This window comes from Phaseolus vulgaris, chromosome 3 (assembly GCF_051622355.1).
Source record: "Phaseolus vulgaris cultivar YP4 chromosome 3, ASM5162235v1, whole genome shotgun sequence".
Taxonomy (NCBI): domain Eukaryota; kingdom Viridiplantae; phylum Streptophyta; class Magnoliopsida; order Fabales; family Fabaceae; genus Phaseolus; species Phaseolus vulgaris.
In genome coordinates, this window is record NC_143500.1 from 40,257,587 (window position 1) to 40,329,675 (window position 72,089).

General features: G+C 33.2%; 4 protein-coding genes across 12 annotated transcripts; 1 reads left to right on the forward strand and 3 right to left on the reverse strand.

Moving 5' to 3' along the window:
* Positions 1–5,313: 5,313 nt before the first annotated feature.
* Positions 5,314–21,122, reverse strand: LOC137807559 (RabGAP/TBC domain-containing protein). Of its 4 annotated transcripts, none has more exons than XR_016519841.1 (15): positions 20,727–20,977; positions 20,381–20,551; positions 20,246–20,297; positions 20,058–20,165; positions 17,889–17,973; positions 17,255–17,309; positions 16,529–16,918; positions 15,388–15,447; positions 12,344–12,442; positions 12,136–12,246; positions 11,474–11,545; positions 11,266–11,348; positions 10,522–10,671; positions 6,435–6,535; positions 5,314–5,761 (listed from the first exon to the last, which is right to left on the reverse strand). XR_016519841.1 is itself a non-coding variant. In XM_068608248.1 (15 exons), exons 1-15 carry the CDS (start codon positions 20,787–20,789, stop codon positions 5,437–5,439), a joined length of 1,959 nt encoding a protein of 652 aa, XP_068464349.1. In that variant the 5' UTR covers positions 20,790–21,122; the 3' UTR covers positions 5,314–5,436. The 4 variants fall into 4 exon arrangements, 2 of the variants coding, with proteins under 2 accessions (XP_068464349.1, XP_068464350.1); XR_016519842.1 differs by having other exon boundaries at positions 20,381–20,556; positions 20,727–20,935; XM_068608248.1 differs by having other exon boundaries at positions 11,266–11,382; positions 20,727–21,122.
* A 4,431-nt stretch (positions 21,123–25,553) lies between these two features.
* Positions 25,554–26,687, reverse strand: LOC137805621 (uncharacterized). Its single transcript, XM_068605561.1, has one exon. The coding sequence runs from the start codon at positions 26,685–26,687 to the stop codon at positions 25,554–25,556; it is 1,134 nt and encodes a 377-aa protein (XP_068461662.1).
* A 21,315-nt stretch (positions 26,688–48,002) lies between these two features.
* Positions 48,003–52,258, reverse strand: LOC137807560 (serine/threonine-protein kinase PBL34). Of its 5 annotated transcripts, none has more exons than XM_068608252.2 (7): positions 51,729–52,227; positions 50,524–50,843; positions 50,288–50,423; positions 49,467–49,600; positions 49,266–49,389; positions 48,252–48,748; positions 48,003–48,164 (listed from the first exon to the last, which is right to left on the reverse strand). In XM_068608252.2, exons 1-6 carry the CDS (start codon positions 51,868–51,870, stop codon positions 48,300–48,302), a joined length of 1,305 nt encoding a protein of 434 aa, XP_068464353.2. In that variant the 5' UTR covers positions 51,871–52,227; the 3' UTR covers positions 48,003–48,164; positions 48,252–48,299. The 5 variants fall into 5 exon arrangements, with proteins under 5 accessions (XP_068464353.2, XP_068464355.1, XP_068464354.1 ...); XM_068608254.2 differs by having other exon boundaries at positions 51,801–52,184; XM_068608253.2 differs by having other exon boundaries at positions 48,003–48,748; positions 51,801–52,258.
* A 17,365-nt stretch (positions 52,259–69,623) lies between these two features.
* LOC137807561 (uncharacterized) lies at positions 69,624–71,500 on the forward strand. 2 transcript variants are annotated; one of them, XM_068608255.2, is made up of 3 exons: positions 69,624–70,182; positions 70,692–70,915; positions 71,045–71,500. In XM_068608255.2, exons 1-3 carry the CDS (start codon positions 69,885–69,887, stop codon positions 71,303–71,305), a joined length of 783 nt encoding a protein of 260 aa, XP_068464356.2. In that variant the 5' UTR covers positions 69,624–69,884; the 3' UTR covers positions 71,306–71,500. The 2 variants fall into 2 exon arrangements, with proteins under 2 accessions (XP_068464356.2, XP_068464357.2); XM_068608256.2 differs by having other exon boundaries at positions 69,646–70,182; positions 70,695–70,915.
* The last annotated feature ends 589 nt before the right edge of the window (positions 71,501–72,089 follow it).

Genomic DNA, 72,089 nt, shown 5'->3' on the forward strand with positions numbered 1-72,089 from the left:
TAATAATTCTGATCTTAAAGACAAGACTATTGGTAAATTCGGAAGCTGGTCTACACAGGGGTGGGAGTGGAAATTTAGCTGGAGAAAAGAATGGTTTGAGTGGGAAAGAACGATGGTAGAAGAGTTTATGGAAGACTTATCACAGGTGGTACTATATCCAAACAAAGAGAACATACGATTATGGAATGATCCTTCATCATATACCTTCTCGGTCAAATCTGCTTACAATAAGTTAATTAACCAAACATCTAGGGGGTAACAGGAGTGTTTGAATATCTTTGAAAATTAAAGGTTATGCCATCAACTCAGTTTTATGTGTGGAGGGCCCTATCAAATAGGATAGCAACTAAGGTGAATTTGCATAAAAGGGGAGTCTTATTGGGGGATACAATATGTGTTTTATGTGGAAGAGAGGAGGAGTCAACCCCACACATTCTTGTTACATGTGATGTATCAACTAAGGTTTGGAATATGTGCTTTAATTGGACAGGGATGAGGTCGGTAAATCATAATGATTTGATAAATCATTTCGAACAATTTTATTGTATGTGTTTTAATCAAGAAGGCAACAGACTATGAAAAAGTCTATGGGTCTCAGTGGTTTTGTGCATTTGGAAGCATAGAAACAAGGTTATTTTTAACCAAACAAAGATAGATGCAGAGGAAATTTTTACTATGGCACAAGTACAAACATGGGTGTGGATGAAACATAAAGTAAGAAAAGTTCAGTTCTCCTTCTCTGATTGGATTTTATCTCCTTTAACATGCATTAATATGGCAACAAGATAAATATAGATAAGCTTTACTGTTTCCCAATTAAATACATGTTTTGCTGGTTTTGTTATAAATCTGCCAATGACTGATTCTATGATCAATATCAAGGGTACGTATTATATTTTGAACTAGCTGAAAGGTTTGAAAGGTAGCGTTATGTGGTGCAGGTTAAAGTGCTAGAAGAACACATATCAAAGGCTGGTATTCTTGGTTTGTATTTGCTGCTGACAGGGGGCAGTTTCACAAAGTTGATGCTGGCAAGGACCTACCTGGAGATGGAGAAAATATTCAAAGTGTATGTTTACCCAGATTGTGAGCCACCAATCGTTCACGATGGACTATGCAAGGCCATACACTCAATTGAAGGAAGGATCCTCTATGAGATGGAACATGGTGCAGGGTGGTTGCCGCTCATGTTCACTTCCTGCCATTCAGCGTGACTTGGATAGTAAAGAACCTCCACACTACTCTTTCATAACGTTTTTTTCTGTTGTATTCATCTTTTGGGGAGTGGATTCTTATAGCAGGGTGATTATGATTTCTGTTTGAATAACTCTCTTTTTTAGTGTACCCAGTTGAGCGTTAGTGGCTGTTTTGGTGGTCTATGAGTGTAGGCAACATTTTTTAGTTTTTTTTGTTTGTGGGTGTGGTTTTGTTCTTGGTTTTGAGATGTAAGGGTTGTTATTGTGGACTCCGTCTTGTTATGTTTTTTTGTTTTTAGGAGTCTTTTGTACAAGGGTTGGAACACCCCTAAAGTGTTCCCTTTATTTATTTAATTAATCTTTTGCTGAAAAAAAAAGAGTAGTGAAATATTAAACCAAGAATATACTTTTAAAAAAATCTTTAATCAAACATTTAAAAAAAAAATTCTATCGTTGTGAAATAAAAAAAGGCTAAAATATTTAAAAGTTTGAAAATTGATGAGACAAAAGTGTTTTACTCCATGACGCACGGCCCATCCTTTGTCGGAGTTGGGTCTGGTTAATGTCCCTATTTTCAGTTCATTACGTAATGCTGTGCAAAGAAAACACTTTAAGGCTGAAAAAGCAATAGAGAAAAAAAAGTGACACTTAATCATTTCAAAATTGGAAAATCATGTATAATCTGTTGGTTTTAAGGAGTAAATAGAGAGAAAGAGAATAAAAAAATTGAGAAAATAAAAAATAGGTAAAAAAGTTATATAATTTGATTGATTTTATAAAAAATAGAGAAATAATTAAATAAAGATAAATATATAAGAAATAATAGGGTAAATCTTACTTATTTTTTTAAAATTGAGTTTCTTCTTTCTATCCTTCAATCAAATTAATTAGCAACATTTTCAATTTAAATCTTTTTTTTTTCTGTTGAGATTTATGTTGTTAGAAAAACTCATACAATACTACTAAATTCATACTTCACCTAACAAATTTAAAACTATATAAAAAAAATTCTTAAATAGAAATTCTAACTTAGTCAAGTTACAACATGAATTTCAACTTCTTGTTATTTATTTCTGTGTTTTTCACATAATATTTTTAAATAAGTTATAAAATACACTAAGGTGTGACATTATATATATCCATATCAAAAACCAATTTGGACTTAACAAAAATATTCCAAGGTAAAAAATTATAAACTATACTAAAAATACTATAAAAAAATATAACTCATTCAAGATTCAACAAAAACTGTAGATCATTAATTCAAACACAATATTTCAACAACAAAAAATCTAAAAAATTACTAATTTGATCCAACTTTCCCTCACATGCAAGAACATAAATCCAATACAAACTAAATTTGACATTTTATAAATTAATTTGACATTTTATAAATTAATTTGACATTTAAAACAAGGTTAGTTCCTCCTATTTTTGGTACTTTTTCTTGTAGTTTATGGAATTGGAAGTATGAGCCAATAACATTAAAAGAACTTTTTGATCACTTCAGAGGTTCTAACTTCAATCACCAATCACTCCAAAATTTTGCTCGAACTTAAAAAACTTAAACCTCTAAAGACATGAGGCATGCATGAACCTCAAAGAGAAATAAATTAAAATTGAAAACTAACTTAGATATTGAAATTCACTGGAGAGAGAAGAAAAGAAGGAGAATAAAAAATAAAAGAGGACAAAGATAAAAAAAAGTAATCGGTTTTCTTTCACTAAAAAAGAGAATAAAATTTTTATTTGCATTTCATGAAACACTAAGGACTGTTTCTTCCTGCACCTCCATATCTTCTTCTGACACCTCCATACACAACATGAAAATACAATTTTATCCTTCTTGCGCCACCCCCATAGAATAGCTTCCGAATTATGTAATCCAGAAACGCATTTAAAAAAAGACTTCCGGATTACATAATCCAGAAGTTAAAAAAGACTTCCGGATTATGTAATCCAGAAAGTAATCATGCATATGAAAAAAGACTTCCGGATTAGATCATCCGGAAGCTAATTACAAATTTAAAAAATGACTTCTGGATTATATAATTCGAAATATTACAGAGGGGCATTTTTAGAAATACGAAAATCTATGGAGGTGAGAGAAGAAGGTATGGAGGTGCAGGAAGAAGCAGCCAACACTAAGCTCATACAATCCCGCTAAGTTTTCTAACTGTCTTGAGTCCAACATAAGAAATTACTTTCTGCACCTGATAAATTTGAATATGCACCCAATTTACATATAAAATGACAAAATTATTCTTAAATAAAAAGGAGTTCGGATCAAAAATACTTCTGGACTACCTTTTTGGGAACGGATTTTAAATTTTTGAAACACTTTGTCAAACTCTTCTCCACCTCCATATTTTCTCTTGCACCAGTATACTTTTTTTAATTTAAAAAATACTCATTGAAAAACAAATTAAAATGATCTAATCTACATTAATATTTTCTAATAAAAAATATATAAATAAAAAGAGATTAAAAACTCAAGATGTCTCTTATAACAAAAACGAAGTTAGTAAAATATTAATTTAAATTGATTATTTTTATTTTTAAAATTATATTTAATGTGTACTTTTAAATATGAAGAAAAAAAAGTTATTTGAACTAATTTATGTCCTATTTCTCTTCAAATTATGAAGATTTGAATCAAATAAACTATTAAATATTTTTAAAGAATAAGTTTAATTTTATTATTAGTTTGAAAAAAAAAATTATTTAGATTTTAGTCATTCTTTTAGAAGTCACAAAATCAAACAAAGTGCAAAAAAAAAAACAAAACAAAATTTTATATTCACTGAAAAACTTAGAATATAACAAATCATTTCACTAACTATTACACTGAAAGTGCTTATACACTCAGTGATGTGACAAAAGAATAATAAAAATGTTGCGACGAAAGAAAAATAAAAATATTATCTTTTAAATATTTTACTTCTAAATATATCTTTTAGTTTTTATAAATTTTGAATTCCCTACTATTTCCTATCTCATTTATTCTGTTCAACGAATTATTTTAAATGATATCTCAAATTTAAACAAAATAACATAAAATAAATAAATTATATAAATAAATATATATTAAAAAATTAAAATTATTATATAAATATTTCGTAAAATAAATCTTAATTCAATAAAATAAAATAGTATAATAAGAATGTAGGCACAAAAAAAGTAACAGTGTGTATATGTTTTCACTGGTATATATTATACTAAGCTATAACTTAGGTGAAATTCTGATTGATTTTCATGATTATAAGATTATTTTAATTAATTTAGACCTTTTAAAATTATTTAAATTAGTTAAAAATACTAAATTTGCCAATAGTTTTTATTATTATTTCAAAATAGTATTATCATGTTTAAATTAAAGTAGTGGAATGAAATTCTGAAATTAACAAGATAGAAAAAAGGTTACTTAAAAGAAGATTTTCCAAAAAATTAATTTCATTTAAATACCAACATACACAAATCAACCAAAAAAATATTTAACAAATAAAATATCAACTAACATCTTTTTTAAAAGACTCCTATTAAAATATCTCACTAGAAAGTAACATCTAACCAAATTATATACTAAAATTAATAAGTTAACCTCATATCAATATAACTTCAATACAACTTAAACTTACACGTCACAGTATGCAAGAACTCAACCATGAGCTTCTCACCATGTTGAAGGAGCGTATTGAAGATTTTACAAGTCGTAGGAGCCCATTCAAGGTTTTAGCAATTCATTGGGTTTATCTATCAATTTTAATCCTATCGGGAGATCATCCTCCTGTAACTTCTATGCAGAAACTCAAACTACTCTAACAATTTATACTACGCTATAGAATTCAATAATCCAGGTTTATTGCACTAACCCCCAACAATAAATACTGACCCAGCTTCGATGACGGATGGGTCTGCTTGCTTGCCCATTGGTTATTTATAGTTACTTCTTCGTCTCGAATATTAAATATATTCACACACACTAATCTGATATAAATGATGTTCACTTCTTCAATGTGAATGATTTTACTTGTATTTGAGATTTGGAGAACAAAAGAGAAATGTATTCCACTTTTGGACAGCGATAAATAAATTGGGCAATTGACAAATGATGCGCTTTGAATCAATGGCTAAAGAAATGTATTTAATATGCTAACATATATTTGAAACGAATCAGGAAATACACAATGAGGTTGATATATTCCGGTAACATACAAAAATTTTATGAAAGTGAACTAGTTTACAATATTTCATCTTGTTGGGCGTAAACAGAACCATCATCAATAGGCAACGATGGGGGGGTTCCGGGGGGTATACGAGCAGCACCATTCTCACCAGCACATATACATAGAGCCTCAGCATCTCTGAGGGTTGCATCAAGGTCGATGTGACCACTTAGCTCATTAATAAACTTCAACAGAGTGTCAAAGTCCATTCCCTCTCCCACAATTTTACCACGATATCGTTTCAAGATTGCCACACACAAATACAGGTGCAGATGCTCAGACGGATAATGTGTCCATAAAACTTCCCACAAGCGCATTGTTTTCTCGTACTCAAACTCCCTGAAATTTCAATCAATATCGTTTAGTTGTCTACGCATTGTACATAAAATGCTTTAGGTGAATCAACGCAACGCTATACCTGCCAGACTTGCAAATTAACAAACCTAACACGGATGAAACTTACATCAAGTGTATTTGTATGTACTTTCCACGAGTAAAAAACAGAGTAAAATCACCTAACGTAATCTTTGAACCAAATTTATATAATTTCCCCCCAAAAGTAACTGTTGAGGAAACTACTATCAAGATAAAAAGAGACTAGACTTTGTGAACCTAAGAAATTTTGTTCATCATTGATAAGCAATAAAACTATTGGTCACTCTAATCAGAAAGTGGGTGGGTGCTTCTTCTCTATGTCTGGAATGCTCTCAAGAATATAGTATCCTTCTGACACATCTTAGAAGTAAAACACGATAATTTCAAAAGTGAGATTAATTACTAGCTGCAACCGAAAGAGTAAATTTCAAATGTATATTCGATCTTTTGGATTCTATACAGAAAATTATTAGTTATAGTCAACTGCCTTCGGTTTTGCTGATATATCCAAACTATTTTCAGAAGGTACGTAGAAATAACTACACTTAAAACACAAACTCAGAAGCATTAACATCATATATAATATGTACCAAAAGTTATTGAATTGTGACAAACATAACAATTTAAGTAATCTAACCTTTTAAATTGAATCAAAATCCAGCGGAAGCAAAAGAAATAATTCAAGCAGTCACGCTGCTTAAAATAGTTATGCAATGGGCTATCAAGCAGCTCCACCAACTGCAACAACAAATAAATGTATTAGTTCGTAATGCTAAACCAACAGCAATAGACCTCAGTACCAAATTTCCTATATAGACGTGTAGAGATCAAGTTACTCAAAGATGCAGCATATAAAGGTGGGATGGTGACTGCTAGATAAACCATACTATCAAACTTTGGCTATAGAAATCTCAAGGCAAAATACGATTGCATAAAACTCCTATACTGCTATCTAGTTTCATGAATCATGACATGATGCAAAGAAGTATTTTGGGTTTACAATGGCCAACATAATCACCAATAAAAACCTTGAAGAAGCACCCAACAAAAGCTAGTTATTGTAGATGAAAAGCCCAGGCCTTGTAAACCCCACACCAAATCTCATATTTCCAGTGTTGCATACCCCTTGCAATTAGATTCCTAATTTCCAACCATGCTTTGGGGCCCATGGGCCCATGCAGGCTAACTATGCACTAACGGCACTCATTCGCAATTGAGAGACATGATAGTAAGAACTTTGGGGAAACCATACCAAAAAACTCAATACTTGTAGTTAAGGCTTTATAAACCCCAAACTAGAATCTCACATTTCAAATGTTGGATTCGTTCCAATGTGGGACTCAAGTCCAGACCTTATAATTAGATCCAAATATGATATGCCTAGATAACTCAGTCTAGTATTAGAACAATCTCTCTAAGGCATAGAATTTGACCTTCACTCGAAAATATTAACCAATGGAAAGACTTGAAAAGAAAGAAAACACAGATGGATAGTCATTTGGAGTCAAACACATAATTGCTTATATTAGAATACATTTGATAGATTATCCAGAAGCGTGAAAACGAGATGAGGTTGGAGAGTCAATTCAAGCATTGGGGGATGTCGCTTTGCTCATATACAATTAGTAGAGGTGGAGACATAATAATAGGTTGAGCAACAAAAGAAGCATCATTGACAATAGTATCCGAGAAAAATGGAGTACACTCAAAGAGGGTAACATCATCATAAACAATATTTTGGTGGGAGTTGAGAGAAATGCAATAATTTTGTTTTGGAGATGAGTAAATGTTAGGACACAAAATCAGGATAGGACTTGGAAGGTATATTATAGGAAAAATGTAAGGAATAAAGGGTAAGGTAGCGGTTAGGGCGGTTAGTGGTCTTTAAATAAAGACCAACCGGTTTAGTGAAGGGAGTTGTGTGTGTTTGAATTCAGTTTGGTAGACAGGGAAAGTCTTGTGTAAAAGGAATAACAGTCTTCCTTTGTGAATGTTCTAAGTATAAAGTTGTGAATGTTCTAAGTATAAAGTTGTGAATGTTCTAAGTGTAAAGTGCATAAACCATAATACAGAAATTATTTAGTAGATTTTGTGTTCTTGGTTTATCTTTGAGTGCATTTTCCTTGGTTCGTCACAGTAACCGAGAAAACACACTTGAGAGTCTTGGCAGAGTATTTATCCTTACTTGGAGTAAGATCATGAACAAAACAGGTACAATCTAAGATAGGAGAGGAATAAGGTAAAGGTCCTGTTATGGGTACACAATAGAGTACGACATTTGATTACTGAGGATAGTTAAGTGCATGCAATTGATCAAGATGTAGTAAGAAGCACATCACCTTAAAAACAAGAGGAACATTGTAATGAAAAAGAAAGGTATGAGCGAAATTGGGAAGACATGTGTGTGATGTTAGTACGTAAAATTTCATACTAAAAAGGTATAAAAGAAGTTATCAGAAATATTTTTCATTAAAAAACCCATAATCAATGTAAAAAGTCATGAATTAATGTGACATAATAGTAATATCCTGAGGTTAAATAGACTTGACTAGACACCCAAATATTGAAGTGAACTAAAAAAGGTGATGCAACAGATTTATTGACTTGAAGACTACATGAATGATAAACATATTTTCCTAACTGACATAATCACACTCTAACGACTTAAAGTGAAGAGAGACTGGGAACTAAATAATGCATCTTCTCTAAATTGGGATGTCAGGGCATTGGCAAAGGTAAAGGAGACAAAAGCAACCGATGGTGAAAGATGGTACAATCCCTTAGACTCATGTTTTGCCCTAGTTGTCCTTCCAACAGACCACTCTCAAACAAGAACAAGATTATCAAGGGAGCGAGAGAGTTTGTAAATGGAAATAAAATCGAAAAGGGAACCAGGAAAAAACAAGACAATTTGAAGTAAGATTACATAGTTAACCAATGCAATAAATTTGTGGTCATCTGGCTACCAATCATGTGATTAGAGGCACTAAAGTAATGGAATACACCAGAGTCAAGTATTCATAGTCCAAGAGAGAAGGACATGGTGATCACACTATAGTGTCGATGAACACTATTGGAGTATACTTTATTGGTTTTCCTCCAAACATCATATCATAATAACATTAGTCAAATGAATGGTATGAAGTTTGAATGTTTGACACAATAGAGAACCAAGGCATGTTGAACAACAAAGCATCAATTTGTCACCAATGAACCTAGTCTTTCACAAGAATGTTAGTAGCCTTCGTGGTTAGCATGGCCTTGCCTCGGAACCATAACTTGACAGCAGCAGCCCAAATGATGCAGTTGGCTGATGCAATGACATTTTCATACGATGAGGTATGGTGGTGAAATTCACAGCAGAGTTATCACTAGCAGCAAGAGAAGCATTGTCAGCAAAAGAAACAATGAAAAAAACGATGTCAAACAGCAGGGGTGGCCAAACAACAAGCAAAGGCAACCAATTGAGCCCAAACAGGAGTAGAGGAGTTTGTCAGAGTAAAGGGGCACTAGAGGGTGTGGTCATCAAAATCAGAAAAGTGGTTTTGCGGGATTAAGGACAGGAGTTTGAACTACACACATTTGGAAAGTGGCATCAGGTGGGCAGTGTAAGGAGCTACTGATGGTTCCACCCACATGAGGAAAGAAACAGTGGTTGGAGGGGTGTGCTGGTGCAATGTCAACTGACGATTGGCAGCAAGAACGTTCACATCACTGTTTACCACAAAGAACATTAACTACGCAAAAAACAAGGGAATACAGGAGATCAAACCCTAATTTGATACCATATAAAATTATAGGTATTGTGTGTATTATGGGCAAAAACACATTGGCCCATTTATAATCAGGTAAGGTATAATAAAGGTAACAAAAAAATAAAATCCTTATATATTTGGTATATATATCTTGTATCCCTATTTAGATTCAACCTAATCAAATCATATCTTCAACAACAATATTTGAGACAATAATTGAATAATAAAATGTGTAACTAAATCTAGAAATATCAATACATAAAAAATAAGTCATATAACAAATATATATATTTTCACACACATACTGTATTAAAATAATCAGGGGTTGCATACTACAACGTAGGTCTGTTCTTGGTTATCAATCTCTATGTATTTACAGAATAAAAGTTTGGGTAAGACTTTATGCATAAAATCTAAATGTTCATGTACATACACTGTTAAGATCCGGCAAAGCTTATCTCTGGTATTTAGGCTTGGGGCAAACTATCTAAACAATTACAACATATCAAAACATAAGCATTGTTGTTGTTTGATTCATGTAGCTGGTCTCATCTAGTGGGAAAAGGCCTTTTTTGGCCTTGTTATATTTCATTGTAATCATAAAAGTTAGGAATCATGTCATCATACCCTAGCTATATGGCACGTCAGAACCAGCACCACAACCTTTGAACAACCAAAAGAATATGAAAATCGTAACAACACCCCCAATCTGTAATATCTCAAGTCTACATCAAAATTATTTAAGCACACCACTGAACATGCTCCTCATAAGATGAATTCATAATAGACTTCAATTCATACACAACAACAGCCAACCCTTTCCCCCACTAAGTTGGACAAGAGTGTTAAAAGAATATAAGGCCACCAAAGATAAGCATAGTATAATGTTAACCAATACAAACACAACAGCCTAATAAATAAAAATTAATGATGCGGTACTTGAGTGGTTTGTAAAAGGGAGAAAAAAACCTTAGATAATGCAAAAAGTTGAGAGTGCATGCCGTTTTGATCCCGATTAAAATTGGGTCCAAGACGTTCCATTAGAGCAACAAAACACCAAAATGCCTCCGATTCATCATCCATCACAAACAATATTGGAGATAGAAGATCACTCATTCCCTGTTAAAACAGCATGTAAATAAGATTCCCTACCCATATGAGATAGTAATCATCAACTGTAACCAATTTTTGAATTGGATGAAAAGGGGGGAGACAGAATATGTTAACAAAGATGCATGATGGTTTGTGGTTTCAAAATATAATTGATTCAAGAAGATAGTAGCTATTGCGATGCACCTCCTTGCTGTAGTGAATACATAACATATTCTTTGTTTAATCAAACAAGGGGAGGAAAGGGTAAGACAGAATATGAAAACAATAAAGAGGCCTAATGATTCATGGTTTCAAAATATAATTGGTTCAAGAAGATAATAGCCATAGTGAATACATACAATATTATTTGTTTAATCTAACAAGAGGAGGAAGGGGGTAGACAGCATATGAAGATGCATAATGATTCATGGTTTCAAAATACACTTGGTTCAAGAAGACAATAGCCATCAAGATACCCCTCCCTGCTGTAGTGACAACATAAATATTAACAAAAAATGAGGACTCAACTTCCAAAAAGAATAAGATCAAAATTTTGCTGATCAAGATATATATCAAATTAACAGCAATTAAAATTAAATCCAAGAGCCACGGCATAGTTACCTGGCAATAACCAAGATCGAAGTTGTAAAATGAATAAGTCAATAGTATATCTCGCAGAATATTTACGTTCGGATTATCATCCCCTTCATAGAAAGGGAGCGACCTATCAGTTCTCACCTTCAAAATTACAAGATAATTTAAACTGCATAAGCATCATTTATCTGTTCATTTATAGTCGTCATATTTAGAATCTGTTTCACTAGCTTACCACATCTTTCTCAATAAGCCCTTTCCTTTCCCTGAATTTTGTGAATCTTTTAGCCTGTGCTGAGGATATACTCTACAGAGTAAAAAAACATTACAAATAACTTATTAGCTGAGAGCATATAGAATTAGAGCAGAAAAGCAATGTTACAACAAGAGATAGCAAATACATTATTAGAATTCATAATTAGAAGAAAAACAATGTCACAAGAGAGATCATCATATTTGAGTAACTGCACAGGGTTAGGGTATGTATTTAATCATTTATCAGCTCCATATTTTCATTATGGTTGCATGCAGAAAGTTCAACGTGGGTAGTAGTAACCGAGGAACATTTAGTCAAACATGGTTCCACCAGAAAAAAAGAATTAACCTGATGCAAGCTCAACTTGGTTACAACTGGTTTTGCTATGTTTGATCAAAACCTAATTCATTTACACCCATATTTTAAATTATATCACGAGTCATCAATATACTCAACAGCTCATGAATGTTTAATTTACATGTTTGGCAAACAAACTATATAGTAAAGGTACTGCAGATTATTTTTGAATTTGGGATCCAAATCAGTTTCATCCAACTTATGATGAATAATTTCAAAGTGATAAATATGAAGGCAGAAAGAGAAATACGTCAACTAAAAAGAATGTAGGAGTAAATGAAAACCTGCCACTGGTTCTTTATGTTCTCATATTCTGACTTTTTAATTGACTTCAGGAATTCTCTCTCAGCATATGTTGAATCATATGGATAATATCCCAAAAGCAAACCCCAAACCTATCATTTATATATAAGCTTTAGCAGATGAAGAACATGTATTAATTTATAATCAAAATGCTTAGCCTAAAAATCATTACATACGTGGTAAACCAACCTCATTTCGTAATTCATGGTCAAGTCCACCATAAAATACTCTCTTTCTCAAAGCTTCTGAATCTGTGACTCGCCCTTCAGAATCCAAGAAGATAATCCACTGCAGATGTTTAATCCCAATAATAATTAGCATGCACCTGAAAACTTTCAGGATAAATCTTTTACATAATAACATGAATATTATCCCTCAACACTTCCAATCAGGATGCCTATAAGAAATATGTATCACTTCAACAATTGCACTATGAAAATATTTCATTTATGATTGAATCAAGGGCACCACCAAAACTAACATATAAACTGTAACCCCATCTCCAGAATGCTCCTTTATTGGCACAGTATGGTTACAAATAATTTGAGGGTATGTTTGAGATGGAGGTTTTGAAGGGAAAGAGAAGAAACTAAAAATATTTCATTTCAAGTAATGAATTAATGAAAGGAACACTCTCAATTCAAAAATGAAAATTTTACCCTCCAACTCTTTCCCCTTCCAAATCATCCATCCAAATAAAAGTCTTATCCATGATGACATCAACTTCCAAAATTAATGAAAACAAAAATATAAACCAGATCAAAATATAAACATGAAACTTATTGGGAGACTGAAAAAATTGATGGTAACAAATTTGGCTTCCGCAGGTAAAAGAACACTAGTACAAGAATGCATACCATCCATGCACATGAATTAAAATGTGTGGAAGTTGTTTTCATTCCATCCAAACTCCCTATTTCCAAGGATTAGAATCTCTCTCATGATGCAGTTTAAATCCTTTAAGTTCCTTTATTTTCCCTTCTAACACAGTAAAAATTATGTTTTTAAGATAAGCTAACCCCCTTGATGTTTCAGCCATTTTCAATTTTCATTTATAAAACTCATTTTGTAACACAAATTTCCTTTAAGTTTAGGTCAGAATGAAAATGTTAAATATATTAGTTCTTACATCCCATAAATCGTGTGAGAAGCAACTGCTTTCAAAAACAGAAGGTTGGGTACCTAATGAACTGGCCCAACTAGTAGGTGATGTCAAATCTTATAGAACGTGATGTTTTATTCAAACTCAAACTCCAAAAAGGTGATTTGCAATTTTCTGGTCTACCCTAATTTTCATTTACCCAAAATATGTTAAGATAATGAAAAATATTAAAATTTGTTTATATCAATATTTATTTTACACACATCGAATTGAAGATAAAATAAACATCAAAGAACATCATATCCCAGCATATGTGTTGGAGGTAGTCAAAAGAAGAAAGCTCACTGAAGGTTGCAACAATTAAACTAAAACCATCATACTGACAATCTACTTTTGGTCCAGCCAAGAAAAAAAAAATCCCTCTAGATTGCTAATAACAACTGGATCAGAAAATGAAGACAGATTCTTTATTGCTTGCACATAAACCGAATTATCGGTTTTTACAAGATATGCATTCTCAACTATCATACGGTCATACCCCTTCCTACTCAACCCCTTTTTTATAATACCCATCCAATTAATAACCAACTATTTGTAGTTAGGTACTAAGAATTGTTCAGGGTTTTATCCCATGTCCCTCCCCTATTTTTCCACTGTAGACATTCCTAATAGGAGGCCTCAGATCCCAAACAATCTCCCTTAAAAAGCCACCTTGTCCTCAAGGTGGAATTCAACATCTGATGCTGACTCCCCAGCTAGTCCCACAATCTGGTAGATCCTTCTGCATAATTAACACCTCCACGGTGGGTACCATTCTCTCAGTCTTCTCTTCCTCCCCAATATTGTCCTCCTCATCATCCTCCCTTACCACCATAACATTGTACTGCTTATTTTCCAGACAAGGGTATTTCCAAACTTCTCATCAACCCTGAAACACTCCCCTTTTCTAACCTTTTGTTGTATTTCTGCTTCTAACAGTCTATTGACAGGCAGTAACCTTTAATACAGATCCCTTTGCGAGGCTAAAATTCCAGTCTCCAATGGATCTATTATTTGTAATGCTCAGATAAGAACTACCCCCCTTCCTCCAAGATGCCCTCCTGTACTCGCCACTGCAAAGTTATATTGAGCTTTGCTCATCCTCTCTGACAACTTTCTTGGCTCATAATGCTTCAACTCCGCACGCGTCTTTTCCTTCACATTATTTGAGAGCGTGTCCATCAGGTACTACTCTTCAATGCCCTCCTTTACCGTACATATCATTCAAATTAAGTGATAACCAGTTCACAGATCTGGTCTGTTTCAGAGCTAACAGCATTTCAAAAGGACTTCTCATCATAGTGGGATGGAATCTTTGAATAACACATTCTTGAACCCTTGCCAAGATGAGTTTGGTTTACAAGATTCCTACCATTGGTATCATCATCCTAAAGCTTCTACCCCCAAAGCTACCGTAATAGTCTGCATCATCTCCCCTTCTACCACTCCTCTCAATCTGACATATTGTTCTAGCTTGCTAACCCAACTACATGGATCATCCCAACAAACAGGTATGTCCAGTTTCCTCCATCAATCACTTGACAGTTTTCCGTACTGAGATTCACCTTCAGATTCCATGGTGGTGATCAGAATATGCTTTTTGGGTCACTTCTTAGTGGTTGGGCAGAAGACCACCAAGAAATGACATGATTCCTCCATTTAGTTTTTTTAAGAATCACATTGTGCATGACTTGACTATCTTTCAAGCAATACCTTAGTGGAAGAATCACAGGATTTATTTGTGGGAAATAATTCACTCCTTCAAGTGCAATTTGCATAGCCAAGCTGGAGAAATTGTATCGTGTTTTCTACAATACTGATAAACCATGCCTCCAACTAATAACCAACTAACTGTTGTTAGCTAATAGTTATTTCTGTTACAATTATTCAGAGCCTTATCCTCTGTGTCTCTCCTATTTCTGCTACAGTTAAACATTCTTAACAGGAGGCCTCAGAAATAATAAGCAAAATTGCACATTTACAATTACCATCATGCAAAAGAGTATTTGCCAGAGAAGTTCTTTACATAATATGATGATTTTAGCAGCCTGTATATGAAATAATATCTATTATATAAATATACAGTCCATACCTCTTCAGAACCTAGAGGTGGTTGCCGTGGTTTTCCCCATACCAATGATAAATTATCAAACTGTCAGAAGAGAGACAAAAGACCATATAATTAATATTATACAGTGTAAAAGGGAACAGGGGAAAAATACACTATAATTTTAAACAAATATAAGCAGAGTATTCTAAATCAAATCATAACAATAGACACTAAATACGATATTACAGCTACAAAATTCAGATTATGCATAACAGCTATGGACAATCAAATTTTACAAATATCAGCAGTATTCTAAATCAATTGAAAACAATAGACACTAAATATGATATTATCTCCATAAAATTCAGATAATTCATAACATCTATGGACAAGCAATTTTTTTTACAAATATAAGCAGTATGCTATATCAATTCATAACAAAAGCCACTAAGTATGATATTACCTCCATAAAATTCAGATTATTCAACACAGATTTACTGAAGCCGCCAACTTAACACATGGACAAGGAAATTGACTTATCTGGTAATCTTTAATAAGTCAGTGCGACATTGAACAAATCCTAGCACCTTAAAATAATATGCACCCACTTTACATTCCAAAGTGAAAGTTGTGCATAAGTTGCCAACCTGTTGATTGACTTTGCTACGGATGCAAAATACTCTTAATTTCAAAATCTTGTCACTAGTCTTGGAGACTGGGTTTGGTAAATTAACATTTTATTGTATTGTTATAGTTCTACCGTGAATTCTAATTTTTGAGAATCTAATTTATATGAATGCAAAATAGTAAAATATTTTTATTGTTTTCTCCTTTTCTAATACTTGTGTCTTTCTTCAATGAAGCACTTACCGATGCCTGTTGCCTCAGTAAATTAAAAAAACTTGTGTTTAATGAAATATCTTGAAAGTAGCCAATGAAACTATTAAAGTAACCCAGACCAGAAGCTTCACAAGGGCCTCCATCTCATATCAGATTTGATTACATTGATTACACAATGCCATCTCACTGTTCATTGGAAGTTAATTATGTTCAGGGTAGAAGATACCAACCAAGTAGGCACACCAAACATTTCAAATCAAAATAATTTTGTGCCTAACAAAACAAGTTTTCTTGCAGACACTAATCTAAAATTTACAGTAGTGAGCCAAGAAACAAAGGTTACCTCCTGAGAATCCAAGGCAAGACAACTTTCATCAGAAGTTTTCTCCTCAACATGGGAAGACCTCCTAGGATGATCAATGTTAGTCTGGATAGGGGTCCTCCTCTCACTGAACCCATTAATCTGGTTTTCCCTAAATAGTTGTGAAGTTGTCTCCCGGGCAAATTTTGTGACAAGCGAAAACTTCTCTAAAACTTGAATAGAAATGTCTCGAGCAGGATCTACTTTTTGTCTAGGTCTCCCATGGAAATGAGTAACACTAGAACTTCCATTATTGACATCATTATCAGCCCTTTCTTGGTTCTCGTTCAAAATGGATTCATCAACTGACATATTTGAAGGTCCACATGCAAGGGGAACAGCTCTGGGAAGCTCCAAGGAAGACAAAGTCCTCTGGAAGTCATTGCAAGTGTTTAGAAAAATATACCAGCAATTTAAATGGCTTGATATTTAATTATTAGAAAAAAAGGGACTCGACAGACCTAAGGGAATTATAGACGTAAGCATTTTCATTCATCTCATTTTTCTAGCTAAAAGAACAAGTTATTAACGTTTACATTGTGAGAATGAGAATAAAAGAGGAACAAGTGGCTTATGATCTTCTATATCACTGACTGATGTAAATTTTCCTTCTTTGGAAAATATTATTTTCATCCACAAAGGATAGTGTGAATCTACGATCCAGCAGTAAAACCAAACAAAGTCAATTGAATATCACACCACCCATACCTGCAGTGTATTCTGAAAATCATTCACAAGGAATACGTTGGCATCTTCTTCAGATCTACATTGGGCATACAAGTAAGATTATAAGAACAAATTTGCATGAAAAACATGACTAAGAAATCATAGAAACGTGCCGCAAATATTATATTATTTGTCATGATACAATAAACTTGATCATGAATCTGGAATTGTAAAGGTATTATAAGAATCATGCCAGCATTAAAGAGTGATCTTGATGTGCACAAAGGAGGAAAAGGCTAGTGTGTATTTGTAAATACAATCTGCAAGCTTAGAAAATGGGCATGATGATGATTCTCCATCTTTTCAAAAAACATTGCACATATTAGGATGTCATGAATGTGGCACATTCCTCATCAGTTGTTCATGACTAAAAATGGTTAAGTCTTGCACATAATACATAATGGTATCATATAAAAATCATTTTGCTGACAACTAAAAAATGTCAAATTGCAGGTTCACCGATTTCATACACAGTGAAACAAAAACATCATATAAATCCATAGAAACAAATGCAGGGGCAACAACTAGCAACATAAGATTAGTTATTGCACTACTAGCGCCAAATGAAAAAGAAAATTAAAAAAACATTAGTAGAGGCATGACATCTGAGGCTAACCTCACAAGAAGAACATGCTGCTTTATTGTAGCAAGGAATTCTTTGACTCCTCCACTATAAAAATAGAGTGGAGGATAAGCAAGCCCTGCAAAATTTTATCCACACAAGATTGAATTGTAGAATACATCATATAATAAGGTATAGACTGAGTCAAAGATCAAGAGCAACCAGTCACAAAAAAAAACATCTTATTTACCAAATCAGTGTTATTCAAAATATTTCAAAATGCTACAACTCAGAGATCACGTCACAAATGAGCCATAACATCTTCTTAAAGAGAAGCCAAACGGCCACTCAGCCAGCAATTAAGTTCAACAGCAGATAAATAGAAAGACAAGACAAAACAATTTAATCAACACAAATGGAGCATACAAATCAAGACTAGAAATCACTGCTTTATTCAAACACTAGGAAGTTATTCTAAGTTAGTTAATAGTAATTGATGTTACAGACATTTGGTGCACTAAAGTTGGCCAAAAACAACTCTTGATAGTATTCAAACGCAACAAAATACACCAACTGCTTAAAAAAGCAGTATCAGAATGCACTGAAATTGGAAAAATAATAAAAACAGAAAAACGTAATTGTATTTTCTGACATGTATTATTAAACATACTCAATCTTGGAAAGTGGCACGTATCAGCTAACTCTGAAAACACTACAACAGGATAGCAGGAGGATGGATGGTTGCTATTTTAAATGCAATAATACAAACGAAATAACTTATACTACATATATAAATACTAAAAATTTCATTATAAACAATGTCATAATAATCACCATCAAACTGTGAGCAATAAAAACATAGTAATGAAGCCAAAAAAGTAAATGCAATTAATAAAGAAGTCATTTGAAGGTACATAAAAAAAATTATCAGAAAGTGAACTGGGTGGGAAGTCTAAAGAAAGAAGGATAAGGAGGAGTACTCCTATAATGTCTGAAGGAATCAAGGTCAAAACAGATCTAACATTCATGAATACTTTACCCCCCAACAACAACAAACAATGTTTCAAGGGTAAAAATGGAATTTTGAACCCCATATAATGGTAGCAAAATCATGCACTGTTTTGGCTTCTATCGGCATTATAGAAAAACCACTCCCCTTGCTCCTCTATTTGAATACCAGAGTGAGCCAAGGCCACTATGAATAAAAAGGAAAGATATGACATTTTTAAATACACTAAATCTTATTTTTCAACAATCATATTACAAGACTATCGCATTACCCTTTTCCGAAACTTTTCAAAAGTTACTAACCCTACATCCATGCATCAAAGTATATCACATTCAGATGAATTAATCTATGTTGGAAATAAAGCACTTACAGTTTATTAACCTTACAAGTAGCTTGGTTAGTGTTTAGCTGAGTTCAATGTGCCTATCTGAACAAGTTGTCATATTTTAAAAGTTCTCTTGAAAATAATAGTAGTTACATAGTATGTTGTAACCATTCTTATTATAAACTGGTCGATCTGCTGAGTGGAAAATACCTTCAAGCACATTAAAAAAAATCTCTTTTTTTCTCACATTCTATCACCTACTTTAAGAAACCTTCTTCTATCTATAAAATTTTCCAGTGCTATACACGGTAGACCAATCAGTCAACACTTCAAATGTTCACAGGTAGTTAACTTTTTACTCAAATCCGGCTGGCATGCTTAGCCTAGGTTCCCTTCTGGTTTTTGTTAGGCATGTAGAAATCAGTGCTGGCTGATGGGTTTTCAGAATAAATTTTGATAACCCTAATTCTTAAAATTTAATAACTAAGTTTGAGTTGACTGAAAGGCTATCCATTTATGCAGTTTCTGCAGATTGAAATACAAAAGAATTGTACCCCAGCACAGTAAAGGGTATGCACGTGTAGAAATTTCGTCACCTACCCTACAAAAGAATTACTTATCATCCATCCAAGATATTGCACTTATGCCCCAAATAACTGAAATTAACACCCTCCAATTTGTTATTACACTATCAAACCATGTGTACCTCTTGATTTTGATTCCATGTAAGATATGCGTAAATACTCTCAAACAATAAACTACCTGGTTTATAGAAGGCCAGATAGAGTAATATAGAACAAAACAATGATTTTAAAAGTGTATATATATATATATATATATATATATATATATATATATATAAACACCATATTCATAAAGAGTAATTCACCTGATGATAGAACAACAATGATATATTGCCACCCTAGAGCAGGGGTATGCCTGCGGATGGACCTGATTTCGGTGAAGGGCACCGCCCTTATGGTATATAGATTTCTTTCTGAGCATGAAATGGAAAAAAAAGATCAACATATATATCACCTTGCACACGGCAGTAAAGTCATACAGAATGTAAACTACCATTATCAGACAGCCTGGCCTCTGTGCTATGCCCTTTGTAAGGTATCCAAGTCTAAAAGAGGCAAGAAGACATTTTGCATTAATTAATAATTAATAGTACAAGACCAAAAAGGAACTAAAAAAATCAATGATCACCATAAACAAAGCCGAGCTTTGCTTAATCAATTTCAGTCTTCCACTGATTCTTTCAGACGCAAACTGAGTCGGATGAATTGCGACATTTTCCTTCGTAAATACAACTTCGGCACCGTCCCGGGGGGAGTTCTGTTTGATACTGTCACTCCGCAGCATCATGCTAGCAGATCCCTAATCTCAATCAATCCGAGAAGAAAAAATGGCAAAGACAGTCAAATTTAAGGATGAAAGCAGTGCATGAGTGGAGTATTGAATTGAATCGCGGAAACCCTGATTGAAACGCAAATTGATCGAAGGAAACAAAAGGTCACAGGAAATCTCGAAGTGAGAAGGGCGACAGTCTTACTTGTTGCTGAGACGCGGCGTAATCGGCGTCGTCGGATAAATCGTGAAGCTCCGATTCTAACATGGAGGATTTCGCAGAGAACTAAGAAGTACAAGAACAAAAGAGAGAGATATCTTGGTGGCGAAGGAAAACCCGTGGTGCGGGAAAATGTACAGAATGGTGAGAACGTGACGTTTGTTACTCGTTTCGTTTATCTTCGACGCGGGTACGGAATCCGTTTCGTGAAAATTGTTGAAGTATCCGAGATAAACGGCTAGGATGGACCAATTTATTTTCCATTTAATACATTTATCCTTTGGGCCCACCAGCCCGGTGTTCTTGAACTTTCTTTTATTCTCCTTTTGCTCTTCACCACCGCCTCGCCTCGTGGACCTTACTAAGAAACTTCTCTCATATACTTTTATGCTTTATGCATAAGAATTTAATGGATCTTCTTCGGCTAACATTGTTTGCTTCCCTCTGCTTGAGGAAATGGAGCAGTGAATTTGTATGGAAAGTCAGTGGTATCCATTGAATGATTCAAGAAAAAATGCAAACAAAATATGTGGATTAGTCTTCGATATAAATCATAATTAGATGTAAGAAAAAACTAACATTTGAATACTTTCATTTTTAATCTTAGTTTTGGCACATATGTAATTATACTTTTATTTATCATATTCTCATTATTTTGAATTTATTTAGTATTTAATGTATTTAAGACTCTCAAATCACTTAAAAATTAATTATACTTTAAATATATATTTATCTCTTATATCTTTAAAAGATAAAATGGTCTTCAAACTATTTAAAATAGATCATATCTCAAATTTCATAATTAACATTAATGATATTATCTTAATTATAACACTTATAATTCACTATCATTCTTATTTATATTTATTTTCCTTATCAATTATTTAGCATAATTTAAAGAATAATTAATAAAAATATTTTTAATTATTATAGTTACAAAATATTTTGTTTTACCATGCATAATTGATGATGAATGATTATGTAGGTCCTATATTACTTTGTAATTAGATCACAAGTTCATATAATTAATAATATTTGAACTATAATTAAGTGTATAAGGATAAATGTATCAGAATATTTGTGTTTTTATATTTTATTTATAATTGATTATTTCCATGTTTACGCTAAATTAATAATGTTTAGATCATACCAATGTGCTCTCATATTTGACCCTTTTTATTGTCACACCAATAACCTTTTGTATTTGTTTAAATGAAGAATTACCAAATATAAGTATTTTTTTAAAATAAATCACAATTTCTTACCAATTTTTACTCTCTTTTTACTATTTTTCTTTATCTAAACATTTTTTTCTTTTTTATTCTCTCGCCTCCCATCACTTCATCAGAACAAAATTTTAGTGGTTTCGATTGGAAAAAAACTGTGATTACTAAAACAAATCACAAAATGTTATTTCTTCCATCCTTCAATAAATCTAAACATATTACATTTTCATCCGAATAAAAACTATAAGATTCACAGAGGATATTAATTTATATTAAAATTGATGATAAAAATATATTATAATTTAATTAATATTTGGTTTATGATGGATTCGAACAAAAATAACTTTTAGGTTTTGTTTGCATCAAGAAATGAAAATAAATTAGAAAGTAACAAATTGGATAGAAAAAAAATGAGAAATATTGTTGTTTAGATTAAATAAAAGAATGTAGAAAATGAAGAAAAATAAATAGAAAATTTATGATATAATAACAAAAAATGTAAATTGATATATCTAGAAAATTACTAAAGTGTCCTTTTGTTAAAAATGAAATATAATTAAACATTAAGAAATATTTAATGTCTGTCACTCATTCGAGCTAAAAAGTCCCTCTCATTACAAATAAGGTACCCATTTATAAAATAATATTTTCTTATTTATTACATGCTAGTATAGTATCAATAATTTTGTAAAATAATTTAATGTAAAAAAAAATTTGAAATACAAATTAAAATAATAAAGTCAAATGTTAATAAATAATTATACTTTGCCATAACAAATCAAAATTATTTCACAAAATAGTATAATTTAAATTATTTTATTTTATTCATTATTTTAATATTTGTTATTTAAATTATTTATTTGTTATAATATGAAAAATATGTTAATAATTATTAAAAATATAAATTATAATTCATTATGAATGCATAAACATTGTTATGTATATAACATAAGATAAGGGTAAGGGCATGGTCATTGAATGATATAAGAACTATGAAGTAATTTGAGTAATGTCAACCTACATTTTTCTCCCTAACACAAAAATATTTATCTCTTCCCTTCCTTTTCAACAACATATTATTAGATTCATGCCCTATTTTCAAGATATGGCTTTTAGCAAAAAAATACACTACTCTTTCAAATTATGAAACTAATTTTACATGTATATAGAAAGAAATATATAGTAAAGACAAGAAAAGGTAATTTATATAATTTACATAAACAAATTACTACGCTTTTTTAAAAATACACTATTAAAAAACTAATTTATTATTTTTCTAATTTCTTACATATATTTATTTAAAAACTATTTTATAGAGGTATATTTGTTTTTTATAGACACATATACTTGAATTAAAAAGTAAACTTAGCGGAGCAATTACCTGCATAATTTCCTATGATGATCCACCGCTACATGTTTTTAAGAAAATGGTGACACCAACATTTTTTTTAGATTTATAAAGGTTATTATGAATATATCATTATTTTTTAACATACTTATAAAGAACTTTTATGTATATATAAAGACTTTTTAAGGGATGAGTATTTTTTATATTTGACTAAAAGTTGATGTATTTTTACTATTTACCAAATTTTATAAAAATCTGATTTTTTTTTTACAACTTCTTTTAGTAGATTCCTTACGTCTTATAAATTTTGAGATTAAAAAAATGATAGAAAAAACTTTAAATAACACTTTTAATGGAGAGTAGACTTAATAAAAATAAAAGTTGGTCAAAATGAGAAAATAAATGTTGCTCAATACACAAAAGGAGTGTGGATCAAAATCCCCAAAATTTCTTTACTTACTACAAGTTTTTTTTAGCAATTTTTCTAGATTTTAGACATTTAATTTACATATCTACACGTAAAAAAAATTAGTGTTTCCTTATTTCAAACAAAGATTTATTAAACATTTACATCTTACGTATTCTATCCATCCATATCCATGTTAAAAAAAAATCATTTTGTAATTATGTCATTTTGCATACTATTATTATTTGTCATTTTATAATTGGTATTTTTTTTATTCCATGTTTTTGTTTTAAGCCAAAACCATTTAATTATTTTTTAAAAAAACTTCAAAAACTTATTTCAAACTTTACTCTAATCCAACGTGAATCTTCTTTATCTTAACATACATAAAGAATCCTAAATATCTAATGTAAAAGGTGGTTTTTCACCAAAATGGTGTATTTTTTTTTATATTTATGTAAATAGGCAAAAGCAGAAAAAATTACAGAAATGAACAATTTTTTGTCAAAGTTGTTAATGGTGTAGGCAACATCAATTAAATTTGTTAATCTCCTCATTTTTTATTTTTTAATTAAAGTTTATAACTGGGTTGACAACTTCATTGTAAATAAAATTGAATATTAGATTGGCAATTTCACTCCATTGAAGTTGTCAACCATATTGGCAAGTTCAGTTCATTTTTTTTTAAATGATAATTAATATTTTTGGAAATAAAAGTATATAGTTAAAAATTTTATTTTAATTATAATATCAAAATTTAATTTAATTTTATTTAAGAAAGTATAAATTATAAAATATGTAAAAAGTAATAATATACATGTATTTATGTAAAATAAATGAAAATATTGAATAGAAGTCATTAAAAGAAAATGATATTAAAATATTTGATAACAACATTACAAATGATGATTCTACTGTCTAAATGGACAATTTCCTCTGTTATGACCTTCATTGCGACAGTAAGAACATTTTTTTGGCTTGTTTTGAATTGGTTGATCCATTTCATTATGCAAACGAGTTGTAATTGGTCGTCCCGAGTTTTTACGTCGCATGTGGGGGTCAGGTATGAAATTTGGTCCAGTATAAGTAGACCAATAATCCTCGTTTCGAACGAGATGGAATTGAACTTGATATGCCTTTCTAATCGTGTGGAGGTTGTAAACCGGATCAATGAATGTCGTCATTTGTAAATGACAAGAGGAACAAACGGCAATAACATGACGACAGGGAAGTCAAAGAGCTTGGAAGTGACCACAATCACACCACCAATCATTTAATCTAACTGTATATGACTGAGGTCGTCGACCATGTTGGGGGGTGGCTAATTCTTGGACATCAAATTCAGAATTTTCTATATTAAACCTTTCCACGAAACACATAGTCGAATCTTGTTGATTTTTTCTAAATAAGATTGTGATATCTTCTGGATAATGATGACCTGCACGTAACATGGTGTCTATTTTTAAGGCTCGCTCAAGAAACCATGTTTTTGTTTTTTCGAAAGTTGCCTTAACCAAAGCGAAAATCGGTAAGGAACGAGCTCCCTTAAGCACGAAGTTAATGCATTCCGCTAGATTTGTGGTCATATGACCATACCTCTTTCCCCCATCGTATGCTTGAGTGCATTTCTCTAACGGTATGCGATCTATCCAGGAAAATGCTTGGTTGAACTCATATCGCATAATTGATAACTTTGCCTGTACTATCAGTTGTTTCATCTCATAAGTTGTCATAAAGAAGTAAATGAATTTAGTTAAATGGTAAAAAGTCGTAATTATATATGAGAGAAGGTAAGCAATGTTATTACCCATGTTAATCAACTGTTGTTTGAGCTAGGCATTTTTGAATTTTTTGTTGAAATTCGATGCGATATGACGTATGCAATACACAGAAACGAGGTCGTCTCCTTCCCATCCAACTTCTTCGGATTGTAATGCTGAAATTATACCGGTTCCTTTATCAGTAATCATGCACAAATTTGGCTGAGGTGTCACATATTGTCGCAATAATTGGAAGAACCAAATTAAAGCCTCCCGAGTCTCGCCTTCAACAATCGCAAACGCCAATGGAAATATGTTCCAATTCCCATCTTGAGCGATTGCGGTCAACAATGTTCCATGGTATCTTTCGGTTAGAAATGTCCCATCAACTTGTACAATGGGCTTGCAAAAATTGAAACCATCGATACAAGGCTTGAAAGACCAAAACACGCGATCCAACGTGTAACAAGAATTGTCTTGAGCACCATCAACCATACAAGGAGAAGCAATATACTGCACAATTGTCCCCGGATTGCTCTCTTTTACTGCTTCCAACCATCTAGGAAGATCATTGTAGGATTGTTCCCAATCGCCAAATGCCAAAGCAAGAGCTTTTTGTTTTCCCAACCAAGCTTTTCTATATGTGATAGTATAGCCATACAAATTTTTTATTTCTGCAATTAAGCTCTTAATTCGGACCGAAGGGTTTGCTTTTACTGAAGTTAGCACCATGGACGCAATATGAGTTGAGTCCAAATTAACATGGTCTGCTGAAAGATTTGTTGACAAACAACTATGTTGTGCATCAATTTTCTTTATCTCCCATTGACTTCGGATTTTACTAAAAGATGCACGTAATCTCCATTGGCACCCTCCCTCATGATGTATGCACCGAGGGACATATCTGTCTGGCTTTGATTCCACGACAACAAATTTGTAACCGTTGTCTATGTGGTATTGTTTTATGGCATTCAATGTCGCCTCCTTTGACATGAAACACGTGTGTTCATTGAGGTCGCGGTCAATGTTATGTTCGGATTGACTGCCAGACAGAATATATTGTGAAGAAGATCTGTTGAACTGATCTTCATCATCCAAATCAAAGTCGTAGTTCTCTCCATCTTCACTTATGTCGTCCACGATGTCTCTAATTATTGGTTCTTCATGTTCGCTTAGTGACGTTCCACCGACATTCCACGTGTCCATCTGCATTTTAAAAGAAATAAAATTACCTTATACAAATATATATATATATATATATATGTGTGTGTGTGTGTGTGTGTGTGTATATATATATATTATATGTGTGTTGCCTAAATATGAGGAAATAAGATGATAAACAATAATGTATTACCTTGACGATTTTGTTTGAACTTTACACTAGAAGGAGAAAATAATGTGTCCCACAAACTTTCTCCTCAATTTTTTTTACTTGGATACAGGAATTAAGACAAGAACATGTGTAGAACAAATGATGAATGCATTTGTGTAGAAGACTTCATTGTTGTTCCATTATATAGCAAATGTTGTGTCTGAATTAAATATAATTTTAACATATTTATTAAAATTTGTATTGAGAAGTCCAATCCTCAGCAATCAATCTCTATGACATTTTGTATAGAAAATCATCACACGTGTATAGAAAACCATCACGTCAAGCTACACTTTGTTTCATTTATTTTTTTCCAATTTCATAACAAAGAAGTTGTCTTCACCATTGGCAACTTGGGAAAAAGTTGCATTTACCATTGACAACTTCTATTAAAAGTTGCATTCACCATTGGCAACTTCTATTACAACTTCTATTAAAAGTTTCCTTCATGGTTGCCAACTTTGCATAGGCACAAAATGAAAAAGTTACTCACACTATTGCAACTTTAATTGCAAGGACGTGCAGTACAACTTGATTTTCTCACAAGCAATGTTTTTTCTTACACAAAAGACATGCCAAGCTACACTTTACTCACGTGGCTACATAAAAATTCTTTTGGGTACAATGGCACAGAGATTCCCTTGGCAATTCACACTTATATTCATTGCTTGGGTGAATTTAAAGTTTCAGAAACTCTATTTAATAGAGTCCTATCTCATATCCAATTCACACTCAATTTATTGCATTGTGTTGTAACTCTTTAGGTGTGCCAAGTTATCTTCAAAGTAATATTTGTCTAAAACTTCAATTATTTAATTAATTATAGTATTTTAATTCTCAAAAATCGTTTTTTATTTTCTATTTATGATGAATCTGTATGAACCATGTACACTGTTTCATGGTTTAGGATTGATGGTGCATGTAGGAATTAAGTAGGAATTAATATTGTTAAAAGTGTAATTGGTATTTCATTACTGCACAATTTGGTCCGTACCAAACACTGAACATACTAAATTTGTATTGGGCCAACTGATTTCGAAATACATCCCCACCCGAATTTATATATATATATATATATATATATATATATATATATATATATTCAATAATCTATCATAATTACGATTATAATAAAAAAATAAATTTATAAAAAAATGACTACAACATTTTTTTAATGTTTTTAATGATAACATTAATAATTTATGTCAAATCTAAAAAAAATTAACTAAACATTATAAATTTTTATTTCCATTATGTAAAAATATTATTTAGAAATAAAAAGCTATTTTTTTAAATAATTTAATTTTTAAAAACTAATAACTATCTACATTTATTATTAGAAATTTAAATTTTTTCTCTAAATTTTTTCTGCCTTTTTAAATTACTATAACATTAAAATAAATAAATAAATAAATAATTTAAAAACCTGAATAGAATGGAGGTCCTGTGATTTATGGTGGCATTATGGTGGCATGTAGGAGAAAAGAGAAAAGAATGATAGAAAAGTAATTTTTTACATTTGATGTGGCACTTGCTATACACTCTCCCATTTCTCTTCATTTTGGAGAAGATGCAAGATCCCCTACACTTTCCCTCCAGTCTCTCCCTCACCCACACACATAATTGGAAGCAAACGGGGTGATCCTCTGACTTCCGTCATCACGAACAGTATAACCCTTAAAAGCAAACGGTACCTAAATGATATTTCACTTTAAATTTTTTCATTCTATTATGGGTGTTAAAATGAATCATCCTGTCTACCATAGATTTGTGGACTAAATGAATTGACTCGACCAACATAATTATATTAGTATCATTCACCTATTTTAGTAAATATCAACCAAAATTAAGAAGTAGCATTATAAAAAAAATCTAATCTTATGTAATTGACCAAATAAATAGATTAAATATCAAATACTACTAAAAAATATTTTAATTTAAAATAAAACCTAAATGTGTGAATCTACATAATTAATAGTAATAAATTATCCGATCCCACTAGCTTCAACAATCGTAGAGGATTGGGCAACCACATGTTTTCTAAAAATTGACAGAAACTTAGCTAATGTATATGGGGGCAGTTAAATGCACCTCACAATATTATGCAAACACCAAACTATCCTATTATTTTTTAAAAACTCTAAAATCATGAACTGATTTATTTTTTTATATGGATTATGAAATTCGGAAAAACTTCGGATTGACACTTTTGGTAAAATTTTGGATTCACCAATTCGTAATTTAAAATATGTATTTTACATTAAAAAATCTATCATTAAAAATAAACATTCTGGATCTACCAATTCATAACAGAATTAGGCTTCCAGATTCAACAATCTGGAAATCAATAATTTATGCATAAATTGTTTCCAGAACACCTCTAATCCAAAAAAAAAAATTTAATTTTGCATTGATGAATCCATAGCACACTCCCAGATTCCCATTTTCGGTAACCACAGTATCCTTTTTCTTATAAAAGGTAAGGCCAGTTTCGGAATTTAGAAAATTATGGGGTGCAGGAAGAAAAACGTAGGGGTGCAGGAAGAAGAAGAAACCTGTTTATGGTCACTGAGGCCATATGGGCCTTAAACAAAACACAGATTATACTTTTACTTTTTACACCTCTATAATTGTTTTCTACCCTTTTTTTTCAAAAAATGATTTAAGAAAAATATACAATAAACTTAGAATTCATAATTCATTATCAAACCTTTCATAATAAAATTTATTATTCTGTAATAGAATTTTAACAAAAGTTTAATACCTAATCAACAATGTTGTCTGTAGAAGTGTAAAAATTAAATCCACCATCCACTCCGGTAAGAATAGTAAGGAGCACAAAGATGGAACCTTTGGTGAAGATGGGGAAGTGTTGCTGGCATGAGCTTGGTGAAGGGTGGTATTGCAGTGGCTATGGTGCATCATGTCAAAACAGTGATCGATGTAGATGCAAACAGGTTTCTTTTTCGTTTTTTGGGTCTTGTGGAAGATTTCAGAATAGATTTTAAACTATTTTGGAAAATTTCATTCCCTAAATATAAGTCTTATTATGAGGTGTTATGAAATCAACAATTTAAAATAATTGAAAATTTGTTTTTAGATATACAATTACGGGTTGCAAAACTCATTTGCTCATAAATTATTTGTTTTTTTTTGGTCATGCCGACCTTCCATGTAATGAAATTACTTGTTAGTTAGATTTAGGCTATTGAGTACTTAGAATCGTATTTAGCTTTACCTTTTTCTTTAATTTTTTTTAATCAAAATCTATCCATAAGAATTCTAAAATTTAAATTAACAAATACTTAATAATCCTATATTTTTTAATTTAAAAATTACTTCTAATTGATAAATTATTTAATATGTTTTTTTAATTTAGGGATAGAAAAAAATATCTCTTAAATTTAAAATATTTGGAAATCTTTCATTTTGTAGACAATTTTTTCCTTATGTAACTCTTTGAGTTACAATGTTGAACAAAGTAGTGTTATTTACAAGGTGAGCCTTTTAATGTTATGAGCATATACAATAGATGACTCTCCATCTAAAATTTATGATAATTTCTTTCCATACTTGTTTCGGTGTGGGAAGATGGTGTAGGAGACCTTGTCGCTTTGTTGATATGTATTTGCTTTGTTGACAAATCATACAAGACTATACAAACTTCCTTTTGTCACAATGTAAGCCTGGCCAAAAGAAGGAGACAGGTAGACGAGCCAATGTGGGTTTGGTTCCAGAGTGTCCTCCAGTGGGGTTGAGTGGAATTCTAATAGTAAGAGCAACCACAAGTTGGCATGTTCAGGTATGAACAATCTTCCCTTAAAACACAACAAGCCATTGCAAAATTTAAAATTTGGTTGCTTTGAACCCGATTGAGTAGTTTTTTGAAACTACCTTTTGACCCTTTGTTGTGGTCATGTAAAATTGGCAGAGGGTATGGAATAATTGAGGAACTGATGAAGAGATGGAGGCAAAAATGGGTTCATGAAACTTATGAGATAGGGCATATGCAACTGTGTTGGTGCGTCCAAGTCAAGTTTGTAAAATATTTCAAACTAAAATCCTTGTAATTTGGCTATCCATTTTTCTTGTTCTAGTGTCTGAATGGTTTGTGTGAGTAGTGCCTTCAAAATTTTCTGATGTGTGTAAATTTTAAATGGGTGACCTAACAAGTATTGTTACCAGTTTTTACAGACTCAATGATGACAAACAAATGTCGGTAAAATCTGATGCACTCAAGATCATGATAAATCCTAGTTGCAGAAATAATACGTCCTAGGTAATTAAATATAGCTACAATAAAACTACACTTAGAAAATTTAGCAAACAATTAGTTAGAAATCAATAAGTTTAAAACCATAAGTGTTGAACATGAGAATTGAAGTCGGAGTTGTAGATTACTATATCATCAAAGAATACTAAGACAAATTTGCGTAAACAGGGCCTAAATAAGTCCCTCATTTCGGTTTGAAAAATATAAGGGGCATTAGTTAGGAAAAATGGCATAACTAAGAATTCATAATGATCATTTCGATTTGTTGGTATGTAGAACGCAGATCAATCTTAGAGAAAATAGTAGTCGTGCCCAACTCATCTAGGAGCTCATCAATTATGGGAAAGGGAAACTTGTTTTTGATAGTGACTTCATTAAGGGATATGTAGTCGACACAAAAATGCCATGTACTTTACTAGTAAGACAGGTGAAGAGAAAGGACCGATGGTAGGAATGATGATCCCATCTTACAACATTTCTTGGATAATGAAAGTTATTGTAGCTTTTTGAAAGTGAGGGTTAGGTAAGGATGAACGTTTGGGGGGGGGGGATGTTGGGAAAAAGGTTGATATGGTGGTCATGGATGCGAGAGGGTAGGAGCCCACGATGTTTGTCAAACAATTTTTTATGAGAGGCTAGAACGATTTGTACGGGGGTAGGAGCGAAAAGGAATGTTGGGTCTATGGATAGGGAAATAGGCATGTCTTTTGTGGGTGGAGAGTTGAGAGGGGTGTGAGCAAGGGGGGGGGGGTTTAAAGATGAGGAGCTCGAGTGAGGCAGTAGGTGACACAATTGGTGAAAGGAGGTAGGTTGCTATGTTTAGTGGAAAGTATCTTGCAAGATAATTACATTGTTACAATAGGTGAAGGAGATCAAATGAATTTCAAAATGTGAAGCGTAAAAAGGAATTTGAAAAATTGTAGATTGGAGGTGAATGTCGACTTGTGGCCTAATCCTTCACATGGTATTCTTGTCCATTGCCCACCATAACTGAAAATGGATGTAATGGGAAGGTTGAAGTGATGTGCAAGATGAGGTTGTAAAATATTGAGAGTTGTCGATGTTAATTAAGATAGTAATAAGGAGATTGTGGATGTTGCCCTAAAAACTGAGGGTTTGAGGGGAATGTTGGCCTGTGAGGGCCTGGGGGGACAATTGGAAGTAGAGAGGGGGTTCAAAGTGGTGGGTCATGATTTAATGTGGAGGTTTGGGTTGGATTTATAAGGAGCTTATCATCAATCATCAAGAGTAAAAAATAGGACTGAGCATATTTATGTCCATGGGTGAATTTTTCATCACAATCCTTGAGCTCGACGCTTCAAGAGTTGAGAGGTTGTGAGACGTTTAATAGGTTAAGTGGCAAGAGATGATGTAAAGGTGGTGACGATAGAGGGGTGAGGGGCAAGGTTGGTGGTGCTAATGTGGGGGTAAATTAGTGGAAGATGATTAGGGTTTCTGGAAACAATATTTAGTATCCTGAAGTTTGGTCTTAATAAGTTTGGTTAGTCCAATGGCTTGAGAAATAGAGGTAGGTTTTTGGATGGCCAACTCACGACGAATGGCAGGAATAAGTCCATAGAGGAAACAATTGAGAATAACATCAGGAGGGATGAGGCCCATGACTCGATTACAAATTTCCTCAAATTGTGATTGATAATCTGCCACTGGCCCAAATTGGCACAGTTTGAAAAGTTCAACTTGATGATTTTCATAAGAAAAAGGACCAAAGCAGGTTTCCAAAGTTGTAGTGAAGGAATCCCAAAAGTTGTGAATTGAGAATTGTGATGCATCCAATTATACCAACTCAAAGTGTCTCCTTTCATATAAAAAGAACACATGTAAAGACGTTGTTCTAAAGGAACCTGGTACAAAGAAAAATATTGCTCAGCTTGAAAAAGCTAATTTAAAGGTTTCGAGCCATCAAATGTGGGTAGGTGAAGATTGGGAGGACGAACCGTAGAAAATATTGTATGGTTGGTTAGGTGGGGAAAAGTTATAGTGTGAGTGTGGTTATAAGGGGAAGTTATAGTGGCATATGAGGAATTTGGGTGTAAGATGGGCCAATGGTATATTTGTAGTGGAAATACTATGGAGTGGCAGTGGGGAAATGGGTTGAGCAACCATAAAGGAGTATGACATTCCATAAGGGGGATTAGTAGGAATGGGAGGGGTGAGGCCAGGAGTTTGGGAAGAATCTGATAAGGGGGAAATGGTAGTAACGATGTTGATGGAATATGATGTAGGGGTATGTTGGAAGGAAAAAGAAGAAACCAGATTTTTGAGTAATTCCATGGTGGCCTAAAAATTATCATGGCAGGACTCCATGGTTATGTAAGCATGCATATTTTGAGTAATTACTGAGAAGTTTGGTTGTGATTAACATATATCTTAGTATATAGTAGGGTTTGGTTGAAATGTTCTTAGTATATAGTAGGGTTTGGTTGAAATGTTTTCTGGTGGATTAAGTTTCTGCACTGTATAAGGGTTAGAACACTCATGAAATGTTTCGTATTTATTAATTTTTATTGTTAATAAAACAAAATCTAAAAATATGTGGGTTCAAACTATATAGTCATAAAAAAAGTTTATTTTTGTGGAAACCATAATTAATCACATATTGATTTAGAGGAAAGAAATAAAGAAGATAGAAATAAAAATAAGTTTAAAAAGGAAATAGATAAAGAAGGAAATAGTTGAATGTTAGAGGAAAGAAATAAAGAAGATAGAAATAAAAATAAGTTTAAAAAGGAAATAGATAAAGAATGAAATAGTTGAATGTTTAATAGAATAAAAAAGGAAAAAAAATACAAAAAAAAATTTCAAACTATATAACATAATTGTTTTAATAAACAAGTTTCAGTATTTTTTTAATCAACTTACCTCTGAGTCCCTTTTCTCCATGAAACAAATCATAAGTTATGAACATTGGAGGGAGTTAAGGGTGAAGAAACAGAAAATATGCATGATAAGGAAGAGAGGGACAAGGAAGGGTAAGCGAGTGTCTTTACTGTCTTCGCAAACAGACAACTAACCTTAACTTCGTTGCCATGCATAGCTGAAACATTTACCCGTCACATTCCAAACCTCCCTAACTTCTTTATTTCCTTTTACCTTTTTTCGATGCAAACTCTTCCCTCATTTAATCACAACATACATATTTCACCCTAAGATCTTCATCTTCCTACTATACCTACTTACATAGCCTTTTTTTTTTATTACCTAGCTTTAATAAATTGTTTTCTACACGTACATCAAAAAGTTCCTTAGGGACTCTTTCTAATTCATTCCCCTTAAATATAAATTAAAGTTTTAAAAACATTGTTTACATTTTCTAATTACAAATTGTTATGCATATTGAGTGATAAACTTTTTATAATGATTATTTTAAAAATATCATGAAAACTATTTTTGATTCATTCATAAAGTAAACTTTATTAAATATAATAAAAATTATGTAGTAGTTTTATTTTTTATTTATTAAAACAATATGACCTAAAGAGTAAACAAAAAGGAGACTGAGTTAACGAGAATTGGATCTAGTAAAAGAAAATAATATCCCACAGCTGATTAATTATGAATCAATTTTTTTTAAAGAAATGAATGTACTTAATACTCACCAGAGTCTCAAACAGAGTTATTGTATAGTGTTATTAACTATTTTCTTTTATAAATTAATGCATCTCACTTGTTCAATTTTTAAAAAAAAGTACTTTTCAGATATTTTTAAACAAAGAATGATAACTACTAATACGTTGCATCTAAATCAAGGATAAATATATAAAAAAATAAATAAAGTTACTCGTAATTAAAAGGTAAATCTGAGTTAAAAATAAAATATGAAACATTATTCTTTATCGTGTAATAATAGTATTTGGAAAAGACAAAATATTATCCACAGATAATGTTCAGAAATTTAAAAATGGATATTTATTTGTATACCATTATTGTATTTTTTAATGTAAATTATAATGATTTTAGTTTTAATTTATTTAATTAATGTCTTTAAAACAATATTACCTTCATTTTTATTTATAAAAATAATTTTACACACATGAAAGAAATTATTTAATTCTTTAAACTTTACTAATATTTAACATTCTTCTTAAAATGTCTTTATCCTAATATGACAAGTATATATTATATTGATATAACCAAAAGTTACAATTGACATATAATTAAATTTGATCTTAAAAAAGTAAAAATAATTACGACTTATTTATATTTAAAAAAAAAAATGTGTTTCTTTAATGAGAACGAGGCTAACAGTTAACCAAAATCATTGAAAAATATATTAGAAAAAAATAATGAGATATATATGGATAATGACATGAGGGATTTATTAAAGAACCAAAACTCCCTCCACCCAAAAAGAGAAAAAAAAACTCAAGAAACAGAAAGAAGAGTCAAAGTTTGAAGAGAACAGCATCATAACAAGAAAAGGTTATTTTTTTAAAAATACACAAAAGCATGTATAGTGACTGAAATATTCCCTTGAACAGTAAGACTTGAGAAAGCATGTTAGGTTTCCTCATTGGAGGAGGGCCAAGAGGACCCTTTGGAAGAAGGCTTTTAGAAATCTGAGTTATAATAAGAAAAATGGCTGGGTGTCCTTTTTTAATGAAATGGAAAAGAAAAAAAAAAGACTTGAAAGAGCAGCATATTCTTTCTGACTTCTTCTGACCATTGAGGAATTTATGTTTCCCCAGCAGCACTTTTGGCAGTTGAACCATATATGCACGAGTCTAGAATATTATGTGTACTTATAAGAAACGAAAGGCCCAAGAGTTCATGAGCGAGCTATAGGTACCTTTTGACCATCCCTCAGCCTTTAACAAACCCTAGAAAGAGGAGTTGGAATGGAAAGTCCTAGGATCTGGTGAGGAAAGAAATGAGAAATATGGGAATGGTTTAAGGCGTGGGGGAATATGTTTGGCCAGTGGCACGCCAACTTATCGCCACAAATCATGAAGAGAGATATGCAGGCTATTCTTTCAAGAACAATGATCATTTAACATTTTGAGGTCTACACACAAGCACATGATAGAAGAAGAAGATCGATCACAACTATAAAACTATATGAAAAATGAGATCAAAAGAAGTTTATGGTTTTTGTTAAACCCCTTATATCCAAATTAATACCCACATGACAATTTGTTGTGGAATAGTTGTAAAATGTTACTGCTACTTTTGATGTTTTTATTTTGTAGTTGTACCTGAATCCTTTGTTTTACCTCGTACAGAAAAAATGTAAAATTGTTTTAGGAAAGGGACTTTTAGAGTTCCCGAAAGCTTGAAATGGAGGGAAGAATATGTGGAAAGAAAGGAAGAGAAATAGAAATGAAAGAAAAAAGGGAAAAGCAAGAATAGGAGGAAGTGGAAAAGAATGGAGAGGAAAAGAGAAAGTTGTAAGCAAAACCCAAGGAGAGTGTCTCCCAGTGCAGGCTCAAGGCAGGCCCCCTTTGGCGCCGGTGTCCCCGCGCGCTTTTTTCCTTGTTGCCTATTTCTATTTCTTCTGTGTCTTTGTTTCAAATATTGCAAACTCTATATTTCCCAAACTTCTTTCTAGACAAATCACTTCGCTGACATTCTGCACTCTGTTCCCAATCTATATATTATATACATCTCTCACTCTCTCTCTCTCTCTCTCTCTCTTCCCATCAACACACAATTTGACCACATATTAATAACTTTTTTTACTAGCTCAGATTCCTAATAACATCTACTGCTTATAACTATATATTAATCTATTTATATTACCAAAAGTACCATGTTGTAGATATTGTATGGCAGAGACAGGTTGGTCATTAAAGTCTCCAAGGGATGTGGCATGCAAGATGGAACGCATTTGTGATTCAAGAAGATCATGCAAAAAAACACATTGGGGTAGCTTAATTGGTTAATCAAATTTGTATATTTCTAAAAGAAAAGGGAAAGAGAAATGTGAGATTAATTATATATATACACTGTATTGATGAGAGATAAAAGAAGTTAATTCATATTGATTTATAATTATCCATTTAAATATAGTAGTGTGGTGTTGGGTGGATATTTAGGAAACCATGATTTGTATTCCCTCCAGCTAGGGTACATATAAGCCAACTATCTTATTCTCTCTTGCGAAAAGCATAATCAAATGCAAGCATGATCTAAAAAGGGTCCTAGTTAAAAATAATAATTAATGCTAGAAAGAAAGGGCACAACTAAAAGAGTTGTTTGGGATGTGTTTCATATTGTGTGTGTGAAGAATATTTCAGGTGCATGCGCAAAGACAGAATAGCTTGATTTTATTGAGTGCAAACTAAGCATGACAAACCCTAAAGTAAGTGTTGCTCCCCCTTGACATCATTCCACTCACCTTCTTCACCTTCCCATCCCGAGGCAAAACCTACCAGTATATACATTCTCTGCTTCTCCACCACATCTATCCTCACTTCAACCTCTCAGATCTTCTCTATCCTTCTCTCACTCTTTCTCTTCATAGAATTCCAGCATTTGAATTCCTCTCATTTTGCTACTCATGTATGTCATTCAACACTAAACCATTCCTTTTTCTTTTTGTTTATTTTGGAAGCCAAGCCATGCATGAATATATGTATGCTACATGTCTGACCTATTGAGCTCCCTCTAAACCTAGTTAAAGAGTAGCACTCTTCCTTAGAAAAGAAAGAAATCCTCTACCTGATCGTCATCGATGTAGAAGTGATAGTGTTCTAGCTGTATGTAAGATATCTCGACTTATAAAGCAAAAATAAATAAATAAATAGAAACATGCCTTTGTGTTTGTCTATTTCTCAGTTTTTGATATATATACCCGTGATTTAGAATGTGGAGAACCCACTTCTGTTTGGTAGGAATATAAATCTATTTATGGGTTTTGTGCTTTCCACTTTATTAATTTTCATTTAGGCATGCTGCTAGCGAATATATAGTTGCACCTGATATACATTGATTGTGACTCCCATCAAGAATTTAAATTGTGTGGTAAGTATAGTGATGTTCCTAAACATCAACCAACCTTATATCACTGCCTTCTTCCTCCAGCTCCACCATCATGGTCGCATTTCATATTCAAGCTTTACTTACAACAAGGACATTCAATAATTGTGATTAGGTGCATAATGGGACCCTAGGGATATTGTTTAATGTTGAAACGCCTTTTTCTTTCTTTTTGGTAGATAGGCTATTAGCTAGAGAGCTGTCCAACTCCTTGAAATTTTCATCACCCCCAGTAATGTAGTTCTGACATGGATCTTGAAGGGATCACCTTGTGCTGATTTTGTGCATGTTTTCCATCTGCTATAAGAGAAAAGTGATGAATGTTAGTGTTTGGGATATGGGAAGCAGAGAAAGCGATGTTGGTGAGGTTCAATCCGAAGACGGATTTACATGTAGAAGCAGTAAAATACGATCTCAGATTGAGCCGCGCCAATATCACTTATATCATTGCTGAGTCCCCCTAATTGTTGCTTTCCAGCTCATCCCAACTCATCAGATTCTCTTGTGATTATACTACTTCCAACGTTGATTAATATTGGCATCACAAACATTTCCTTCTTGGTTGGATCAATCTTGAATTGAAACTAGTTGGTGCTACCAGTAAATCCAGAGAAGCTCTAACTCAAGTGCAACAAGAATCGCGATTATCACTACAGGTAAGTAAGTACACATATATATATGATCGATCTTGATTTGGTGCTGGTTTTTCTGGTTTGATTTTGGGTAGGAAACCTGAGACCAAACTTTATTGCATCTGTGTGTGTTCTACCTTGTGGTTTTCTCATCTACATTAATATCAAGGTGACCCGACATAAAGTATGAGACGAAAGCTAAATGGAGGAGTGATCTATGTAGTCTAGCCATGCATATATATCATGTCCAAATTCTTCACATTTGATCAATTAAAGATCAAAAAGTGAAAGCGTAGTGGAATATAATATGCATTTTTAGTTTTTCATTCTCATCTTTAATGTGAACTTCATGAATTATCTACATACGATTTCCAATTCATTTTCCCTGGTAACCATCGAATCTTTAGATATTAAACAATGATAAAGTGGACAAAGATCGAGGCTATCTTGTGTCAGTTTGAACAGTTAGATATACAAGAGACTAAATCTGTCGTCTGATCAGCTTCCAAAGTAAACTCTTTTATCGTACTTTGACGATCCAAAGTGCTTCTGAATACGGATTAGTGTGTTTACAAAAACAAACAGTCTTCAATATTTTTTGTCAAAGATCATGTTTTTAAATTATTTGCTATAAAGACTTGATCTTGTATTGCATTGCATGTGTGATAAACAGTTTGTTAACACAGCATTGGCGCTTGATGATTGGTTTGAGGTACTGTTTAAGTTGAACTAGTGTTAATTGGTTTTGATACAGCTGGTTTAGACAAATTCATTTGAAAATGAAAAAAAGTGTTGGTTTTTTGGGAGACCAAGATTAATTAGTTTCATTAGAGTTGCTGGTTCCACATGGAGGGTACTTTGGGGCTAATGATAAATGATTGTGTTATAAGTGTTATAACACTAGTGTCCATGTTTGATTCCTTCAAGTGTGGCTGGGGAGCTGTTTGGCTTTAGGGGAGACTAGTTAATGATTCACGGACAAGAATGACAGTTATATATATATGTATGTCTCTGCAACTGATAAATGTCAGTTATTGAGATGAAATTCTTCCCCTTCTTGTTATACATCTTTCAATGAGATTGATGGTTAGATTCCACATTCGTGTGTATAAAAGAAACATTTATTAGAAAAAATGAGTTTCTTGAAAGCTAATATTACTTACACGGACTTTCAAAATGGAACCAATTAATTTAAAAGTAAGAAAATTGAATTGAAAAATTATAAACAATGAAAAGTCAAATTTAGTTGGAAAGTGTTTAGTTTTTCTCTTTTAAATCATGGGTTTGGTTTGGTGCACTGCTTATGATTGAAATGGATGACCCAAACAAGCATTATTTATTTATATTTATTATTTTAAGTTATGTGTATTTTTAAATGCGAGTAAACTGTAGTTAAACTCTTAATTGAATTTAATTATGATTTAGTTTATATAAAATGAAGATTTTTGTATTAATAAATTAGTATTATTCTCCATGATTTGATAGAACTTTATAGTATTATTATGTTGTTGTAGTTGACTTCTTTTAATTAATGTAGTATAGAGTTAATTAATTTATAATTATTTTATTTTGAATTTTTTATTATAATAATGTAATATTTTACAATAATTAATATTAATATGTAATGTTTTACTTTAAATTTCTTCATCGATAGTGTTATTGAGTTGAATACTTTAAAATTAAGTCAAAATAAATAAAAAATTTCACAAACTATGTAAGCAAAGTTGTGTCCCTAACATTTTAATTCTGTAAATCATCATAGTTTATATCTTCAACAATAGGACAGTAACATTGTCATATTGGCGTGTAGATTTCATAGTTTATATTATCAACAATAGGACAGTAGCATTGTCCTATTGGCGTGATTTTATATAAGTTGTATAAGAGTTGAGACACTTAAAGTGTTGTTCTTATTTTTAATTTATTCTTTGTTAATAAAAAAATAGGAGAGGGTTAACAATTTGATTTTTCTGAATATATTTTGTATAAATTATAAATTAGAAAATATAATTTAGAAATATTAAATAGTAAATACACAATTGAGTTGATTCTATTAATTAGGTAAATATATTTCCTTCATTATATTTTTGTTTATGAATCAATCTTTTTATGTTCATTATTATTTTTATACTAACCATTTTTTAACTACATCTTAGAGATTTTTAAACTTTTGACTTCACATTTAAACTGGATTTTTTTTAAATGTTGACTTAAATAATTTCACAAATAAAAATATTTAGTACATTAAATACTCAATTTGAAAAGTAATATAAAATATTTTGTCTCTTCAGTAGATTGAAAATTTTAACAGAAATTACTATAAAAAAAACTTAATTCATAGGAATATTGAACACATGTTAAAAGAAGTTACACTTAGAATTTTCTTGACAATTATTTTGGCATATCTGTTCAAAGAAGAGGGAAATTAAGTAATGATATACTTTTATAGAAAAAAAAATTGTTTTTTTATGTATCATACGGCTTTCTATTAATTTATAAGAATAAATGAAATTTTGATAAAAAAAAAATACGTTGAAAAATTAATGTTAATAATTTCGTTCACAAACATGTTACAAGAAAATGATATATATATATATATATATATATATATATATATATATGAACAGTTTATTTTCCACTACACATAATAGAGAACCAAAATTTGTAATTTTTTAAAATCCAAGTAATATGAACAGTATGCATGTATAGAAACACAATACAACAATTTTGGTAAAATCCCAGAGTTCATGAGATAATTTATTTTTCTGCTTTCTTTTCTGTTTATTATATTATTAAAATATTAATTAAATTATAATGAGAGAGTCTTTAGGATGAACAAATAAATTTAAGAGTTTTGTTATATTTATTTTCAAGTCAATAGTTGAACAAGTTCAAATACATTGCAACTCACCAACAACTTGATACTGAGTTTCATTAATAAAAATGAGTAAATAAGTAAAATTTCTTAAATTTTTTTAGCATCATAAAAATTCTTGTGAAATTAATTATGTTCGATTTATTTTAAAAAAAATGTTTAACTAGTAAAATGATGTTTCTCAAATAATATATTTTTGAAGTAGTTAAATTTATTATGTAAGCGTTTAAGATTAAGATTTAAGTACCAAAAAACATTTAAGATTTAAGTGCCAAAATAATATTTAAGTTTGTATCTCCATTTGGGAGTTTAAACTTAAAAGAATGTTATTTCTTATGCGTGAAGTTAGAGTAATTGAAGAAGCAAGAAAAAGTTACAAACCGTGTTTTGTGTTAACCATATCTTAAGAATTATGATATAATATTAAGATTATTTGAATTTTAAAAATGTACTATTTGTAACCCCCTAAAAAAATATGAAAACATATAGCATAAGAAAGACATTTACAAACTATTAAGTATTTCAAAATAATATTACTTAAACATGACAAATATATATAAATATACATTTTTAAAAAAGAGAGAGAGTTTGGAGTGGATCTCTATTCCTTTCTTGATATAGTTATGTATATGTATCTATATTTACTATTATACATAATAAAATGATAGTAGTTTAGCATTTCATAATACAAATGTGTATAAAAAAAACCTTATAATTGACAAATTCGCAAATCAATTCAATATAATACAAATCTATCATCAAATATAAATTACACATAATTCTCTCTCTCTATCTATATATATATATATATATATATATATATATATATATATATATATTTAACAAATGAAAATTGAAGTTTTTTTTAAAAGATTTGTATTAAGTATGTTCTACCATAAATTAACATATAATTTAAAATAATACTTAGATTTACAAGAAAATCTAATTAATAATAATGGATTAGTGTAACTTCATTACAACCTAAGTGCATACATCTACATATATCACATTGTGTAAGAACTTTCATATTAACTTCTTACCACTTGATATCTTAGTTTATGTTACTTAAATTATGAATGAAATAAGAATATATCTGTTATAAAATAAGTCTATTTACTTAATACATAACTCAAATAATGATTCACATATCATATCATCTCATATTTGTGATTTCAAATTCATACAATTCTAATCATTTTCAAAAACCATTATCATACAACATAAGTCATTTAAATAAAATCACAAATCAATTAAATATATAATTTAATATTCATTTTGAATTTATAAAAACATTGGTAAATAATGATTCACATATCATTCCAAATTTATACAATTCTAATCATTTTCAAAAACCATTATCATACAACATTAACTCATTTAAATAAAACCACAAAATTTATTATTTATTTTGAATTTATAAAAACATTGGCATTCAATTATTAAAGAAATCATAAGAAAGAAAGAAAAAAATAGCAAATATTGACTTGCTTGAGTGAAATTTTCCGCGCTTGGTAGCAGGGTTGAGTTGCAATTCTTTTTTCACTTGAGCGAAAAATTCTTCATTTGAATGAAAATATACAAAAAAAACAAGACTTGAATTTATGTTCTATTTTCACTTGGATGAAAATCTTAAGCTTCAACAAAAATATCAAAAAATCAACCTTGTGTAGCAAAACCAAAACTTGTTCAAAGTTTTACCAAAAATTCATTTAACAAATACAATTGTAATCTGCTTAAATATCATCCTTTACTCATTTCAATTCAACATTGATTATTCAAACTCAATATATATACTCATTCACATCAAATCCACAAACTAAGACATGGAAAGTCATAAGAACTAACTATATTCATTTAAATCACATTCAAAACACAGTTTGAGGAACTTTATTATTTATACCTTAACATACATAACCTAGTCATTATATCAACTTTTGAACAAGAGTATCTTCAAAATATTATAAAACAATCATCTATTAACCAAAACTCACATATCACTCAATTTTAATTATTTAAATAGTTTTCAAACAAAATACAATCTCTACATAGAAATCAAAATCTTGTGATCAAATCGCATTCACACCTAAATCATCTATCCTTAGGTTCTATAAAAAAAATCAATCATTTGAGTTACTGGTTAAAGCTTGTTTATTTAAAGTTAAGCTTATGACTTCTCCTAAAATACAGTAAATCTAAATCTAAACACAAAAAACTCTTATCAATTACTTAAGCAAATTGTTGTGACCGTGAACTAATAGATATGCATCCTTGTCCTAGAAGGACCATATGTAAAATTTCTCGTCATCATGCATGCAAAACTTCCCAAAATTAACTCAAGAAAAGAGACAAAAAAGAACTTACTCTAAACAAATTCTAATTAGACAAATTTGCTTTATTTTTCACTGAAATCCTTAAGACATGATCTTATATACGAAATGATGAATTCTAAAAGAGAAGATATAAAATGTAGAGATAAAGTATTTTAAAGAAATGATTATTTTTTTTAAATGAAGTTTGAATAATTAATTTATATATATATATATTAATACTTCATCTCAATTATAATATTTGTATTCTTACACTTAACTATGTCTTTACTCTATTAGAAATTTTTTTTTTTTTTAAGAAATTGACTTTCAAATACTTTATATGAAAGATGGTGGGTTTTCACCTAAAATAGGACAATTTCTTAATTTATTTAGGTATTTGAGGAGAATTTTAAAAAAATTGGGATTGACATTATATGAATAAATGGTATCTAACAATTTGTATTTCTTAAAATGATTATTTAAATGATTTTTTTTAATTGAAATGATTTTTTTTTTCAGTAAGTAATTACTATGATCTTTTATTTATTTATATATATATATTTAAAATGTTAATTATGTTTGTGTGAACTAATAATAAATATATGAAAATTAATGTAATTAATTAAAATCACTTCATTTATATTTTTAATTATAACGGTGTTATTTTTTAAAATAAAATTTTATGTATTTAATTATTTTAATATGTATTTCTGTGTGTTTTTAAATTTAAGTTTAAGTTTATTATTCCAATATTTTGAGTTTTGTTTATGTAATTTAAAAGAGTATTTTAAAGGATTATAATGAAGATAAACTACAACCTATTCACAATGAAATGAGTAAAAAAGTGTTCATTTTAATGAAATGAAATGTACTGTCATGCACAATGAAAGTTATATATATTATAAAATTTATCTTTCTTTCAATGAAAAATTAATTAAGATTTTATCATAATTTATTTCAATATTATTTTTCACTTCTAGTTTACAAAGAGAAAAAAATACATTTAAATTATTTTTAAATTAATAATGAAATAAAAAAATTTCAATAAATTACATAATAATTTTAATTATTGCAATAAAAAATGTTAATGTATATGTTAATAAGTATTCTGTATGTTACTTTTAATTAATGTAAATATTACAATATTTTCTACACTTTACTTTTATTTTAAAAATAAAATAATTTTTTAAATATTTACCATAATTTTTTTTAAAAATTTTGTTTAACTATTTTAAATTTCATTAATAAAACTCGTTATAATGAAATAATTAACCTAAGTCCAAAATTTTAAAAAATATTAAAAATTTATCATTAAAAACAACTATGTGTGTTTTAAAATAATCAAATGGCTAACTTTTATTTTTAAAATACTATTATAATTAAAAAAATATATAAATTAAGTGTTTCTAACTAACTACGTCAATATATTTATAATTATTTTATAATAATATAAAATTAAATTTTCAAATTAAAATATTGGCATAAAAAGTAAAATAGAAGAAGTTATCATTTAAATGTCCAACTCAGTGTTAAAAATATAGTAAATTTGTTAATTGTGTGAACACTACTTCAAAATGACCAGTGACTTAAACTTGCATTTTTTTTAAACAAAAGTTACCTAAATAGGTAAATTTGTTTAAAAAAAGTTGAACAATACAAAAATCAAATATGGTTACCACTTAGTTTGAATAAGTGGAGTTGGTTTAGAACATAATTATTAACAGTTCCTGCTGTCAAAACCCAATTTGAGATATGAATGATTACATTTGATGACATTGAAGCCCACGAATGTTGAGTATATGTAATTGTAGCATAGTTTATCTCAAGGTCATGGGCATAAACCAGATTGACCCCTGAACAAGAAGGTTGCTACTTTCTTTGGAAGTTCTTGCAGAAAGTCATAATCATGCAGATATGGCAACAAGGGTCTAATTTTAGTTCAAAATTATAAGATTCCAATGAACTTTCTGGGAACTAAACATCACCAAGATGTTAAATCTTTTATTTTTTTTCAAAAATTGACACCGTATTGGATTTCTGTGGCACGTCCTAGAGAATATGGACTATCTTACAAGAACAAAGAAATGATGCACCATTCTGACAAATTTTTTCTTAAAGGGGAAAAAGGAAAGAAGGGTAATAATAGATAAGGAGTTTTGCCCATTGAACCGTATTACCTGACGCTCATTGTTTCAGAAAAGCAAGGAGGGGAATCTGGTATCACTATGTTACATTTTTTTCCATAGTGTGTTTGATTGCAGTGTTGGTGTTAGTGTCACTCACACTACTTCCTGATTCAAAACCTCCTAGTTAACTGTATTTAGTGCCTAATTTTTTGTTTATCTGAAGGAGCATATGCATAGTGTTAAAAATGGACCATTCAGAGGCATTTGATTTATCCTAATAGTGATAAGATAAGGTCAAACATTAGTAGATATTTAGTCCAATATTTGTATCATAATAATATGCATGCTGGGATATTAATTGGGTAATGTGTTTTGGTCTTAAACCATGCCTACTTATGATTTGAGTACCCACAGGTTAAATAATTGGTCAGTGAATCTTCTTGCCACTAGCTTGGATATGCACATGCTGGTATAATAAGGCGAGAGAAAAAGGTTTTCGTCGCCACCTAAGTAACCACTGAGAAGGCATTATTGCTGGTATTCCTGCCTTTTACTTTTCTGGCTTCTTGTCACGATATGGTGTTCACTGGGTTTCTTTCTTGCAGGAAATGAATTGGATTCGTAAGTGTAGCTTTAACAACTATAATAAAGATATATCACAGACTTTTGGCAGGGCCTATAATAGTGATTGGGTTGCCATTGTACTATTCATTTGTCCCCAGTTAACGAGGATGTTTACCTGTTTTTTACCAAGCATGCGTCCTGTCCCAGATTTCTAATCTTGCTGAGGTAAATATTGTAAGTTGAATCAGTAAGAATCTTGCTACCAGGAGTGAGTAGTACGTATACATGTCTCCATTTCTTTTGCCAAAAAGCAAACACCTCCATGATCAACTTTGCGGTGGACACTGTTCTTTTGAGAATAAATATTGATTTAAAAGGGTAGATGTGAAAACCAAGAATTTTTTTTTATTAAAAAGGTATGCACCAAACAACTTGAAGTCGCAAGAGCATTGTGTTTCAAAATTTTCTTTGGCCAAGAATAAAAGTTCAGTGAGAAATTTGGTTACTAGTCAGCATTATAGGCAGAATCATAAATTTAGATCCCGTGTCATCATTACCAAGGTGAATTCCTCACTATTAAGCCTCAAATTTTTTTTTGTTGAATTTTGTAATTTGAGCAATGGATGAGTTGCATTGCATGTGACAAAACTATAGAGATGGGGGCAACATGGTCCATGAAAGTATTCTCAATTTGGTCGGGACACCTTTATTATCTATAATGTCAAATCATTGAAAAGAAAAAAGCCTAATCATGTGCCCATAAAAAAGAACAGAAGCCTATTCTCTCATGCCAGGCATCTTCAAAAGAAACGGTGCTAGCTTACGAAAGATTATAGCATGATTGATGCTAGGAATGGCATAAGTTTCAAATTACTGAGGGTAATGGAAACTTTGTGACTACCTTTCTTACAAAAACGAATAAGTTAAAGCAAATTCAGATTCCTTTTTCCTATTCAAATTATCAAGCAAGACAGATATTAACAGAATACAGTCCACAGACAATTATGCTATGCATAAAGATAAAAAATATGCTATCTATGTTGGTATTATCAAGTATATATACTGATTCGGGTGGATATTTATTTTTTAACATTACCCAATTAATATAGAATCGGATATATACTGGTCTGCAACGAGTATGTGTCCAAACAATAGAAGATGTTGAACAACTTAACATCTTGCTTTGTGGCCTTAATGTCCTAAAAGTCTATACAATAAATGCTGCTGAAGATATAGAATGCTTATAGTAGCAAACAAATTTTCGTGTGCTCTACACGTATGATTTGGTCAATAGATTTTAAGATAAGAAAATCTGGCCATTAAAGTAGAAAGAACCACTGAAAAATGCAATTGATTCTGGTTGCTGCAAAAGACTTTCTGAGAAGTGAGGCATTTCATATACATATAGGGGAATTCTCAGTTACATCATAAGCAAATGACAAGTTTCTTTCCATATTGATGGTTAGCTCTCTAATAAAAGAGCTCAAATAAAATCAATGTATCATCATTCATCACTCTTTCCTCATTCTTCTGGCCCTGACATATTTTAAACACCCAAAAAATATGTAAGCTTCAAACGTCCATCTCCACACAACAACAACACAACAAAGGAGGCATTCCAACCTTGGTTTGATTGAGCCAGCAATAAAGAAGAGGATCACTTCCTTCCTATCATCGATGCTGCTTGCTGGTATTCAAGGGAGAGGCCCTCATGCTCTTGGATTGTGTGTATGTAATGTGTGGAGTTCCATCTTTCTTCTTCCGTCTCCCTTGTTGAGACAAGCGAGTGTGATAAGACAAAATTGCAAGGTCATTAAGCTCCTGCAATGGAGTAAGCGCTTTCACAACTTCATCCATGTTGGGGCGAGATTTAGGGTCTCTACTGAGGCAACTATAAGCTAACTGGGAAATCTTCTGCACTCCTTTTAGAGAATAATTTAGCTCGAGGCGAGGATCCACAAGCTGGTAGAGCTTTCGCTTGTCAGCTAAGTATGGCCTAGCCCAAGAAACAAGATTTTGTTCCCCACTAGGGCGCTTCTTGTCCATTGATCTTCTTCCTGTTAGTATCTCAAGTAACACAACTCCAAAGCTATAAACATCACTTTTAGCAGTCAAGTGTCCTGGTAAAAGAAAAGAAACAGAAAATTATGCAGTTGTTTAGTTCTCACAGGTCTTAGAAAGACTTCTACACCATATTATGGTGTGTGGATAGATGAACATGGGATGAAACATCAGAATGCTAACAAGTCTCGGCATATTTTAACATTTTGATGCTCTTTGAAAGCTCTATCTTGTCAATGACACTAGAAATAAGTTGAGTATTCTTGTTAGCGAGTAAAATACTTATCCTAGACATCCTCTGAAGTCTAGGACAAGTGTATGTGTTGCAAATGTTGGAAGTATTGAAGCTAAAAGACATAAGTAAACAGAAAAACAAGCTAAATAAACACATCGGGTCAATTATCTTGACATGATAAACAAAGGATAATCACAGTCTTCATAACAATTATGTAATGATTGGCATATGCTTCTTTAATGTCTGCGTTGTAGCAGAAATTGTTGTCTAGAATACAACTTTCACCACAACATATGCAAAAGCTTTGTGGTGTATGGGAAGCTAAAGAGTGTCCTCCTTACCTGTCATGACATATTCTGGAGCAGCATAACCATAAGTTCCAACTACTCTGGTAGAAACATGTGTTTTGTCTCCTTGAGGTCCTGCTTTTGCTAGACCAAAATCTGAAAGCTTTGCATTATACTCCTGTAAAATAGTACATGTTAATAAGTAATTGAAAAAACTTCTCTGAAACTGATTGGTTTATTTCAGTAACCACATACCGTATCAAGCAAAATGTTAGATGTCTTAAAATCTCTATAAATGACTGGTTCTGGACCATTATGGAGGAAGGCCAATCCTTTTGCTGCACCAAGGGCTATCTTAACTCTGTTGGACCACGGGAGGGGTACGGTTCCTTCAAATTGAGGCAAAATCGGCACTTTAATTGTTAGCTACAATAATCAAGAGGAAAGGGACCAGAACAGAATAACTAGTTGTAAGGTGTTCCAGATCTATCATCATCATCAAGAATATGGAAAGCAATGAAGGGAAAAGGCAAATAAAGAGTGAAAAGGAAAAGTTATTAGATGATATAGATAACATTATGGAAAGAGTATGAAGTCATGAAATTTCTTCTAAATATCCTTGAGTACTTGATATTTTTATGTGGTAAATCTATGGAGTATTTCCAACTCCCACAGAATGTATAACTTTTTTTCCTTTTACTATATACAGTCATTAGCTACTACTCAAGAAACACTTCATGATAAATCACCAAACATTTGGTTAGTTAATTTTAAGTTTTATATGAAAAAGACAGTAATCAGTTGTGATACAAGCCACACTAATTGCTCCAATAAATCATTCCTACAAGGGGAAAAAGAAATGCAAAATATATGCAGACGAAGAAAGAATTCTACAATGTTGCATTAAGTCACAGATTAACCAAAGCAGATCACTTCATTAGTTTTGGTTAATTATTCAAGCAATAGCAAACGAACGATTTGTGCAGGAAACCTGGAAACTGTTGCCACATAATCTCTAGATATATATAACAGTCGTCCATATAATTTCTACGTAGAAAGGAAAGGCAGAAACTAACTTCTGAATAGATGATTTTCTAGACTTCCACGGGTCATAAACTCATAGACAAGAAGCCGCTGATCATCTTCAATGCAGTAACCGATAAGTTTCACAAGGTTATGATGGTGAAGCTGTCCAAGAAAGTCAACTTCAGCCTGCATCAACAAAATGCCATGTTACAATTCAATCTCCAACCTATCCTAAACAACTCATTACAACACCAATCTACTAACCCAAAGCAGATATTTTACTAACCACCCATTCTCTATGGCCCTGAAGGCCATCTGGCTTCAAGCTTTTGACAGCCACTGTAATCCCTGACCCAGGTTTAGCTGGCGAGGTTCCATCTTCCTCAATCCATCCTTTGAAAACATAACCAAAGCCACCTTCCCCAAGAATGCTATCAGGTCTGAAATTTCCAGTTGCAGCTTTAAGTTCTTGAAATGAAAATTGAAGAAGCTGGCATGCAGCCTTGGTCTCCTGGGGTGGGGGATCAGGGTTATCAGAAGATAATCGAGCTTCAAGGGGAGGACAAAGTTCTCGATTACTAGCATTCAGGTATCTTGTCTCGGTTGCTGCATCAATACAAAAAAGAATGTGAAGGTTTCCTTCTTGAAATTCCCACTACTTCATGAATAAGATTTGTGATAATTGCATCTAACTTGGTTTTGGATCTGACAATGCAATTAAAACCATCATATCACAACGATTAAAAAAAAAAACATGGTTTATATTTTCAACCACAAAATCTGTGAAACTTCAAATTTCAGAAAAATCATTGCCTCTCTACAGAAATGAAAAATATAAATCCTTTTGAATTTACTAGGGGGACTAGCTCAGTTTGCTCTCTGTACCACCCCACGTTCCTTCAAAGGGATCATGCAGTTACTCTATGCTTACAGTGTCTGAAACAGGAAGATGGTGAAAAAGGGTTCTGAGAAAGCACAGCGAGAAAGCTGGAAAAGATCCATCTTTTTAACTACCCACATCATAATTAAACTCCATAAAAATGCCTGCCACGAAAAGTTTTTTTTTATATAAAAAAATAACCATCTCAGAAAACTCCATGATTTCAAGCAAACCCAGAATCAGGTATTTTGAAAAAATCAAGTTGTACATTGGCCCAAGACTGTGCCTAATAAGAGCTTATATAGCTTAGGCACGTCTCCGCTTAAAAAACAAATTTGTGGGGGATAAGTCAGACCCAAATTTTAAATACAATACTGCAAAACCACAAACTTTTATTTCGGAATTAGAAGGAAGAAGTTAAGCTTCAGAAACAGAAGAAAGTAAGAAAAAACAGAGAAGAGACTCCTGGGGTGTGCCAAATTTGAAGCATCATTTATTGGTGTGACAGAGAGGAGTGACACTACACAATATAGTGGTTGAGATTCGCAATGAAGAAGGAGAATTCTCCAAGGTGGAAAAAAGTTGTTAGTTATGTTGTGTTGTGTATGTACCTGCATCATAAACGAGACTAGAACGAGGGATAGTGTTAGCAGAGTCTCTGGAAGCTGTAGGTTTGCACGCACCTCTAACACCGCGTTTAAGGACAGACCAGCAACCACACTTCTTCTCTGTCTCCATGCTCACAACTTTCATATTAATCACAGGCTGAGCGAGAAGAGGTTACCCATGGTTGGCTTCAAAGAAAGAAGAGAGTGATAGGAGAGAGAGAAGAGGAAGAGATGGTGTTTGTGTTTGTGTTGGAGATTGCAGGCATCATCATCGCCATCATCGCAGTGTGTACAAAAAGAACTTTTTTCCCACCACCTTTTGTGTGGGGGATGGGAATGGGACACTCTCACACACTCTCTCTCCCTTTCTCTCTGTTTTACCTTTGTGCTTGAAATTACCAAAACTCATGTCCAACAAAGTTTTAGCATTTTTTTGGAAGTGCCTCGCAGTTCACCGCCATTCATTCATCAACCCTTTATACCCACAACACAAGTGCCACATATTTTCAAATAGCTACCACGCATACTTTATTAATAACACAAACCATGTATTTTACTTTATGTTTCTTTAACATTATGTTCCCACCTTTTCTTTTTACCATCTGTTTTGAATTATAACTTTTTGCATTTTCTTGATTTACTTCATCGTTTCATTATTTCTCCACATATTTAAATACTAAGGTTTTATAAGTTTGTATCTGAATATATTAAATGAGTTTTTATTTTATACATTATTAATATAAATATTTTATATTGTCAATCAATCAGTTTTTAAGATAATTTTGTTGGTATTAGATTTGAATGTGTCCGCAAAGAATATGATGTTACGTGTCACAGTAGGCAACAAATTTTCTTGCTCAACTGTTTCAATGATTATGTTGTAATTTGCATGCTTTTGTTTCGGTTGTAATTTTATTTGAAAAACAGAGAAAATTATAGAATAATTTTTGGGGCTTTAGTATGAAAGTCACATGCCTGGACGGAGGAAGAATGATACTCTAGCACAGCACCTATAGGTTCATTTATTGTTATATTATTTAATATTTATTATTATGTACACATAAAACTGTAATTATTCAATTTTTTATAAACTTTATTTTTTTAAATTAAAAAAAAAACTAATAGTAATTATTCTTAATATCTTTGTTTTAGTTTTAAATCAATTTAAAAATTTATATTATTTTTATGTTAAAGTATATTGTGTGTAAAACGTTTTATAAAATTAAAAAGAAAATAATCATATCTTTCTCATATAAGTCCTATTCTTTTAGGTTATATATATATATATATATATATATATATATATATATATATATATATAATCATAATAACTTCTAAACATAAATTATTGAAAATAAGAAATATTGTACATCTTTATATAAATAATCCATTACAATTCAATTCTTAAATTATATACATCCCATATTATTTAATTCTATTTGATAATATATTTACACATATAAATCTATAATGAACATAAAATAGAAAACAACCAAGAAACATCTCCCACAATATTTATAATGCTCTATTAAGATTAATATGTGATATAATCTAAAATTGATTCACACAAAAATTACATAATCACTGAGCAGGATATGTTATTACAACATAAGTTTATTCATGGTATGCAATACTTTCTCCATATTTTCATGACCACATCTCTTACTCTACATGAGTTAGACTATTAGGGAAATAATTTTTTTATTAAATTTAAGAATCTATACTAGAATACTAGATACATGTAATCATGAAATAGTTAACATATTATAGGTATATAACTTCAAATGAAATCACATCATAATTATATACAATCCACAATCATTCAAAACAATACAATATAACATCATATTACTATATTTAATTGTTCAAGTAACAATGACTTAAACTTACAAAATGTTTATTGTGTAAAGTTACTTTGCTTGTATAATTATCTAAATTTTAAATAATTAAATTATTTGTATAAATTTATAAGATATTAAATAAATATTTATTTTATTCAACCAACTATTTATCTTAAATTTTATTATCATTAATTTATATATATATATATATATATATATTATTTTAATAACAAAGTGCAAAGCATAATCCATTATCATTTGTTTGTAATAGTGCACATGATTGATTATCATCTAAAAGCATTTGGATAATCAATTATCAGTAGTTTATAACATTGCACATAATCGATTATCACCTAAAGATACTTGGATAATCGATTATCAATAGTTTACAACCATACACATGATTGATTATCACTTAAAAGCACTTAGATAATTGATTATGATTTAATAACAAGACCTTGTATAGTCCATTATACATCACAAAATAACTCATGTTAATGTCTAGGATAATCGATTACCAACTATTTTTTTTGCAATTAATCAATTAGTTTTGCAATGTAAACATAAGACTAATTGATTATCTCATGTGCAACAATTTTTTTGTAAAAGAAAAGGATAAGGAACATATCCTATATGACTTTATTCACTCTTGATATATTTGAAAGAGTTAAGCATGTTTATATTCAATTTTAAGTGAATTTGAAAGCATGAAAGTGAGGGAGAGTATCCTCCACCTCTACCTCTACGGGAGAAGAAAGAAGAAGAAAAACTCATGGTGCTAGTGCAACTATAAAAATGTCCTTACTTTTATTTATCTTTCCATAACAAAGCGACACAGTGTTAATAAATCAACAATATTTTGTTTTTTGTTTTGTTTTATTGAATAAAAATTAAAATAAAAAAGATACATAAAAAATTTATTTATGTTGTTACTTTATGTTTTATAATATTTTCAAAATATAGTAATTTATTTTAAAAATATGTTTAAATATTAAATTGATTTTAAAATATATTAACTTATTTATAATAATAACAATAATAATAATAATTTTTAATATTATTATATATAATTAATTATAAAATATAATAAATATAAAATAATATTAAAAAATAAAAATAAAAGTATAAAATATTAAAAATAGTATAAAGAATTATCGTAGAAAGAACCAAAATTATAAAAAAATTAATAGAAAAATTATAATTTAATTGATTAAACTATATATATATAATAATTACATGTTATATTATAATACATAATCAATTGTATATATAACAGAATGGTTACACATAATCGAGATATATATAACTAAATATAATATAATAAAAAATTAATATGATAAAATAATATTCAAAAAATAAAAATATTAAATATTAATTGAACTTATATTATGAAAATGTTTAATAATATTATTAATATAATTAATAATAATAATAATTAATTATAATAATAAAATTGTAATTTTAAAGCAATAATAATAAATATAATTATTTATAATAAAAAGATAAATCTATATAATAATAGTATTAATTATAAAAAAATAAATATAAAAATAATATGTTATTTAATATAAAAAATATTTTTTATTAGAATTTTATAATTATAATTATTTGGATATCATTTATTTTTATTAAAAAAACTTTTTATAATTAGATAATTTATATTTTTTAACTGAAATATTTAATTAATAATATTTTAATTTAAACAGATTTCATATATAAATAAGTAATTTATTTTTATTTTTATTAATTATAATATTATATTTTTACTAAAAGTTTATTTTTAATTTACAAAACAATTTTCTTACAATTTTTCATCTTTTGCAAGCTTTCATATTTTATATTTTTGCTGAAGTTAGTTATAGGACAATATTAGAGAAGAATTTATTTATGAAGTACTAAAAGGTATAAATAATTAAATAATCTTCTTATCTAATTATTTTTAATATAAGAGTGCAGAAATAATTTATAAAATTTTAATTAACTTTAATTTAGATAAAAAAAAAAATTTTAATTTTTTTTTAAACATATATTTTAAATCTCACAAAATAAATTAAAAATTATCTCACCAACAATATCTCATTCTCAAACTTTAATAAATTTTTTAAAAAAAAATAAAAAAAAATATATATATATACACTTTTTACACGATACAATGTTACCGAGTGGTTCATGATAAAAAAAATTTATGAGTATTTGATATTATCACAAAAATCTCTGACAGTGCCATCAAATCAATAATTCACAAAATAATATATATTTTTATAATATTTTATTTTCCTGTCCTTTCTACAACTAGTTTGTATTATCTTACCCTGTAAAAAAAATATATTATCACAAATTTTTCTTGTTTTTCTCTCTTATCATAAAAAAAATGAAAACATTACATTACTCTTAATAAACAATCTTCGATAACATCCCCACCTACATCAGTTAGTAACATAGTACATGTTTAGATTTCAGGTGATTTTTTTTTAAATATTTCATTTCTAGAATAACAATTTTTACTATTTTTGTATTGGAATTCAAAAAACATTTTCCCAATTAAAATCTAGAAAGAATTTTCACAAATAGCCAATATCTAAATTCTTGACCTGACGTGTTTCAAGATTGAATAAAATAATAAATGAAAAGAAACCATTTACTGTCATTCTTGATCTATGTTGCTAGCTTAATCATTCCAGATTCTTGTTAACCGGGGGTAAGCAGAAAAACTGCAAAAATAGGCTTAGGGTGTTTTTCACAATTATATTGGCCTAGTTAAGTCACCATTATATTTCTGTTAGTAATGTTATTAAATATGTTAGAAGTAGATTTTAAATTTTATTTAATTATATAAATTAATTTTAAAAAAATTGAGTTATATTTAAAATTTATTTTTTAATATAATACAAGAATCATTCAAAATTTATAATAAGAATAATTTATTGAACTTGATTAACTCTGTACTACTATTTATTCACTATCTAATGGCAAAAGTTGAAGGATTCAAAGCTCAATAAATTTTCCCTTAAAACAGAAGGATAACCATAGTATTGGAGACTTGCAATACAACATACCTTATTGATTTTTTTGGTTATCACTAAATTTTTTGTAGTTAGACTCAACTTTTATGTTTTAGTCCATCTTTACAATTCACAAAGATGATAAAAGGAGTTTTTGATATGTAAATCACCGCAAAAAAACTTAAAATTAGGCGTGAATTAAGTAACAGTAATGAAAGCATTTAGAGTGATATTTATAATATTACTGTTGGGTCAAAACTAAAAGGAAGATGGTCAAGAGCATATTTGAGTGCAATCCCATCACTCTTTCTCTCTCTAGGCATTGGGCTAGGATATATTCCTACATGGATGAGCAATGGAATGGGTTTCTCTTGTTGAAGGGAGAAGAAGGGTTGCTTGGTGAGGAGTCATTTCATCAACCAACTATGAACAAAATTGTATTCTATGATGCTTGGGGCAATGGAAAGCAATTTCAGATCCTATTCTTTTTTTTTTCCTACACTGTGCTTGCAACTTGACAAATCTTGTTGGAAAGAAGTGATGCCAATTGCCCCCACTAAGTTTGTGGGTCCTCATCATTTGCCCCCACCATGTATACACCTCACTAACACAAACAAGATGAGGAAACAAAGGATGAAGGTTTCGGAATAGTCACCAGTCTATGCCACTCAACCTCATCATATGCCCAAACAACATTTTCTCTTGTTGGAGGGAAAAAGTTTTCAACCCAAATAATGCGCATGAAAGAAAAAAAATTTGCCCAGAACTACATCTTTTTCTTGCTTCAAGATCAATCAGAAAAATTAATCATTGGCAAAATTAGTAAAAATAGTTAAGCTTCTCAAACATATGCATCTCATTCACAATGAAATACATGATGAAGCACTTAAGGTAACAGGGTTCCGTGACTTGCGTGGAGTGAAGCATCAACATCACACACATAACATATCTTAAGAGAATATGTGATCTGTTATATATGCTTCTGAACTTCTTTAACCATCATTTCTTCCCAAGTCAGGACCAGCAGCACCAACTCTTAACCTCCTAATCCAACTTTAGTTAGCTGCAATGTCAATTCTTCTACTAGCAATCTCCTAATCCAACTTTTTTTAATCATACTTTAATTAATCATGATCGAAATTAGTACCATAGCTATTTCAATTTATATTAAAAAGATAGCTTGCGCTATCATTGATTTAATTCAATTATTATTAAAAAGTTTGACATGTAATATGTTTTATATTTAATTTGAATACTTTAAAAAAATACCTTACTTCATAATTTTTGTGTCAAAATTAACATAGCATAAATGTATTTTTATTGTGTTGTGCAGTGAAGTGATGGGTCATGACACAGTACAAATGCATTTGTTAATTTTATAAAAGAATTAAAAAAATTGAGTTGAACATATTAAAAGTACCATTGGGAACAGCAAAGCCCTTTGTTATTGGGTTTTGCTTTCTTCCTGCAACCCTGTTTTTCCTCTGCACCTCCATCTATTTTATTGAAAGACCAAAATATCCTACACTGAAGTCAGATTTAACCAACGCCGCTGGACCAATAGAAGTGATATGGTAACTCTGTCCTTTATTAGCTGTTTTTTATTTTGAGTCATGATAATTTGATACTCCTATTTTTTATTTTTGTATTTAAATTATAACTTTATAAATTATTATTTTATTATAATATTTTATTTATATTTATTATTATTATTATTATTATAATATAATATTTTATTATGAATATTGACTGTGTAAATAAAAATATAGCGTTAAAGAATATTTTGTCCTTTCATTTTGTATCGAGAACAAGTTTATAAACTTTTTAACGTGGTCTAGATGAAAAAAGAAAAAAAAAGTGAGTAGACATTTTTTTATAATATCCTAATTTTTACTTGTATCTATTTAAATGACCTATTCCATTACTTAAATATAACAAATACTCTTTCCCAAGTGAGAAATAAGTTACATGTAAACAGATTTCTCACTATGCATATGCCAAAAAAAATTAATTCTAACAGAGAAATCGTGAGTTCGTTAATTGATTTTTTTATTTGCTTTTATTTCTAAAATTCATTTTTAAGTTTTTTAAAATTATTTAAAATTATTGAAGTTATTTTTTTATTATAATAAATATATTTTAATATTTTATATTACTTTAAGTATTTAATTTTCTTAATAAATATAAATATTTTTATATTTGTATGTAATTTAATTATTTAATTTATTTAATAAATACAGATATTTTAATATTCTTAATTATTTAATTGTCATAAAAAATATTATTTAATTTTCATAACAATATTTTTAATAATGATTATTTATATCAATATTATTATTTTCAATTTAAATTTTAAATACATATATTTTTAATTAATTGAAGTGTTTAATTTTTCTTAAATAAATATTAATATTTTTAGTTAATATTATTATTTAAATTTATTTAGTAAATATATATTGTAATTTTTTAATTATTTAATTGTAAAAAGTATTATTTTATGAATAATATTTATACATACACTATTTATGATAGTTTTCAGATGAATATACAATTATACAACAATGTGTAACTAAAAAATGCTAGCAACACATAAAAAATGGGTAAAAGAAAATTAAGGACAAAACCATATGAACATAGTGACTTTGTCACTCTAATAACATCTTCAAATATGGATATGTGTTTTGACCAGTACTATTTTTCATAGTTTTCATTGTAATGATTGCAATATAACAACTTTCAGAACAAAAAAAATTCTTGCAACAAGTATAAAAGTGAGTAAAGAAATGAAATAAGATAACTTTTTAAGGAAAAAAAAATTATCAACTTACTAACTTCAAATACATTTGAATAATTGTATGTTTTAAGAATCCTAATTTTTTATACAATTATATTACAACTTTCAATATTATTATTTTAATATTAAATTATAAATTTATTTTTTATTATATATATTTATTTTTAAATTTATTATATAAAAAATTATATACAACTTAAAAAATTATCAAACTATCAATTTTTTATTTTTATTTTATCAATTGAGACATTGTTCACCGCCATAATTTTATTGAACATTGGTTTAGATTCACTATGTAATTTTAACACATGTAACAACCAATATTGCATCACATATGTAACAACCAATATTGACTTAATCATGATTAACACACATTCACCCACCTACTCCACAAGTCACTCTTCACTTCCATAATTTCAACTGAACATTGGCTGAGAGCGTTGACCAAATGTTTTTCTTGTATTATACCATTTTTATATTTTTCTTGTATCTCTCCTTCAATTTTTGTACAAACCATTATACTATATAAAAATGTATTTTCAATGATGTTACAAAATCATAATTGGAATTATGATTGTTATATTCTGTTTTTTTCTCGGACACACTAGTCGATAAATTAGATAACTGCATAATTCATCATACATTACTTTTCGTCACGACACACTAATTAATAAATTGGATAATGTTCCTGCTAGGGGAGATGGGACCTAGAGAACTATTGAAGTCTTAATTGAGACGGCCGAAGACCATGGGTATTTGGCCGATGGCCGGCCCTCACCATGAGAATTTGGCCGATGGCCGAACCCCATTACAATTAACGCTCAAACCGAGATCAGTGAAGCTAATCCATCATCAAGAATTAGGTAATGCAACCTAAGCGGTATCCACCTCGATAAACGGGCCCAACAAGGTAGGTCCACTAGAATAATATAAATAGCACGCATTTCAAGGAGTAAGGTATGTCATTTATTATTGTTCACCTACCTGAGAGCTGACCACCCGCTTTACTGACTTGAGCGTCGGAGTGCCTTCGCAGGTACCCCCACCATCCGGTGTTCACCCGACGACCGAGTGCCGAGTGCCGAAGGATAAGCAGGAGGACGATAAGAATCCCAGTTCATCACCCTGTCACTTGCCCGACCGAAGGAAGGAGAAGAAGACTTCAATAGTTCTCTAGGTCCCATCTCCCTAGCAGGAACAGATAATTGCACAATTTAACCTAGAGGTTATCAATACTATAGTCGGCGGCTTCGCCGGAGGAGGAAGCACGAACAACGCTCGGAAGAGACACCTCCGGACGGTACATCAGGTGAACGCGGTGGCATTCCGATCGAGGATGCCACCCATCACTTTCACGGACGAGGACTTCAAGGGCGTAGACTACCGCCAGCAAGACGACCCGATGGTGATAGCGGTCGACATAGACCGATTCACCATACGGAAGACCCTCGTGGACCAAGGAAGTTCGGTAGATATCCTTTACTGGAAAACTTTCAAGGCTATGAGGATGGCCGAGACCGAGATGATGCCATACGATGACCACGTGGTAGGATTCTCGGGCGAGAGGGTGGGTACCAAGGGTTATATCGACCTATACACCACCTTCGGAGAGGGGAAGAGCACCGGGACCATCAAAATCCGATACCTGGTCATTGACGCCAACACTTCGTACAACATCCTCCTCGACCGACCATCCATCAACCGGCTGATGGCCATAGTATCAACCCCTCACCTCGCAATGAAGTTTCCCTCAAGAACAGGGGACATTCTCACGGTCCACGTAGACTAAAAAGAAGCACGAGAGTGCTACGTCGAGAGCCTCCGGGTGGAACCTTTAAGGGCCGACTCCTCTCCCCTCAGAGTAAGGAAATCCTCCCGAAAAGACCGCTCCTCTAGGAAGGACCGACCGAGGGAAATCAAGCCAACCGTAGTGTTGGTGGACCTCGACCCCCGGGCGACCGAAGACAGACTGGAGGCGAGAAAAGAGCTAAGAAGAGTCCCCCTCCTCGACGAAGAACACAGCACGGCTGTAGGAACAGCCTTGGCAGCGGCCGAGGCCGAGATCATGCATGTCGCACTAAAAAAGAATGTCGACATGTTTGCTTGGACACCGACCGACATGCCGGGTGTGAGCCCCGATGTCATCACCCATCGGTTGTCAGTATTCAAGGAAGCCCGCCCGATCTCCCAAAAGAAGAGGGACTTGGGCAACGAAAAGCGACTCGTGGCGAAGGAGGAAGCCGGCAAGCTCCTGTCGGCCGGATTCATAAGGGAGGCCCGATACACGACATGGCTGGCCAACGTCGTCATGGTTACCAAGCCTAACGGTAACTGGAGGATGTGTGTCGACTACAGAAACATCAATTGTGCATGTTCGAAAGACACCTACCCCCTCCCGAACATTGACCGCCTGGTGGACGGGGCGGCCGACCACAAAATTATGAGCTTCCTGGACGCTTACTCTGGCTATAACCAGATAAGCATGCACCCGAGGGACAAGGAGAAGACGACCTTCATGACGGTCGACGCCAACTACTACTACGAGGTCATGCCGTTCGGCCTTAAGAACACAGGGGCGACCTACCAGCGTCTCATGGACAAAGTTTTCAAGGGTCTGATAGGCTGGGCGGTAGAAGTTTTTGTGGACGACATAGTCGTGAAGTCCGACTCGTTCGAGCAACATCTGAAGGATCTGGACGAGGTCTTCAGGGCTCTAAGGGGAGTCAACATGAAACTCAACCCCGAAAAATGTACTTTCGGGGTGGAGGGAGGAAAGTTCCTAGGCTTCATGCTCATCCACCGAGGGATAGAGGCCAACCCCGACAAATGTCAGGCCATACTCAACATGAGAAGTCCGAACACCGTGAAGGAGGTACAACAACTCCTTGGGCGGCTGACCGCCCTCTCTCGATTTGTCCCCTGCCTGGCCAAGAGGACGAGGCCGATCGTTCAGTTGCTCCGAAAGGGCAAAAAATTCGTCTGGGACAACCAATGTGAGGAAATCTTCAAACAATTCAAGGAGTTCCTCACATCCCCGGCCGTCATTCAGAAGCCGAGGCCCGACAACCCAATCCTGGTATATCTAGCAGTCTCGGAAGAAGCAGTCAGCGCTGTCCTAGTGCAGGAAGCCGAGGGCGAGGAGCGACCCATATACTTTGTCAGCCGAACCCTCCACTCGGCCGAGACCCGATATCAGATGATTGAGAAGGTGGCTCTCGCATTCGTCCTCACGGCAAGGCGGATGCACCCCTACTTCCAAAATCACTCCATAACTGTAAGAACCGACTACTCTATTTTTAAAATTTTATCTAAACCGGACCTTGCAGGGAGGATGATAGGATGGTCGGTCGAACTCTCCGAGTTCGACATACGCTATGAGTCGAGGGGCGCCATCAAGTCTCAATGCTTGGCCGACTTCTCGGCCGAGCTGACACCGCTACCCACCCTCTCAGGCGGGTGGACTCTCTATGTGGACGGCTCCTCAAATAAAATAGCCTGTGGAGAGGGAGTCGTCCTGGAGGGGCCGAGCGACCTCTTCTTGGAACAAGCCCTCCAGTTCGGATTCTGGGTGACCAACAATCAGGCCGAGTACGAAGCCCTACTGCCCGGTCTGAACCTAGCCTACGACATAGGAGCGCGCGAGGTCACATGCAAAAGCGACTCCCAGGTGATGGTCGGCCAAGTCAATGGAGATTTCGAGCTTAAAGAGCCTTTGCTGCAGCAGTACTATCACGCGGCCAAAAACAGTATCGCCCGCTTCAGCAAAGCACCTTTGCAACACATACCGAGGGAGGACAACAAGAGGACCGACATCCTGTCCAAGCTCTCGGTCACCAAAAAGAAGAGCCATCAGAGGTCGGTCATACAAATATGGCTGAGACACCCGAGTGTGACGGAGGCCGAGGTCGAGTGTCTGGCTGTAGAAGAAGAAGAGGCTGAGGCCGACAATTGGATGACACCCGTCATCCAATACCTGACGGACGACACGTGCACGACCGACCAAGAGAAGGCGATGAAGCAACAATGCGCCCGGTACACCATGATCAACGAAGATTTGTATCGGAAAGGCTACTCAACCCCCCTGCTAAAATGCATAACCAGCAAAAGGGCCGAGTACATCCTGGTCGAGATCCATGAAGGAGTCTGCGGAAATCACACCGGGGCGAGAACTATGGCCGCCAAGGTCTTGAGAGCCGGCTACTACTGGCCGACCATACAGGGCGACTGTGCCGAATACGTAAAGAAATGTGCCAAGTGCCAAGAATTCGGCCCCCTCCTCCACACCAGGCCGGAAGAACTGCACAACATCATCTCCCCGTGGCCGTTCGCCATGTGGGGGATGGACATTATCGGCCCATTCTACCCAGGGAAGGGGCAGACCAAGTTCCTCCTGGTGGGAGTCGACTACTTCACAAAATGGATCGAGGCCGAGCCCCTCGCCTCCATCTCGGCGAAGAATGTGCAAAACTTCGTATGGAAGAGCATTGTCTGCCGATTCGGCGTCCCACACACAATAGTAACTGACAATGGCCGACAGTTCATCGACCGAGGCCTACAGTCCTTCTATGACGACCTGGGCATCAAGTCCATCACTGCCTCGGTGGAACACCCACAAAACAATGGACAGGCCGAGGCCGCCAACAAGGTCATACTCAACGAGCTGAAGAAACGGCTGGAAAAAGCAAAGGGCCGATGGACCGATGAACTGATCGAGGTACTTTGAGCGTACAGGTGCACCCCCCAAACTACCACACAGGAAACACCCTACAGTCTGACGTACGGGATTGAGGCCATGATCCCAGTTGAGGTTGTCGAGCCCACCATACGACGGCAAATGTTCGATCTCACCCTAAACGAGGAAAGCCTAGCGGTCAACCTCAACTTGGTAAGTGAGCTCCGTGACAAAAGCAAGATTCGGGAGGCTGCCTGCAAAGCCCGGACGTCCAGACGGTACAACACCAAAGTCCGGCCGAGAGGTTTCCAGAAGGGCGATCTCGTCTGGAGAATGCGCAGCGATGCAAGAAAAAATGAAGGGAAGTTCTCATCCAACTGGAAGGGGTCTTTCCGAGTCCGAGAAGTCGCACAAGGAGGAGCCTATCATCTAGAATGACTTTCAGGAAAAATTGTACCGAGGACGTGGAATGCCACACACCTCAAGTTCTATTACAGCTAAAATCAATAAAATCACGTACTCTTTCCTCACCCAACCAGGGAGGTTTTAACGAGACGTTTTCATCAAAGTGTTGGAAATATTCTACCGAACAAGCAATGGCTGACTGCCCACTTGCTCGATTAATATCGCAAGTGCCGGCCTACCGACTGCCCACTTGCTCGATTAACATCGCAAGTGCCGGCCTACCGAACGCTCACCAAATTTGCTCGATTAGCATCGCAATTAAATGGCCGACCGCCCGTTTTTCACCTCGATTAAAAATCAAAATAAAATGGCCGATCGATAAATGGCCGCCCGTTTCTCGTCTAAATGAAAATCACGAACAAATGGCCGATCGTCCACATTTTACTTGCTCGAATTCAACATTCGCAATTAGTGGCCGATCGCCCAAATTTTACCTGCTCGAATTCAACATTCGCAAATAGTGGCCGATCGCCCATATTTTACTTACTCGAATTTCGACGTTCGCAGTAATGGCCGATCGCCCGTATTTTACTTGCTCGAGTTTAACGCTCGCAATTAATGGCCGATCTCGCCCGTATATCACTAGCTCGAATTTATTGCCGATCGCCCATATTTTACCTATTCGAACTTAATACTCGCAATTACTGGCCGATCGCCCATGTTTTTACTTGTTCGAATTCAAACACTCACAGTTCATGGCCGATCGCCCAAGGTTTTACTTGCTCGTATACATTCGTAAGTTTTGGCCGATCGCCCGAACCAGTGGGAGATCGATTGGTTAACTTGTCAATTGTTAATACAAAATGATAAAGGAAGAAGCTGGACGATATATTAATAAAAGCACCGGGCGATACATCAAAATACAAAATAAGAAGGCCACGCCCCAGCCTCGGAGGATGCTAAAAGAAAAAGGGAAAAGGCCACAACCCGGCCAAAGGTATAAACCTAATCCCGCACTCACCCTCCTCGGCCTCGACCTCCCTACCCTGAACCTCGGCCTCCCCTCCTTCGGTCCCGCCCGGTTCAGCCCTTTGAGCAGTCAGAGCGGCCACTTCGGCACTCGGTATGATCCGACCCTGATAAACCTCACAATCAAGGTCGAACTCCCCAGTAGCCGGCGGCCCTCCATATAGCATGTGCGCTTGACGCACGGCTCTTTCAAAACACTACTTCAGTAACTCCTCGGCCTTGTCATAATTCTTATCGAGTTCAGCTTCGACTTTGGCCTTGGCAGTTTTAAGGGCAAGCACCTCAGCGGCCGACTCCGCGAGCTTCTCGTCGGCCCACTTCTTCAACTGGGCGACCTCAGCAGTCGCCCTCCTCTTCTCGGCCTCGAGCTGTCGTCTCGCCTCGTCGGCTTCACTTTGGGCCAACTCTCTCTCGGCCGACTCCTTGGCAATCTTGGTGGACAAGTCAGCGTTAGCGGCCAAAGATTGCTCCAAGGACTGGGTGGCCTCCGAGAGTTGATGCTCTAATTGCAACACGGTCTCCACGTGTCGGTCTTGCGCCTGGAGACCGTGTTGGAAGAGCATGACCGAGCGACACACGAGCTCAAGGCCGCTCCTCATGAGCTCTGCAGGGGTGACGTCCCGAAGCGACTCCCGAGACTCATCGGGGAGCGCCACACGCACCCTTCGTGTGAATTGATGGCTGCGCCCCAGGAGATCGAAGGGGGTCGGCCCAGATCTCGCCCCGACATCAAAAGAACCCGAGCGAGAGTGGGGAGAGGGTTGCGCCACCTCGACCACCTCTCGACGAGGAGGAGGAGGCGTCGGCATCGAACCGGGCGACCGGACGGTAGTTGCAATATTGCTACCCTCCCTCAGCCGCTTCCTGGACTTCTGGGAAGGACCGGCCTGTTCCCTGGACCTGGCTGCCACTTCATTGGCCGGAGGCATCACCTCCAAGCTGCGGCGACCCTTGCGTTCGACCGCTTTCTATCGGTGCTTGTCAAGCACGCTAACAGCGTTAGGTTGCTCGTTCACCATGGTCTCTGCAAAAGAAAATACAAGTTAGAAAAGGCCGAACGATAAAAATCGACTGACCGACTGACAGGCTAAACGCAAAAATAAAAAACTCATACCCCGAACGGCCGCCCAACGCCTAGGCTTAGCGTAAGCTCCGATCAGCGTCCGACAGGGAAGCCTCCTCGGGAGGGCGTCAAAGAGCGCAAGAATTTCTAGTTCATCGGCACCCTCTGTCGGCCTCGGCCACTCTTTGAAGCCACAAGGCTCGCGAGTCCAGTAGAGAGGGAACCTCGATCCACCGGACTCGTTAAAAAAGATGGCCGTCGCCTCCGACCGAATGATGACTTTAACAAAACGCTCCTTAAATATTTTGTAGGAGCCAGCAAATAGGTCGAACAAAACGCTACCCGTCCGCCCAACCAACGAATGCCACGAGGCCTTCTTAGCGGGATGAGAAGCATAGTAACAAAGAAAGCAAGAGGGAGACGGATGGAGGCGCATCACGTCGCACAACAAGCGAAAGGCTTGAAGGGACGCCCAGGTGTTCGGATGAACCTGGGTGGGCGTCACGTTGAGCGCCCGAAGAACGCCCATCGTGAACGTGTTAAAAGGCAAAGACACGCGCAAGTCAGAAAAAAAGCAGGTGTACATATTTGACACATCTGCCCTTGAGCCTGGGGGGCAAGTGTACCGGTACTGGGCGAGGCTGGGACCCACCTGGCTGCCCGATGCCCAGTCAACCTGGCCGAGGGACCGAGAGGCCGAGACCTTTTGGAGACTTGGCCGAGAGACCGAGAGGCCGAGACCTTAGGAGACTTGGCCGAGAGACCGAGAGGCTGAGACCTTTGGAGACCTGGCCGAGAGACCTAGACCTTTGAAAACTTAATTGAGACGGCCGAAGACCACAGGTATTTGGCCGATGGCCGGCCCTCACCATGAGAATTTGGCCGATGGCCGAACCCCATTACAATTAACGCTCAAACCGAGATCAGTGAAGCTAATCCATCATCAAGAATTAGGTAATGCAACCCTAAGCGGTATCCACCTCGATAAACGGGCCCAACAAGGTAGGCCCACTAGAATAATATAAATAGCACGCATTTCAAGGAGTAAGGTATGTCATTTATTACTGTTCACCTACCTGAGAGCTGACCACCCGCTTTACTGACTTGAGCGTCGGAGTGCCTTCGCAGGTACCCCCACCATTCGGTGTTCACCCGACGACCGAGTGCCGAGTGCCGAGTGCCGAAGGATAAGCAGGAGGACGATAAGAATCCCAGTTCATCACCCAGTCACCTGCCTGACCGAAGGAAGGAGAAGAAGACTTCAATAGTTCTCTAGGTCCCATCTCCCTAGCAGGAACAGATAATTGCACAATTTAATATACATTGATTTTTTTACACACGGATAAATAAATTGTACACTTTGGAGATAGCAAACGAATTGGTTTTATGAATATTATTTAAATTCGTCTTAATTTTTAACGATAAATATTTGTATTGATTGGATATAAGTATGAAAGATGTTCATTTTTTAAAATAGAATATAAGATAAAAATGAGAATATAAGATTATCCATTATTTTTAGCAACATAATCGATTATGTAGTTTGTTCTTTTTTATCCATAATTGATTATCTGTTATACAAAATCAAGACAATGCTAACCTTAGATCAAACAATCACTACGAAACTCACTCCCCTACCACTCTGATGCTTCACGAACCTCTCCAAGCCCAGTGAACCAATTCACAAGTCTGTAAATATAGTTTGAGTTTCTTTGAGTGAACTCTGAAGTTTCACAACCATGGTTTTATATACAAGTGAAACAACAATTTATGGCACACGTCTACTCTCACCCAATGCATTGATAGCATTCAAATGCACTATGTGGTCAAAGGATTCCTGAGCCAAAGTCAGGAATCTCATGCCATGCGTAAAGAGTGCAATAGTGCATGGCAGTGACAGTGCTTAAGCTTTGTCGTTGCGTGGAAGAGAGACTCGTGAAGAATAAATGAAGAAAAGCAAGGGTAGATTCGTAAGTTCAATGTGTGACATGACTTTCCCTTCACTACTCTCTCCTTTCTCTTCATTCTTCACATGAACCCCTAAACCCCTTAACTTTCTCCCCATCACCTCCCTCACCCGCATGCAACCCTGGAACTAAACGGAGGTGACACTCAATATCTATCGTCGATAACAGTGCCACCCCCAGATCCAAACACTTTGTAAGAGATTGTCCCGTATCAGCCTCACCATTCAAATACTTAACAATAATTTCACATTCTTTCAGGAACAAAGCAGCACCTGAAAAGAAGATTGCATTAATCTCCAGAGCAACATCTATATCAAACATAATAGTCAAAAGAGTAGTCTTCTGAGCGACAACATGAAGCACAAGATCTGTTAGACTATGAGATGCAACATTTTGTCTAAAGCCAACTCAACTTGGGTAGTGCAATTGGTTTTTGCCACTACATCCTCCAAACCTGAAAGGGATTCAAAACAATTTTGCAAGATCAAATCATTAGAGACAATTTTAGATAAAACTCTTTTGTTAGTAATAAGCATGGAGTCCTTTTCTTGTATCAAATTTTGTAGCAAGTTTTCTGACTCATGAACACTCTCCAACGAGAACATATAAGGAGAAATATCATCTTGAGATTTGGACCCAATCTCTATATCTTCAACAAGGTTAGTAACAACAAATCAATCATTGTTGACTTCTTGAACAACAACATCAATAGTAGCAATAGAAGCTACAAAAGTATGCTTAACCGATATAACAACATCATAATTTAGAATATTCTCAGTATAAAATCGGCATGTCCCCATTTTTCTCTTTAAAGAAACTTTTTTTTTTACTATTAAAGATGCTAGATTACTTAGAGTGAGTAGCAACAAATTTATATTCAACAACCAAGATTTAGGCAAAATAGTTTTACTTGTAAGTTTGATAACATTAAATATTTAATAATAAAAAAGAAAAATATTAAATATATATTTAATGAATTATTTTTTAATTAAAAATATAAGATATATTGAACAGAATACTATGAACAATAAATAACATACCTTAGACATGGTATATAATAATATTTTTAAATTAAAAAATAAAATATTAATTTATTAAAGTGTGAAGTCTGTGTATTTACTGTTTAGTGTATATATCAGCATTTTATATTGAATACTTAATCGAGGTGTCACGGAACAGTAGAAAAGTAAGGTGTGAGGAAACTCTGGTATAAGCATAGATATAAAAAAATATTCCCTTATTCCCTGTCTGCTTATCCTTTCTATTATATTGGTTGGTTATTAATCGGAGATCGGAGGTAATTGAGCGGCCGATTGCATGAGCGGTTGTTGCGTGGGTGGCGGTGGCGAGGGCGGATCGGACGCGGATTGAGCAGAGGATCGAAACATGTCTGCGATCATAGTGTGCGGGAAGAGATCAGCGTTGTTCCAAGAGCTTCCCCCAAAGAGGATCCGTTGTTGTTCTTCTTCTTCCCCGGTTCGCCTCTCTCCCTCTTCCCTCCTCCTCCACCTCGCCGCCTTCTTCCCTGACATGGATAACCACCTCCTGGAGAAAGCCCTCGAAGATTGCGGCAACGACATCGACTCCGCTATCAGAAGCTTAAATCAGCTCCGCTTAGGAGCACCACCACCTCCTTCTCTTCATTGCACTCCCATTGCATCTGATGCTACTCTTCAATCGCAAGGTTGTTACCTTTAAACCTCTTTCAATTTGATCATAAATGTAATTTGCATTAATTGGTGCTTTTGTTTTCTTTCTTTTATATTTTTGGTTCTTTTAAGGCATTTTCCAGTGAAACAGGTATGTAATTGATCAATATATGTTATGTGGACAGCTAATATAGGTTCTTTGCGCAGTAAATTATAAGCGCTTTTTTTTGTCTCTTCACTTCGCTGTTACTTCATACTCAATCAAACTATAAAAAAAATGTATTATATTTTATATTAGATCAGTTTTGGTTTTGAAGTATATTAATCTAAATATAATCTCTATTCTAATGGCTTTTGTTGAACCTATATTGAGCTATTTTTTATAAACAGAAAACAATCCCTGATCTCATGAACTAGGCCACACACCCTTATAATGTATTATTATATTAGGCCAGTTTTGGTAGTCTGAACCTTGATTTTATTTGTTGTTTCATGATACAAATGAACATTTCGGGATATTGATGGAAAGAAGTGGTTGTTTTAGTAGGTGAAGGGCGATATGATGCAGAAGTTTCAGCTTCTGAGGATTCAGTTGCTGGAAAAAATTATCCCACAAATGGTGCTGAATGGGTGGAACTTTTTGTTAAAGAAATGATGAATGCTTCAAACGTGGATGACGCCAAAGCTCGAGCGTCAAGAATGTTAGAGGCTTTGGAGAAGTCAATTTGCATGAGAGCAAGTGTTGAAACAGAGCGAAACTTCCACCAGGTTATTTAACTAGATGTTTCTCAGCATAGCTATTGTCAACCTATATATCAAGCACAAATGCACTTTCAATTCCTTCCAATAAAAGTCATTGGGTGTGATATGATGTACTCATTGTTTGGCTTACTTCAGGAAAATACTGTGCTGAAGGAACAAATGGAGGCTCTCGTTCAAGAAAATGTGATTCTGAAGCGTGCTATCTGTATTCAGCACGAACGCCAAAAAGAATATGAAGACAGAGATGTAGAGTTGCAGCAATTGAAGCAATTAGTGTCACAGTACCAGGAGCAGGTGAAAGCTTTAGAGGTAAATAATTATGCATTGACAATGCACCTAAAGCAGGCAGAGCAAAGCAGTTCCATCCCTGGACGTTTTCATCCAGATGTTTTCTAGGTATCAACTGTATCTGGCTGTTTCTGTAGTTTAACTAATCATGAAGAAAAAACAAGACTATGCGTTCAACTCTTCCTATTTAATGATCTGGCAAAAAATATCTATGCTACATATAGATTATTAGCTTTTTGATGTAGATTCTCATGTGATCAATATTTTGGATGTGTTATAGAGATTTGATATGACTTGCCTCAAGTAAGCCCCTTATGATACGATATAGTTAAACTGTCTATTGCTTGTGGTGTTTTCTGCTGCCACCATCGTTTTTGTCAAGCTTCTAGCAACTTGCGCTTAAGGAATGATCATGTTTTTGCTGAGACAAAAGGATTACAACCTGATGCGAAGAGTGAATCTGTCATTTTTTGCAGTCATTCCCTAATGGATTGCTCACATACATGATGGTGTATGGTGGGTTTGGACTAATTAATCAAGATTGTGGTTAGAGAGTGTGAGAGAGGGGGTTTTTCTGAAGGACGATAGTGTGGTATTTTGTAAGATAAATTATATAAAATAATAATCATGAGTTTTACTATATCAAATTTAATTATTAATTATTTAATAATGATGTATGGCTTTAAATATGGCATGAGTTCACCATAGAGTAGACACAGACTTGGTGTGAGAAAGGAAAATACTTAAATGATAAGGTTGTTTTAACTTAAATAAAATTATTGCGCATTACCAAAGGACTACTTATTCTTATTTATTCAAATCATATCAGGGCCATAAGGGTCCGGTCGCAAAGAATGTTAACCAGTCTTTACTTGGTTTGTTTGTTTTCATT

Excerpts from the sequence above, each read along its gene's own strand:
- LOC137805621 (XM_068605561.1), bottom strand. The coding sequence starts at position 26,687 with ATGGACACGTGGAATGTCGGTGGAACGTCACTAAGCGAACATGAAGAA.
- LOC137807559 (XM_068608248.1), bottom strand. The coding sequence starts at position 20,789 with ATGTTAGAATCGGAGCTTCACGATTTATCCGACGACGCCGATTACGCC. Across the intron at positions 15,448-16,528 it reads TTGCCTTGGATTCTCAGGAG|TTTGATAATTTATCATTGGT; the intron begins GTAACCTTTGTT and ends CTCTTCTGACAG. Across the intron at positions 11,383-11,473 it reads GGCTTATTGAGAAAGATGTG|GTGAGAACTGATAGGTCGCT; the intron begins GTAAGCTAGTGA and ends GTAATTTTGAAG.
- LOC137807560 (XM_068608252.2), bottom strand. The coding sequence starts at position 51,870 with ATGAAAGTTGTGAGCATGGAGACAGAGAAGAAGTGTGGTTGCTGGTCT. Across the intron at positions 50,424-50,523 it reads AGGGCCATAGAGAATGGGTG|GCTGAAGTTGACTTTCTTGG; the intron begins GTTAGTAAAATA and ends TTGTTGATGCAG. Across the intron at positions 49,390-49,466 it reads CTAACATTTTGCTTGATACG|GAGTATAATGCAAAGCTTTC; the intron begins GTATGTGGTTAC and ends ACTATTTTACAG.
- LOC137807561 (XM_068608255.2), top strand. The coding sequence starts at position 69,885 with ATGTCTGCGATCATAGTGTGCGGGAAGAGATCAGCGTTGTTCCAAGAG. Across the intron at positions 70,183-70,691 it reads TGCTACTCTTCAATCGCAAG|TAGGTGAAGGGCGATATGAT; the intron begins GTTGTTACCTTT and ends TGGTTGTTTTAG. Across the intron at positions 70,916-71,044 it reads CAGAGCGAAACTTCCACCAG|GAAAATACTGTGCTGAAGGA; the intron begins GTTATTTAACTA and ends GGCTTACTTCAG.